At 38.6% G+C, this 72089-nt stretch overlaps 1 non-coding gene across 1 annotated transcript; it reads right to left on the bottom strand.

Annotated features, from left to right (window-relative positions):
- Positions 1 to 54799: 54799 nt before the first annotated feature.
- On the bottom strand, positions 54800 to 54937 carry LOC118015506. The gene has a single exon (XR_004680661.1). It is a non-coding gene; the product is annotated as a U4 spliceosomal RNA (small nuclear RNA).
- Positions 54938 to 72089: the final 17152 nt, after the last annotated feature.

Below are 72089 nucleotides of genomic sequence, written 5' to 3'. Positions count from 1 at the left end.
AAAAAATATGAGTGTTGGAAGGTGAAGGAAACAAAGTCCTAAGCCACTAAAAATTTCTCTCAAATTAAAATATAAATAAATGTGAGGGAATTGTGCTGCCAGGAACAAAGGTTTCTTGTTTTTTCTTATTTAGCATTGTGGCTTTCAGTAAGGTTCCTGAGTTTGGTAGGATTTTCCTGGAATTACCTCGATTTTCTGGATTCCTTAATAAAGCAACCCCCTTCCACATGCAGGCTCAAGGGTGGACAATACTGGGCGCCGTGCCCAGAATGATCGTGGAGATCATCGGAAATGTGCATTGTTCCGTGGGTTAAAGCTAAGATTAAATGGATGGTCTTCAGTAGAAAACAGGAAGAGACAAGAACGGAAGTTTACAGGGGAAAAAATGCAAGGAGTCCCTAAAGATTTGAATGGATGCTCAAGGTTTTTCATAATAAGAAAAATGCAAGTTAAAACTTCACTGAACTAAAACAAACAAACAAATAAATGTGACATTTGTTCTCAGTATTTAAAAAATTTTGTGGAACATCAATGTCTCTTGAGATTGTAAGAAAAATTTTTCACCTTCTTCAATCACCATCCCTTCTCCCCAATGACACACACACACACACACACACACACACACACTTAAAGAGTTTAGTGGTAAATAAAGAAGTTTGGGTTAATAAGTTTGGGACCCTTCTTTTGATGATTCATAATGTGCTGAAGCCTACTGAAGCCTTTATGAAATTGGAAGTTAAGTTGGACTCTTTGACATAGTTTAACAGAGTATCATTGCCCCAGGAATACTGATTACATTTTTGGTAATCACAGCTTCAGAAATGCTGGGCTAAAATACAAGTAAGAATTAAGCCCCAAATTTGCAGCACCTTAAGCCCTGGGCAAACTGGAACTCTGTGTGGGTGGCACATAATTGTGGAGAAGGTGGTAAAGCTACATGGTCAAGGATGTGGGCCAGGTTGTCAGAAAGCCTTCTTGCCTCCAGCTCAACCATCTAGTATTGTATCTGCAGCTTTGACTCCTCATTATAAAGAGGAGATGTTAGTATATACCTCAGTGTTATTGGGAGAGCCTGGCATATTTTGAAGGACTGAAAGACCCTGAAAGACTGAAATTTGGAAGCCTCATGAAATAATGTTTTCTTTAGAGTTAGTAAACAGCTCTAGACATGTCAACCAAATCAATTTCCTCCTTATTTGTTGGTAATTATAGGTTCATGAGAGTCCTTTTTTTTCTTTTGGACCAAAGCAGGTAGCCTCCTGAGCAGCGTTGGCATGATTTCATGGCTAGAAGGAAATGTAAAGAAGCAACGAGTCAGCTGTTCTCAGCCTGTGAGAATTAGCAACAAAAATACAGTTCTGAGCACATGAGGGAAAGAAGGTGTATCTCTTTATCATGTATTTATCTTGCTGCTTTTTATATTAATATTGACTGATATTTACTAGGTTTTTTTTCTTTATTATTCCTGTGGCTTCCAAATCCACATCATATATTTATAAGAAGAAAATATAAATGTGCTATTTTTTCCTTTTCATATATAAACGTGTTGATGTATAGAAATGTACTGTAAAATAATGATCTAAGAAGGAAGAGAAACCCTGGGGAAACTATAAAAAAGATAAAAAGTCTGTAAAGTTAGAGACTTCTTGAAGGGCAAAAAAAAATAAATAAATAAAAGGAAATAATTCTGACAATTGCCAATGAAATGAATTGGGTGTTCCTGTCTATGAGAAGCATTGTCAAGAATTTGGTGATATGAGCCAAAGCAGAAGTATGGGCTTAGCATGAACTTCGAATTTTCAGAAGATTATCTGAAGCAGATAATGATGCAAATACCTTTCCTGATATTTGATATAGATATCATATGGCATTTTAGGTTCTTGGTACTTCTTTAATAGCCTTTTCATAAGAGTACTCATCTAGTATTTTAAATACTCTTAGAAATGGTAGGTTTTGAGAGTATATGGATGTGAATTATGTCATTACCAAAGTGCCATTAAGTCAGCATAATCTGGGGAAATTCAGGCAAAATTGTACAGATATGTAAAAGAAAAAAAAGAGAAAAAAATTGCACTGGTTTGTCTGCCACCCATATTTTTCCCCTAAAGTATTTCCTTTCACTGCAGTGGACCACCATGGCCAGTAAAGATAGTCTTGAAACTATGAAGTGTTAGTTTCTTGCTAAAGTTCAGGAAATGAAAACAATTCTGTTTTACTCAATCATTAAAAACAACAACAGATATTTATTGAGATCCTTTTATAGTCAGATCCTTCTATTATGCTGGGCTGAAGTACTGAATTGGGGAAATAAGGCATACGCATATTCGTTAATTTAATAGATATTGAGTGTCTACTATGTCCCAGACTTTGTATTAGGCCATGGGATATTGCACTACACTGAATAAAAAGACACAAACAAACAAACAACCCCCCGCCCCACCCAAAAAAACCTTGGTGTTGAGGTTTATATTCTTATTGGCTAGTTGGGGAGGACAGTGAACAGTATAAGTAAATTGTAGAGAGTGATGAGGAAGATATTATAATGATAAAACCTAAGATAAGGAAGTGAAGGGTGGGAGAAGGGAAGGGAATTGAAATAGTAGATCAGGTGGCCAGGGAAGGCCTCGCTGAGAAGATGACTTTTACATAATAGACCCAAGGAAATGAGAGGGTGAGTACTGTGGCTATCTGGGGGAAAACACTGAGTCTCCGGGCAGAGGAAATAGCAAGTGCCAGGGGGCCCAAGTAGAAAGTGTGCCTGGAATGTTGGAGGAAGAGTAGGAGGTTGATGGTTGGGACAGAGTGGAGGAAGAGTAGAGCAGCAGGAGATGAGATCACAGGGTCCATTAATGGACACTTAGTTTGCTTCTGTGTCTTGCTTTTGTAAATAATGCTGCAATAAACATTGGGGTGCATATATCTTTTTGAGTTAGTGTTTTCATTTCCTTTGGATAAATATGCAGAGGTAGAGTTGCTGGATCATATGGTAGTTTCACTTTTAATTTTTTGAGGAACCTCCATACTGTTTTACATAGTGGCTGCACCAATTTACATTTCCATGAACAGTGCACAAGGATTCCCTTTTTTTCACATCCTCACCAACACTACTTCTTATTTCTTGTCTTTTTGATAATAGCCACTCTGACAGGTGTGAGGTGATTTCTCATTGTGATTTTGATTTGCATTGCCCTGATGATTAGTGATGTTGAGCACCTTTTCATACACTTATTAGCCATATGTATGTCTTCTTTGGAAAAATGTCTATTCAGTTCCTCTGACCCTTTTTTAGTAGGATTGTTTGGGTTTTTGTTTTTGTTTTTTGCTGTTCGGTTGTATGGGGTATTTATATATTTTGGATATAAACCCTTATTGGATATATCATTTACAAATATCTTCTTCTATTCAGTAGGTTGTCTTTTCATTTTGTTTATGGGTTTTTTTTTTTAAATGTGTAGAAGCTTTTTTTTTTTTTAAAGATTTTATTTATTTATTTGAGACAGAGAGAATGAGAGACAGAGAGCATGAGGGGGAGGAGGGTCAGAGGGAGAAGCAGACTCCCTGCCGAGCAGGGAGCCCGATGCGGGACTCCATCCCGGGACTCCAGGATCATGACCTGAGCCGAAGGCAGTCGCTTAACCAACTGAGCCACCCAGGCGCCCAGTGTGTAGAAGCTTTTTAGTTTGATGTAGTTCCACTTGTTTATTTTTGCTTTTGTTGCCTTTGCTTTTGGCATCAGATCCAAAAAATCATTGCCAAGACTGATGTCAAGGAATTACTGCCTTATAATATCTTCTAGGAGCTTTATGGTTTTAGGTCTTACATTCAAGTCTTTAATTTTGAGTTAATTTTTGTGTATGGTGGAAGAAAGTGGTCCAGTTTCATTCTTCTTGCATGTGGCTGTCCAGTTCTCCCAACACCATCTGCTGAAGAGACTGTCTTTTTCTCATTGTATATTCTTGGTACCTTCATCATAACAGATGTATTTTTTAACTGTGAAAACAGTTGTAATTTTTTTGCCCTTTAATTTCTAAAAGAAATTAATTTTTCTTGGTTAGAAATTAACCTACAAAACAGGTTAGGCTGCCCGATACACAATGAACACTACATTTTTGGCATTCCATCTTGATACTACTTTTACTTGCTGTTAAATGTATGGATTTCTAAATGATAAGAACCTAGAAGATTGGGTCAAATTGGAGGAGAGAAGGAGAAGAGAGTACAAAGAACAGTCGTTTATGCCTAGGATGGTTTCGGGAGCAATTCAGTTTGTGGCAGCGGGCCACTCTTGTTTTGGTCAAACTCCAGACAACATCTGCTGGAGTTCCTCAAACATGGCAGCCCAGTGCCTGTATATTCCACCCCAGGACAGAGATTTAACTTCACGTAATACCCTCCAGCTGTGGCTGCCTGTGCAACAGTTTGAACTTTCTCAACCCTGGTGTTCTGGTGGATTTTTTGATAAAATTCCTTTCATCAGATTTTAGTTCATGATTTTAACTTGAATTTGCCTTTCAATTTAGAGTCACACTTCAGTACAAGCTTGAAGTTTTGGAAAAACAAACCATTTACCCTCTGCCCCCCCCCCCCCCTTGTAATGCCTAAAAGCAATATGCTTTGGGGGGACCCCTCCATGCAGGCTGAGGGATGGTGATGGTCAAGGCCATTATTTCGTTTTTAAAACTAAGCACCTGTGGGCCAGATAAGGCAGCTTAAAGGATTTTTACACAATCCTCTGTCATAACCCTCCAAGCACTGGACACTGCACTGAGCCACACCCACAAGAAATTCACCTGCAGAATTTGAGCTCCAGAGGAGTTCTGACAATTCTGGCAGCCGACAGGGGTTAAAACTGCACTAAATGTTGGGGATTCTGAAACAGCGCCCCCGTTTAGACTCCTTTATTCCTTATCCAATAAAGAATACGAGAATTGAGGTGGGCTTGGTTTGAGTCCTGATCCTGCATTATGGTTGTGCCATCCTGGGCTTGCTTATTTTCCTCTCTGAACCTCAGTTTCCTCATTCAGGAATGGGAATAGCAATGTACCCATCTTACTGGATTGGTAAGAAGGTTAAATGAGATAATGTTTGTAAAGCATTTAACACCATGCCTGGCCCATAGTAGATGCTCAATAAATGATTTTTTTTTTTTTAAGTAGGCTCCACGCTCGGTGTGGAGCCCAATGCAGGGCTTGAACTCATGACCCTGAGATCAAGACCTGAGCTGAGATCAAGAGTCAGATGCTTAACTGACTGAGTCACCCAAGCACCCCAATAAATAATTCTGGCAGGGTGCCTGGTTAGCTTAGTTGGTAGAGGGTTTGACTCTTGACCTCGGGTTGTAAGTTTGAGCCCCACATTGGGTGTAGAGACTACTTAAAAATAAAATCTTTAAAAAAAAATAAAAGAAGGACAAAGGGCAGCTATTCCTATGTTACCTGACACTTCAACAAACAATTGTTTTGTTCTCTATTCTTTGTGTGGTTGCTCCTTTCCAAAAACAAATCACTATATTTTCATCAAAGACAAAAATTTTTGGTTTTGTTTTTATGTTTTTAAATCTTCTTGAGGTATTTAATGCAGAAACAAGAGAAAATGCTGTGTGAAGAGGAAGACTAGATTACACTCAGATATATCAATCTAAAATTTGTTAGTCTTGTGGAATAAATGAATGTTTTTTTACTTTGTATGATATCAGTAAAAGATACTTTATTTCCATTTTGTTTTTACCCCTGCTTTGTATGGAAAGATTATTCATGATTTATAGACAGGGCATTAAATAACCTTGAATCACAGAGTGAGAAAACTCTTCCTTCTCAATAATCATTCATGCCTTCTGATTATGTCAAGAAACAGTGTCTCAGTTCCAAATTAATAAGACTTTATCATTTTAGCAATCTTCTTTGTTAACAAAGAAAGGACAGGGATCAAACTGCAGTTTTAGCAGTCAACAGTATTTATTGGGGATTAAATAATACTGTGTTACTTTCATTGTACATTTTGTACATATTGTAAATATTTTTATATTTGACTTCTATTTTTGATAAACTGATTAGTAAAAATACCATTTGATTTTTAAAAAAATATTTGAATAAATAATGAGCCATTAAAAAATATTTACCAAACAATATCACAACTGATACTCATATATGGAAAAAATGGGATGATGGCATTCAAAGAGCTCTATACTGGGAAAACACTAGACTAGATGACCTGCCACTTTTCCTTCAGACTTTGGGGACTCTGAGTAGCAGAGTGAGGATCTGACTCACTCCTTTAGTGCTTGGAGAAGCTGATATGCAGGACAGTGACTCAAGGGGTCATGCTGGATGAATACTCTTCCCTTTCCTCCTACTCTGCCTGCCTTTTCTTTTTGGGCTGCAAAGAACAGGGAAGGAACTAGAAAAGAAAATGAGATTGGAGCAGGAATAAGAAGAATATTCATTCCTAGATTGTCTAGACATGGCATATGTTTTCTCAAAAAGAAAGAAAGAAAAGAAAAAGAAAGAAAGAAAGAAAGGAAGGAAGATAGAAAGAAAAAGAAAGAAAGGAAGATAGAAAGAAAGAAAAAAGAGACTCTCTCATGAAAAAGAAAGGCAGCTATAGTCTGAACAAGAGTCTCATACTTTTTTTTCCCCCTCCCTGAAATAAGCTTCTCTCTAGTATCTGCAGGAGACATTTTACGTTTTGTGGATTATTCCTCTCTGTCTCTCTCCCCCTCCCTCTCTTCCTCCCTCCTTTTTGCTTCTCTAGACCATTCTGAGATGTTTTTCCGTTACCTCAAAAATATTTGCCTGGAGAATATGAAATCATTTCTTTACTGACTTTAATAAAACATTTGACAGGCAAGAGACAATGAACGCATTAATTAGAACATTTTAGTCTGACAAAAATTATTCTTGATATCTACAATTACATAGTGTTTATGCAAATAACAAAAACTGACTGGAATTTTTTTTCTTTGTATGTGTGCCTTTTATATGCTGAATCCCAATAATGTTAATTAAATGAACAGACATATGGTTACTATTTAATTCTTATTATTCATTTATTTTTTTAAAAAAACTATTTCTATCAAGGCTAAGATTTTACTTATATTTGCTGGAGTGTGGATATGGCTTAGTTAACAGGGACTAAGAAATAGGTCGTTGTAGACAGGAGGTACCTCAGAGATGATCTAGCTCATCCACGTATTTTATGAGTCGGCAAGATAGATTACAGGAATTTGCTCAAGCTTAATATCACTAGCAGTGGGACAGAGCTAAAGATGAAACCCAGAGTTCGGCTTCCCCGGTGAGGGCTCTGCCATATTGTTCACCTCCCCGGCCTCCAGGACTAGTTACTTTTTGTTTCAACTCCTGTGACTTATCAACCTTAACAATTTTTTCAACTGCTTTAAAAAAGAGGTAAATTTTTCAAATCAATAATACAAAGCCATCCATTTCTTTTTACTCAACTTTTTATTAAACACTCCATAGTATATCCCCTCTTGAATCCTAAATGTAAACATGCACTTTCCGCTAATAACTTTTTATAATTGAGATCAAAGTAAAGTTTTCTCAAGAGTTGAGTCTCTTTCATTCCCTTTTTTAGGAATGGAAACATTAGGAAATAGCACCTCAAGCTGTAGTTTGCCAGGGGATCTATCTGTCTTCACTTCAAAGCAATGTCTCTCTTTTATATTTGTTCCTTTGATAAACAATGTTGCAGCATTTACTGCTGAAGGGAAGAGAGAAAAAAAGTTATCATCTAGGCACAAAATGAAATATTTTTTGGTGGGTGGTTTTGCATACAGATTTAGTTATCATTTTCCAAGAGAATATATGTGTGCAAATGATTGAGTAAGCTTGCCCTTATATTTTATATTCATAAATTATAATTTATATATTTAATATTGCATATATATAAATATATATGTACAGGTTAATATTACATTGATATAGTATCCCTCCCCCTCAAAAACACACACAATAAGCTAATTACAGATTTTTTTTAAAGACAACCTTTCTATTAATCAATAAAGAAAGTTGGTTCCATCATGTGTTGTGCTTCCTTAAAAAGAAGAGAAAAAAATATCCACTGAGCAATAAAACTCCTCTGGTCAACACTGAAAATATGAATGCACAGCTCTGCAGAGCTTCCAGTTCCTCTTGTCTTTCCAGCTTTGATGTGATAAATAGAGGGAGATTTTCAGTTTGATCATATTTTATGTCCATAAAAGCTATAAGATAAAGCAAATTCTTTCCTCTGAATGCCCTGAAATTCTACGCAATATTTTATTGGTGTGTTACACCAGTGTGTGTGTGTGTGTGTGTGTGTTTTCTCAGAAAGTGGCTCCCAGAATTTATCAGGTTCTCACAGGGCCTTGTAGCATATGCAAGGTTGGGAACCACTGTGAGGGGACAATGTATCGAAAGTGGAACTTCCAGCATCCAGCAGCAGTTGAGGAAGGACCTTGGGTAGGCTCTCTCTTCACCACCCCCAAAAGTGCATACTATAACACCATTTATATAAAACTCTAGAAAATTGAACCTCAATTACAGTGACAGAAAGTAGATTATTGTTTCCTGCGGACTGGCAGCAGGGAGGTGGGAGGACAGATGGTATATGTTTTGAACTTCTTTCTTGAAAGCTTGGACTGTAATATTGAATGAATTCCCATTTTAAGAAGAAGAATTTTTCCTGCTATTCTTTTCTAGGGAGGGGTGGTGGTGATGATGGTGGGGGGGTGGGGAAGATTGGTAGACCTTTGAATATTCCTTTTAGTTCTATCTACCTCATATACATTATAATCTTTCAGTACAACAGTTCTGGTTGTCATTCTTTCTCAAGGTTGACATCCATGCTTAGGTATCTGGCTCTGCTTCTGGGACAAGTTGGGAAAGAGCCTTATTCTTTTACTCATTACATGCACTTGCAAACTCACTTGCTTCTCATACAAACCCAACTGTGAGTGCTGTGTAGATTTGTTCATGAAGCAGCTTTCAATTACCAGCGAGAACTATAAAGGGGGGTATCATAGTAAGCATCGAAATAATAACAGTGATAGAAATACCTTCCATTTATTGTGTTCCTATTATGTGCCATCAATTGTGCTTTAAAATACTATCTACCTTAATTTCACAAAAATTCTATAATAGACATTATTCTCCATATTATACAGATTGGGGAAAAAAAGGATATTTAGCAAAATTGAACAAATTGCCTGAGCTTGCACAATTACTAGGCAAGAGAGGGGAAATGTGGATTAAGTAGGGTTGTACTCTCCAGATGTAGTGCTTGCTTCGCTCCAACTTACTGATTCTACAGATAAAAATTGCTTGATACTCTTATTAATTACAGTGTTGGTTTTCCACCAAGTTACATCTTAGGTTGAAAAATCACCTGGCTTGAATTTCATCTCACATTTCCTCCTGTGAAAGAATCAATTTGCCAAGGTTATGAGGAAAGACAACAAAATCTGGGATAATCCACCACCCTGAATGGGATAGAAATGGATTATTTTATTATTATTAATAGTCACCAAGATGAAGCCACGTTAAAAACTGATTCCTCAAGGAACATGATTGCTCTATTTTTCTAAGACTAGTCATTATCCAAAATCATTTAGACATTTATTATATGTGTGTTGTGTCCATGTCTACTTTGCCCATACATGTTACTCAAGGAAAAGTGCAATTTGGTGGCAATGGGGAGGAAGGGAACACATTTCATGAAAACAACAAGCTATAACATTTTTTTTTTAAAGATTTTATTTATTTATTTGAGAGAGAGCACATGAGACAGGGGAGGGTCAGAGGGAGAAGCAGACTCCCTGCCGAGCAGGGAGCCCGATGCGGGACTCGATCCAGGGACTCGATCCAGGGACTCGATCCAGGGACTCGATCCAGGGACTCCAGGATCATGACCTGAGCCGAAGGCAGTCGCTTAACCAACTGAGCCACCCAGGCGCCCCAAGCTATAACATTTCTAAGTTAGGGGCGCCTGGGTGGCTCAGTCGTTGAACATCTGCCTTCGGCTCATGTCATGATCCCAGGGTCCTGCTCCGCGGGAAGCCTGCTTCTCCCTCCCCCACTCCCCCTCTTGTGTTCCTGCTCTCGCTGTGTCTCTCTCTGTCAAATAAATAAATAAAGTCTTTAAAAAAAAAATTCTAAGTTAATGTTTTAGTCACATAATACTGTCGTAGACTCTAATTCTTCCATTGATGCATATGCAGGGATTAAATAGTGTGATATTCATTTTTTACAAAACCATCTGTACTCCCAACCACTTTTATAGACTAAAAGAATTTGCAATTAGAAGTTCTAATTGTGTGATGTTGATCTTCTTGGACTATGACTATTTAAGGAACAAATCTATATTTTTTGCCTCCTGAAAGATTCTCCCTTTACATAACTTTACAGTCCCAAATGTGCCAGAGACCAGTGAATTTGCCACTGGCTCAAGGCCATTAAGTCTTGGTGTTGCCAATTGCTTTATCACTTAACATCCACTGAACTACCCTCAGCAAACATGTCTCGTGGTGCCTTCACACAGTTTGACAAGGTGTGGCCACACCTTGAAGGTCTTTGCAAACTGTTTAGAACAAAATACACATTTTCATGCTTTTTTTTTTTGTATTTCAAATCACATGCTGTAATTTTTATTTTTATAGATGTCTATGTGCATAAAATCAAAAGTAAGTAGGATTTTTTTTCCTCTTGGTACCCTCATTCTTTTTCGTGCTTTATTTTCAACTCCTAATCAATCCAAAACTTTGAACAGACTTATTAACTGATTACATATATATCCCTCCCTTAGTTACACTGGACTATCTAGAGTTTGGTTTATGATATTTAAAATTTCACAAGGGTGGAGAGCACTGGTAAGGGGGGGAATCGGAGGGGGAGACGAACCATGAGAGACTATGGACTCTGAGAAACAAACTGAGGGTTCTAGAGGGGAGGGGGGTAGGGGGATGGGTTAGCCTGGTGATGGGTATTAAAGAGGGCACGTATTGAATAGAGCACTGGGTGTTATATGCAAACAATGAACCATGGATCGCTACATCAAAAACTAATGATATAATGTATGGTGATTAACATAACATAGTAAAATAAAAAAAAAAAAGATGACTCTTTTAAACCTAATGTCTTTTCCTGTTAAAATGGCACTTAAGTGGTAGATACTTTTTCTTGGTCTGTTCTTCCTGAGTTTATCTAAAAGAACTTGTGGAAATTAATTCAGAAGAGAGGCAGTCTACAAATTTATTTAATCTCTTCAAAAGAAAGTTAGTGAAGGTAACAAATTAAATGTCCATAATTTAGGAGAAATTTTTCCTCCCGTAACTATAAAATAATCAATGTATATGGAGGCTGGGATTAAGTATGGTAAGGTTTAAATAAACTATCACGCTTATTATTTGTTATATCTGTTTTTTGTAGGAAGATTTCTTCTACAGTCTACAGTCTTTGATTTCTGCCTTGTATTTTCCACCCACATTTATCACTATTTTGCAATATTTTCAGATTTACAGCAATAGCAGCTATATTTTTATTGTCTTTATTCATCAACTTTACAATTATTTCTAAGTTTTTTCTGAAGTATAATTTTCATTTCATTTTTTTTTTTTTCAGAGGACAGTTTTCTTCAGTCCTTAAGGACTCAGCTCCTGACATGGGCTTTGGTGGAGGTTGTGGGGCAGCACCCGCGGGTCTAAATTGGGGTGGGGGTTTTGGGTCCTTCCGGACTTCATAAGAGTGATTCCTGGCTACCTTGCTGTGACTGGCACAGCTCACACAGTAATGGAGTTTCACACACAGCTTGGGGAGCACACACTAATCATTTAGTATTATTTCCTTTCATCACACCTGCTTTGATAAGTTCTACTTCTGAACAAAAAGGTATCAGAATAAATGGTTTTAAAGATTTGATTAAAGCACTAATACCAATCTCTCTCTGAAACACTACTCCTTCCTTAAATAATCCTCTGTGCCCACTGTGTTGTCTTGTATATTAATATAACTTCATACATACCTACATTGATTTTTTTTGCAGATTTATTGAGGTTTAGTTGATATACTATAAGGGGCACATGTTTAAAACGTGCAGTTTGATAAGACTTATATGTTTGCACCTATGAAGCCATATGATTTTGCTAGTGCAGCTGTGTGGATAGTTACATGAATTTTTTTTTAAATTTTATTTTATTATGTTACGTTAATCACCATACATCACATCATTAGTTTTTGATGTAGTGTTCCATGATTCACTGTTTGCATATAACACCCAGTGCCCCATGCAGAACGTGCCCTCTTTAATACCCATCACCAGGCTAACCCATCCTCCCACCACCCTCCCCTCTAGAACCCTCAGTTTGTTTCTCAGAGTCCATAGTCTCTCATGGTTCATCTCCCCCTCCGATTCCCCCCCTTCATTTTTCCCTTCCTACTATCTTTTTTTTTTTTTAACATATATTATTTGTTTCAGAGGTACAGGTCTGTGATTCAACAGTCTTACACAATTCACAGCGCTGACCATAGCACATACCCTTCCCAATGTCTATCACCCAGACACCCCATCCCTCCCTCCCCCCACCACTCCAGCAACCCTCCATTTGTTTCCTGAGATTAAGAATTCCTCATATCAGTGAGATCATATGATACATGTCTTTCTCTGATTGACTTATTTTGCTCAGCATAATACCCTCTAGTTCCATCCACGTTGTTGCAAATGACAAGATTTCGTGTTTTTTGATGGCTGCATAATATTCCATTGTGTGTGTGTGTGTGTGTGTGTGTGTATCACATCTTCTTTATCCATTCATCTGTTGATGGACTCTTGGCTCTTTCCATAGTTTGGCTATTATGAACATTGTTGCTATAAACATTGGGGTGTACATGCCCCTTCGGGTCACTATATTTGTATCTTTGGGGTAAATGCCCAGTACTGCAATTGCTGAGTCATAGGGTAGCTCTATTTTCAACTTTTTGAGGAAACTCCATACTGTTTTCCAGAGTGGAATTTTTTAAAAGAGAAATTTTTAAAGTAAAATCATAATTTAGGTAGTTCATTCCCAATTTGGTTTATTTTCTTTACCCAGTAGAACCACTCCAGGTAATATATGTTGAGTGGTAGATGGGCTAGACTTAACTTCATCATAATCCTAAAATGACCACTATCTTTATCTACCTGTTTTTACCTAACATTCTCTTATCATTTAACAGGACAACTTGGCAGTCCAGATTTTGTGATAAATTTATTTGACTGTACATTTTTGTAGCTAATGTTCATTTGACCTGATTACTACATAGGTAAATTTCAAATCAAAATACGATTATTTGAATAATTAGTTCTCGTTCTAAAATGATTTATGACCTCAAGGTGTATTTCCTTTTTGTGTTAGTCTGTATTGTAACTAAACATTTACATACACACACACACAAAGTGTGTGTCTTCACAGCCTCTGTATTATTGTCAGTCCCAGCTGTCTAGAAGGTGTCTGTGTTCCACTGGTCTGAGCAGTCCCACATCTGCACAGAGAGAGCAGTTAGATCCTGCCCAGCCAGAGTGAAGCTGTGACGTGGCCTTGCATGGGCTTCTGGCCAAAAAACATATCTGCTCCTCCTGCATCCCTGTGACGGCTCTAAGGGGAGAGCATATTGCAACTCTCCTAACATGGTTCTCAGAGCTCCAAAATGGGTTCTTTTTCTTGGAATCTCAGTGCCTGGAGCCTCATTTTTCTGAGCTCAGAAAATGCATGTTTCTGAACTGTAGAAACTTGTTCTCTCTATGCCAAATGGGTATCAATTTTTTTTTAAAAGATTTTATTTATTTGAGAGAGAGAGAGAGTGAGAAACAGCATGAGGGGGAGAGGGTCAGAGGGAGAAGCAGGCTCCCCGCTGAGCTGGGATCCCAATGCGGGGCTCGATCCCAGGACTCAGGGATTATGACCTAAGCCGAAGGCAGACGCTTAACGACTGAGCCACCCAGGTGCCCCCGGATATCGATTTTTTAATAACTTTATTTCCTCTGGCACTAGTTCCTTTAAAGATACCTATGCTATTTTTAGGCCTCTGACATCTGGGGAAGGCAAGGGGGATGAAATACTGTTTTCTGCCATGTCTCCTTCACCATAGCTTCAATATAAGCGTTTGTGCTGATAGGGAGGAAAATTGCCAGTGTCATTGCTCCCAAACAGCGGTGACATTCTCAAGAGGTGGCTGGGGTCTCATGTCTTATATGTCTGTATTAACCTGTAGGTCCTTTAAAAGCAATTTATTTTTGCATCTTCCCTGACGTGGCGGAGTATCCACATGTAGCCAGTGGTTAGCACTTGTTTATACAATGAATCTTATCTGGCCAAGAAGACAGGTAAGCCCCAGTGCCCTTTGAGGGCAGGCAAGAGGGAGCCGGGAGTGAGCACAAGAGAAATACAGCTCAGTGCAAGCTTGAAAATTCATTTCTGGTTCCATAATTTATTTGATATACATTAAAGTGGAGATTTTTAAAGGTGAGCCACTATTGCCCAGACCTTTGGAATATGACTGTCTAATGTTACCTCTGTCTTATAGGTTAATCGTGGACTTTATTTGGTTAAGGGACAGGCAGTTTAGGCAGTTCTATAAACTCAACGAACATCAATACTTCTACCTTGGAATGAATTCTCACTACGACTGGAAACAGTAAAATGTGAACTGCAGAGAAGACAGAAGACTAGTTTTTAAAAGTTTATCTTATTTTCCCTTAGCAGCCTTGGTAAAGTCCTGCACAGAAAGATGGAATGGTCCAAGCCCTCTCCGAGATTCCTATTATCTTTAAGATAGAGGAAAAGTCAGAGAAAGCATAAGAAAAAGAAAAACATCTGGTTGTATCCTAGTGATAAAGAAAAGATGGATTCTTTTAACTTAATCCCTGCTGAAAATCTTTTCAAATAGATTAAATCATTTAAAAATATATCCATATCTCTACCTCAATAAATATATTATGCTACGTACAATTAAATAAAATTGAATGTTTCTTCAGAAATCTAGAATCTCATGGTTCCTTGGGTGTATCATTAATTTTTAATCAAATTCTTAATGAATTCCTGAAACATAATTAATAACATTCTAGTGGTTAGGGGTACAGTAATATAAAAATATAATTCCATATACAAGTTGGGGAAGTAAAATATACAGACAGGATATGGCTGGTGAATAAGATGGCATTTCAAATACCAGCAAGATTAATTTTCATTGAACATAAGATGCTATAGATTATGATATACACTATTACTTGTCTGTGCCACTAAAAAAGAAAAGCAAAGTCAAATTATGTTGGCAGTATGTCATTGATTAAATGCATCCTGATTTGAGAGATGTTAAAATTTGAAAAAAGTGTGCATCTTAGAATTAATGACACACTGTATATCTGACATAACAGGATTAAGCTGTTAACAACACTAGTTGCCGCAGAGATCATAACTACACAGTGACCACGTGAAGATTGGTAGGTAGGATGGTCTTAGGAAGAATGAACAAAGTATGAGCAGAAAGAAGGGAAAGTGGATGCAGGATAATAGCTAATATATATTAACTGTCCTGTGCTATATATATATATATATATATGTATACATATATATATGTGTGTGATTTACATATATATAAATACATATCTAAATATATATATATTTGTAAATATATATGTATATATATTTGTAATATATATTTATATATTATATATACATATATAAAATGTATATATGTAAATATATTTACATATATACTTACATATATATAAAAAGGTGTGTGCGTGTGTATGGCACTATATATATATAATATATATATGGCATATAATATATACACACATATATATATGGCACTATATATACAGCACTATATATATAAAAATATATATACAAAAATATATATAAAATATATATCTAGCACTATATATATTTTTAAAAGTGTGTGTATATATTAAATATATATGGCATATAATATATACACATATATACGGCACTATATATAAAATATATACAAATATATAAAGCTATTAAAAATATATAAAATATATATACAGCACTATGTATTTTAAAATACACTTTTAAAAATATATGGAGAATCAAAATATATGTATATAATAAAATAGAACATATTTTTAAGTATATATAATTAAACATATAATACACATACAATTAAATATCATTAAAATATATTATTTAAAAGTTTCTGGAGAATTCTGGATGATGCAGGAAGTGGACCTTTTCATGTCAATAAATGCTTCTACACCAGGGAAATCAATGGAAAGACAAGCTGTAAGACACATTGTGTTCTGCTTTCATCAGTGTGATTTTTAACCTGAACTCATTTGTTTAAAATCACTATTTGGGGACATGTTAGGAGGTTAGAAATAAAGTTCCTGAAATGGCATATTTCTTCAGGGGACTGAATGTGATCTAAAATATAAAACACTAAAGGGATGTTTATGATTAAAATTCTGTTCACACCAAGTCTTCAATATAGCTGTACTAATTTAATCCCTTTAGGGAAATTAAGGAAGGTTTAGGACATCTGGAAATATTGGGAATGAGCAATACAAACATAGTTTAAACATTTGGGTTATTCCATGATAATATATATTCTGTGCATGCGCACTTTCGAACATTCACCCTCCCCTCCTCCCTCCCTATTGCTATCTCCTTCAAAAATACTTTAGGATTTGTTTTTTTAGAAAGGAACTATAAATATTTAGAGTAAGTATTCTCAGCACATCATCACTGAATCACGGTAGTTACTGAAAACTATATTCCCCATCAGGGCCTGTGTCTTATGGTTTAGCAGGACTTTGAAAAATCTATTTCAAATTGGGCAGTTTTTTCCAGAGACAAGAACCTAGGAAGGAGTCTTACAACTGGGGTCACATCAGAAAAGAGAAAATCCATTTAGATATGTAGGAGATAAACCAAAAAACTGAATTTATGTATATGTGTGATGAAGATTGTATAAAAAGACACAGTTCTTACCCTCATAGAATTTTAATAAGCCTTATATAGATATTTACATGCATACTTAATGCAGTAATAACTGTTATTAATTATAATTATTTTAGCTCTATTTGTTAAGTTTTTACTGCAGCCAGGAGTTGTGTTGATGCTTTAATGCATTCGTGAACTGTTACAACAGCCCTGTTTGGTAGCTGTGTTTATTCCCATTTTATAGAAGAAGAAATTAAGTACAAGGAGGTACGGTGATTTCAACGAGGTCACACAGCAATTTGTGACAGAGTCAACTTTGAAGTTGGTCTTTGTGCCCTACCATGACAGAAGAATGTGATAAATACCTTAATAGGGATATGAGCAAAAAGCTGCAGGAAACCCTCTGCAGTAAGGGGGTTTCTCACACCTGTGGGAGTGAGGATGGGGGGGGGGTCAGTCCAAGAAAGTTTTACAGAGAAGATGACATTTGAATTGGTGTTGAAAGATTAAGAGGAGTTCACCAGGGGAAGACCAAAGAAATGTCTTTCTGGGGAGAGGGAAGAGTCTATGTAAAAGATAGAAGCCTGAGAGGGATTGGAGGAAACACAAGGAATCCCCTGTGCATAGGGTAGAGAGCAGGCTTGGCGCAATGAAGTTAGGTGGTGGTAAAATGATGCCCAACTGCACAGGGCCCTGCAGACCATGCCAAGGAGCTGGGCTTCGTCCTGTGTGCAAAAGAGTGGATTCGCCACGTGCTTGTTGGAATGCTGCCCTGGGTAGCCTTGTGTGGACCATCTGGAAGAGGTAAAGCAGTGACTTGGATGGTGGAAGAGGGGCATTACTCAAGAGTCATTTCAACTGGATAAATCTTGGTGACCAAGTGGATGTGGAGATGGAGGAAGAGAGAGTTAAGAATATCGTAAGGGTGTATCCCCGTGTTCACTATGTAATCGTGAAATGTTAGGGCCATGACTAGATAAGCATTCCAGTCAAGTTGTGTAGATAGGTTTGTCTTTGGATCAGCTCATTTTCCCCTACGAATTACAGATGGCAGAATATATCTTCTTGTTTCCATCTGATAGCTAGAGTTAAGTTTTCTAAACCTGCGTGTCTGCACCTCTAGTTCTGGGCAATTTAAATGATTAAGGAGGTATTACTATGTAAGACATTTTAATAAAATAGCTTTATTAAGAAGTAGCCATTTATTATGGTTCAATTTTTACATCCTTATGTGGGAACAGTGGCTAAATATACAGTTTTCCACTGAACCTTGAGTTCATGGGGCAGTCCCCAAAGTTCTCCGGGACAGGATGTCTGTTGCCTCCCCCCATCCGCTGTCATTCGGCCTGCTTTCTGCTTTTAGCCTCTCTCCCATTCCCACACCACCACCCCTCCAGTCCTGGTCTCTCTCTGGTCAACAGAGTGTTGTAAGTGGAGTAGCTGTTGGGGCAACAGGAGCTTGATTTGGGATAAGCAGAAGAGATAAGCTCAAAGTCCCAACAAAAAACAGAGTAAGAAATACCCTGCCCTTTGAAACCTTGGCTGACAACACTCCAGCCTCGTGTTTACAAAGCCTTCAGTGCAGCACAGGAGAGACACGGAGATAGAAAATTGGATGAGATGTTCAATTTTCTCCATATTTTAAGTTGTAGGAGAAGTCAATTATATATCTTAGAATGCTTTTTTCCCCCTTCCTCTCCTGCTCTTAGAGTAGCTGTCTAAACCATATCTTGTTGAAAGCAAGCTAAAATATTCTGAAAGATTTCCTTTGCTTTATAAGGACATGCTAAACTGAGTTTCTAAAAAGTGGAATGGATGATTTAAAAGTTAATACTTTAAAATGTCTACTCTAGAAAAAAAGAATAATCAGAATCATACATAGGCTTCAGATTTTATAGATATCCCAGTCTATTTTGAGGTTAAAGGCCAAGGTTTGAAAATTATTCCTTTCTTATTTATATTACCCTTGGCTGAATTCTGAGAAATGCTAATCATTTTGCTGAATTTTGTGGCCTGCTTTCTTTTCTTTTTTAGGAAAATATAGTAATAAGTGAATGCATGATTGTATAGAAGAATTTCATATAACATGGAATCCTTCATAAAAGTCTTTCTGTTGGTCTAGGTTTAGTAAAGCAAATAATACATATTGATTCAAATACATTAGAATAGGCCTATGAGCTTTCAATATTGGCCATATAATTAGGAATCTGTATGATTATTTTACTGACAACTGGTGACTTCGGAGGGCCCAGGTTTAACATGGAAAGAGTTGACTTAATTTTAGTACATATTAAAATCTTATTTGTGCAGTCTTCATTTTATTAGGAAAATGTGTATTTTGGAACTTATAAACTATGTTATTCAAGATGTTTTGTTTATTTATGCAAAAAAAAAAAATTTGCTAAAACTTCCAGGAAGTTTGGCTTGATTCTTGGCCATTGATATTTCTGCCAAAATGCTTCTGGAGACCTTACATAAATGTTTAGAGTTTTAAGAAGTTGTTCAAGAACCACACCAATGACTGCCCTGATTTTGAAAAAGCACAACACAGAAATAATGAATTGCAGACACAAATCATTAAACCATAGGAGAGAAAGAAGGCTCCGGAACCTTTTAACCTGATAAAGGTTTTTCCCAGGCATAGGACACGTCTTCATAAATTATTCATGGATCCTTTCTTCAACTTCTCAAAAGAATTCTTGGCAAACAAATAGTTAAAACCCCCTGGTCTAGGACCTCCCATCGCTCTAAAAGTAATCAATCTTATTTTTAACATTAGCTGAGCACCCAGTTAAACAACAAACAAATGGAGGAACCCATAACTATTTTTACACAGAGAAGGTCATAAGTCCTAACCACAGAGGCAACACCTCCTTCTTTGTGTGAATTTTGCTGTCATGTCATTCATTGACTCCAGACTGGGCCTTCTTGGCTTCCTACACCCTCCAGGCTGTGCAGCTGTCTGTGTAAACCAGGAACTCCATGATGCTGACTCACCACCCTCTTCCTGAGTTCATCTGGTCTCCACACAGTGCACAGCGCCGTGAGATGCTCTGTCACACTCACCATGAATCAGAGAAGCTGAAAATGGCTGAGGAAAATAATAGAGCAATGGTCATGCTTTATTCCTGGAATGTGTTATTTTTAGTTTGGTCCAGTTAAATATTAAATGAAGCTGGTGTAGTCAACAATTAAATCACTAGTTTTATTCATTTTATTTTATCTCATACCTCATAGGAATAGATTCTTTGGGCAATACTTTGTTACTGAAAGAAGACATCAAGACTTAGAGTTTCATCATGACTGTTACCGTCGGTAACACATAGTCTTCTATATACGTGAGATGCCTGAGGACTAGTCTTACTTCTAATCCTCATTGTGGTCGATCACTGCCTTCACAGCTGTACTAGAAAACAGGGTCTTTTTAAAGGAAGGGTTCAACTCTAGGATAAAACTTCCCTAGACGAACCATGAGAGACTATGGACTCTGAGAAACAAACTGAGGGTTCTAGAGGGGAAGGCATGGGGGGATGGGTTAGCCTGGTGATGGGTATTAAGGAGGGCATGTTCTGCATGGAGCACTGGGTGTTATGCACAAACAATGAATCATGGAACACTACATCTAAAACTAATGATGTAATGTATGGTGATTAACATAACATAATAAAATAAAATTAAAAAAAATTAATGACGTAATGTATAAAAAAAAGAAATTAAATTCGATAAGCTTTTATTGAGCCCTTCCAAGCACAAGGTGCTGGAAATCAGGCAAAGATAAAAAGAAGACACTGACATTTTATGAAGGAGTTTACAGACTCCTGTAATTCAGGGGCATAACACAATCTATACACACTGGTTTGGAGCAGTGCACTGTGTGATGATCGTATTGTACTGTGAGGCAGGAAATAAACCTGGAATGCAGAAGAAAGGCTTCACAAGAGAGGTGACTTCGGGTCAAGGTCTTAAAGACTAGGTAGCATATGTGTGATGGTTGTTTTCTGCCTGACTAGAAAAACAAGGAGAAAGCAAGAGCTAAGACAAGGTGTGACAGTGCGTGACTTGTTCAGAGAATGGAGAGTAATCCCAGGTGGCAGGAGTATAGAGTGTGAGGACAGCAGTGGGGAGGGAAGCGAGGAGGGTGAACATGACTGTCCTCAAATGATACATGTAAGAGTTTAGACTTTTTCTACAAAATGTGTTTTCCAAAGTAGTGTGAGCAAGGAGTATTAGGGTCCCATTTATAATTTATTTTTTGTCTCTTTCTTTTTAAATGTATATTTTTATGTGTTTTTAAAAAAATTACCTATTGGTAGAACAGTAAATGGATTTTTTTTTATAGATTTTATTTATTTATTTGACAGCGAGAAAGAGAGCACAAGCAGGGGGAGTGGCAGACAGAGGGAGAAGCAGGGTCCCTGCTGAGCAAGGAGCTTGATGCAGGACTCAGTGCTGGGTGCCTGGGTGGCTCAGTTGGTTAAGTGTCTGCCTTCTGCTCAGGTCATGATCCCAGGTCCTAGGATTGAGCCCTGAATCAGGTTTCTTGCTCAGTAGGGAGCCTGCTTCTCCCTCTCCCTCTGCCTGCTTCTCCCCGTTTGTACCCTCTCTCTCTGTCAAACAAATAAATAAAATCTTTAAAAAAAAAAGGCATGGGGACAACTGGTATGAGTGACTACATCTTCTTCAGTCTCTAAGTAGAGGATAGAAGCAGATTAATTTCTGAATTGGATGGTGAAGATTATGCGATCTCGATAGGCCTGGGAGATGGTATCATTTAATTCAATTTCTAAAGATGAACTAGAGCCAGTGACTATCAATGATGTGCATGTTGGTGGAAGAGCGGGGTCTGGATAATCCATTTGCATTTCTATCATGAAGCCCACATGTTTTTTCTTACCCATGGACATTCTCTCCTTTTAACAATATTCTATCAGCGGAGCACCTGGGTGGCTCAGTTGGTTAAGTGTCTGCCTTGGGCTCAGGTCATGATCCCAGGGTCCTGGGATCAAGTCCCGCATCGGGCTCCCTGCTCAGCAGGGAATCTGCTTCTGCCTCTCCCTCTGCTGCTCCCCCTGCTTGTGCTCTCTCTCTCTGTCAAATAAATAAATAAAATCTTAAAAAACCCCACAATATTCCATCAGCAAACTGAACATAAGTAAGTCCTCTGTTGATGGCACTGACAGATAAACCCCAAACAACGTTAGCTGAAGCACGATGAAAAGAAGATATGTAAAAGTGTACCCTAATGACAGAAGTGTTTTTAGAAAAAAATAATTATTTTTAAAAGCATTTAAGGTGAAAGCTTGTTATCTGGAAAACCGTCCTCTGGTATAACTCCTTACTCTCCAAACCACCCAATAACAGTATTCCTGTTCTGTGATAAGAGAAAAGGAGCTGGGCAGGCAGATAGTCTGACTCCCAAGGCCCTCAACAATCTTCAAGTCTCTGACTGTAGGCTGAAATTCTTACAACACGTTACTTTCTTGTTTTGAAATTTACCTCCTCCATCTTTTTTAAAGTTAATTTTTAGGAAGTAGTAGTCATATTCAGGATTATAACAGAATCAGCCATGAGGTGGAAGGCTTAACAGTCTTTTATTTTCATTGATTTCAGTTTTACTGCAATTAGGTGGGGGTTTCGTTTAACTATTTCCTTAATTGGTTCAGAGAAGTCAGATAATACTTGAAATTGGAGGTCACAAACTTGAAGCTCATGGATAGAATTTGACTTACAGGTAGATTTTGTCTTTTTATTTCCCACACAGTTTCTCTTATAATTTTTAAATTTTAAAAAACAATATTTAATTTTGAAAATTTGGAGAAAGAACATCAATATATGTTTTATCTAAACTCACCAATTTTTACACATTTTGCACATTTGCTTTTCTTTCTCTCTCTACACACACACACCCTCAGTTTTTCATGTTTTTATTTTTTTGTTTTTATTTGTTTTTAATTTTTTTATTATTATGTTCAGTTAGCCAACATATAGTACATCATTAGCTTTTGATGTAGTGTTCAATGATTAGTTTTTCATGTTTTTAAAAAACTATTTAATAGTAGATTGCATATATCATTCCCTTTTACTCCCTAAGACTTCAGTGTGTATTTTCTAAGAACAATGATAACTTTGATACAGTGATAACTTCTGTAACCCCAGCATAATAATCAAATTCAGAAAATTTAGCATGCATATAGTTCTCTTATTTCTTTTCCATATTCCACCTTTATCCACTTATCCCAGTGGTGTTGTAATTCAGCTGTCCCCAATACGTAATCCAGAGCAGGATCACATTTTGGCTTTAGTTGTCTTGTCTGGTTTCCTCAGTCTGGAACAGTTCCTCAGCCTTTCTTTGGTTTCACTTGTTTCCTTGTGATGACATCTACCACATGTTTAAAGAATTCCGGCCAGTTATTTTTATACACTGTCACCCAGTGTGAGTTTTTCAAATGTTTCCTTGAGATTGGATTTTGGTTCTGCATTTTTGGTGGGAATGCTACAGAACAGATGTTGGTCTTTCTCAGGAAACCATGTCTGGCAGCATAAGATGCCCATATGCCCTTCCTCGGTGATGGCAATTTTGGTTACCTTGGCAACATCTTGTCTATTTTCTCCATTGTATTGTTACTATTTTACTTCTTGTGATTAATACATAATTTGCGGGGAGATGTTTTGACACCATGTAAACATCCTCTTCCTTATCTGACTCCCTTCCCCACCGTGACTGAGCATCCATTAATGATTCTTGCCTAAAGGGTTTTTTTTCCTTATGATAGTCATAAAGTGATGAATTTCCAATTTCAATATTCCTTCTCTATATTCGTCAGCAGTAGACTGTAAGGAAGTCGACTTTCTTTTTCTCTTTTGTCTTTCTTTTCCTTCCTCCTTTCTCCTCTCTTTCTCTCTTTCTTATCAGTATGAACTCATGGATTATTTTTTATTCATTTTTGGTTTTTTAAAAAGTTTATTTATTTGAGAGAGAGAGAGCATGCATTAGAGGGGAGCAGTAGATGGAAGGAGAGGGAGAAGAAGGCTCCCCACTAAGCAGGGAGCCCGGATGCGGGGCTCCATCCCAGGACCCTGGGATCATGACCCGAGCCAAAGGTCTTAACCATTCAAGCGCCCCTTATTCAATTTTGTTTTAATCCATTAGTTTTCATTTGATTCTCAGATTGTCCCACATCTGTCCCCTTCATACTGCCTACTTGTGTCCTTTTGATTTGCTTAGTTAGTTAGTTAGTTAGTTGCTCTCCTTTATATTCTGGCACAAGCTGTGCTATGACTTGTCTTGTACTTTCCCTGCGTCAGCCCCAGAATCAGCCATTTCTAAAGCAAACAAAAAATTGGTTCCTCTTGGTGTGGAATGATATTTAGGAAAGTTTGAACTCTGATCTGGGCATTATGCTCATTGTTTCTGGAATGTATTCTTTCTTCAAGGTCTATCAGTAGTTTTTGGCTATCTGTTGCTGCATAACAAACCACCCCAAGCCATAATGACTTGAAGCAACAGCGTATTAATGTCTCTCACAGTTGTGTGTGTTGACTGGGCTCAGCTAGGCAGTTCTCACTTAGGCTTCTTTTGTTTTTTCTTTAAGATTTTATTTATTTGCAAGAGAGAGAATGAGAGACAGAGAGCATGAGAGGGAGGAGGGTCAGAGGGAGAAGCAGACTCCCCGCCGAGCAGGGAGCCCGATGCGGGACTCAATCCAGGGACTCCAGGATCACGACCCGAGCCGAAGGCAGTCGCTTAACCAACTGAGCCACCCAGGCACCCTCACTTGGGCTTCTTAAGCAGTTGTTGTTCAGTGGTGGCTGGGGCTAGAGGTGTCTGGAGGTTTGACTGGAATTGACCTCCAAAGCTTGGCAGTTGAAGCTGGCTGTCAGTTGAGAGCTCAGCCAGGACTTTCCACCAGAGCACCTCTACGTGGCCTCTCCAGGCAGCTTAGGCTTCCATAGCGTGATGGGTGGATTCTGAGAGGAGGTATCCCAAGAGTCAGAGAGAGAAGCAGAACTGCCTCTGCTCTTACAGGCAAAGTCTGGAACTGGCCCCATGTCCCTTCCTGAAAATTCTATTGATAAAAGTAGACACAGACAAGCCCAGATTCAAACAGGTGGAGACATAGATCCTACCTCTCTTGTGCACGTGCAGGGAGAGAAGAGGTTGACAGGAGCCATCTTTGGAGACAAACTACCATATTTATATCAGAAATGATGAATTTATACTGATACCTCCGATTTTGTTCCAACCCCACAATGATCTCCCTTGTTTGTAGCTCCCTTCTTCTCGGTTGTTCAATCAGATAACACATAACACAGGATTGCTGCACGCATTTCACTATGAAAAACAAACACAGTGCAAAGAGATCAAGATTTGCTTGCAGTTCTTGCTTTTTTAGACTGAGGGTTTATTTTTTAAATCTTCATATAGCTTTACCATGTTCTTATTATTTGTTCAATTTTATATTTTTTGTTGCTATTATAAATGTTGCTGTCTCTTTTGTTGCTATTACAAATAGGATTTTATCTTCTATAATAGTGTCGAAGTTGTATTTATTTGCCCACTCAGTATTTCTTTTTTTCCTTTTAAAGATTTTATTTATTTATTTGACAGAGAGAGACACAGCGAGAGAGGGAACACAAGCAGGGGGAGTGGGAGAGAGAGAAGTAGTCTTCCTGTGGAGCAGGGAGCCCGATGTGAGGCTCGATCCCAGGACCCTGGGATCATGACCTGAGCCGAAGGCAGACGCTTAACGACTGAGCCACCCAGGCACCCCACCACTCACTATTTCTTAATAGATTGCTTGTGGATGTTTTAGTTGGAAATGCACTATTTCACACTCTTCACCACTACCCATTATCTTAGATCTAGCCTGTTAGTTTGCTAACCCCTAAAGGCATTTGTGTTTTTTTTCAACCATTGAAAGAATTTTTTTTCAAATTGTTTTATAAAGAATCTAATGTAAATAGTTTTAGTATGCAAAGAAATGATCCGTAATGCAAAGCTCATCCAATATAGGTGTTTTACAAATTTAATTTTTATAGGTATATTTTTTTAATAAGTTCACTGACCTCATAATTAATTCATTTTTATCCAAGGCATACATTTGGCCACCTGGTAGTGTCCTCAAGTTAAGTGATGAGTCTTGTAATTTGAGAGATTCTCTCAGCTAGTACAATAATAATTACATATTGCATGTGTATTAAATAAGAACTATTATGATAAACTTTGCATAAAATGTCTTCATGCTGCTTGGCATTTACAAATCCAGTCTTTCAGGAAAGAATTTTACAGCAGAATTTCCCACCCGTCCCACTTTTAGCTCATTTAAAAAGTGAACAAAATCGGTCCTTGAATACAAAAGGCATTTATAACAAATATCCCTTGAATACTCAATTAATAGGCAAAGATCTAGAGCAATTATCTAATCATCTGTTAATTTTGAAGCATTTGTAGTATGGTGTTTTCTAACACCAACTAATTCTCCAATTCTCCAACATCAACTGTGTGTCTGACAATTCAATTTAGTTCTGACACTGTCTTCCTGGAGTTAATATCAGATCTCACAAATTAAAGGGCCTAGTCCCAAAAGGCACCCCCAATTTTGACACCAGTCACAAGTACCGGGCCTCTCATCCTTCTGATTGACTGGCTGTAAATTGTGGACTCCCACCACCCCCCTTCAGGTTTGATAATTTGCCATGATGCCTCACAGAACTTAGGAAAACACTTCACTCATGTTGACCAGTTTATTATAAAGGATACAAGTCAAGAACAGCCAAATGGAAGAGATGCATAGGGCAAGGGGGTGGGGAAGGGAGCAAGAGCTCCCGAGCCTTCTCCAGGTGCACTACCTTCCCAGAACTTCCGTGTGTTCATCAACCTAGAAGCTCTCCAAGTCTTGTTCCAGAGCTTTCCCAGAGAGAGCTCAGTGTGCAGCGAGGCTTCCCCTTCCCAAGAGGCAGGTGGATAGGGCTAAAAATTCCAACCCTCTAATCTCCTGCTCTGGTGATCAGGCCCATCTGGAGGTTATCTAGGGACCCCATCCTAAGTCACTGCATTATAAACTCAGGTGTGACCCAAAGGGTTTGTTATGAATAGCAGAAGACATTCCTATCACTCAGGAAATTCCAAAGGTTTTAGGAGCTCTGTGCCAGAACTCAGGACAAAGACCAAATATATTTCTTATTATATGACAAGTAGATATTTCACATATAAACTACGGCTTTTTTGGATTTTTCCATAAATAACAGTGGAGAGAAAAAACAAAGTGGGAGACAAATATGAATAAACGGAAAGGGAGCAAACAAGAGGAGAAAGTATGTAGAGGTGAAGGAGAAAAAGAGCAAAGTGGAGAAAAGCATTCACGTGCTTCAGGCAACTTTTTAAACTGTTTACAACATCCCACAGATTTCACAGAATTCATTTGAAGTTGGAATTGGTTTTAACTCTGAATATTAATTATGACAAAAGTTCTGGTCATTTTGAATTATTTTCTCTTTCTTTTAGTGATGATGGTAGTGATGATAATTCATATTTTTGAAAGATATTGCCTGCTTATTGTTAAGATATATATCAGACTTACCATAAATTTTGATGGTTAAGTATTTTTATAAACATGCAGTTCATTTTCTTAATTGTGGAAAAGTCACAGGTAGCTTTGAATACTATAAGAAAATATGAGTTAAGTCCTTGAAATTTAATGAAATGACTCAGGAACCACTTTAATGCCAGGCAATTATTTTAGGAAATTTGAGCTATTATAATTATTTATTAACCAATTGTAGAATGGTTCAGTGATGTTTTCTGTAGGAAATACCTAGCCACCAGAGTCACATTACTAGGTTACATAAATAAACATAACAAATTTGCCTGGGGCTGGCTTGTCAAGTATTTAGTTCAATAAAGAAACATCACTTTAAAGTGTCTAAAATAGCTCCCAGAGGTAAATCCAGGAACACAGGAATAATGAAAGTAAGAATAGCTCTTCTCATTTGAAAGAAAACTCGATTAACTGCTTCTTCTCAGCTGAAGTCTCTAGTGGACAAATGAGTAAGAGCCAGTGTCTCTTGGGAGGAATATATTCGGGCAAATTTCTGTGATTACCAGAGTAGTGGTAAAAAGTTTTATTCTTATTGACTTTCTAAATAATTTCTTCGGTCGCCTTTATTGCCATACGATTCTAAGAAGAGATATCTAACAATTAATTCAAGAAGTCTGACTTTATATTGAATTTGTTCTCAGATCAGTAGGAAAATCAATGAGAAGGGGGGGCCATGAGACCCGGAAGAAAAAAGACATCAACAGCAACACTACTAGCTACTATGTATCGTGTGGTTTGTAGGTGTCAGGCACTGTTAAGTCTTTTACATAAACTTTCTTACCTTCCTCCTCCCCAAACCCTGTGTGGTATATAGAACCATAGAATCTCTGTGGAGGGATGACTTTCCACTTACTGTTCCTTTTCTGGTCTACAGAGCTGCTGAAGAATTTGTCTAATCTTCGGATCCAGTGATTTTTAAGAAAGTCCTTCAAGCATATTATTTTTTCTTCAAAGGCTATTCTTCTTCATACCAAATAGTCTACATTTTTCTCTTCTTCTGTCTTCTTAGTATTAAAGTTTGCCACCACCCCTATAGATGTGATTTTCAGAAATGTACACAGAAATTCAATGACCTTCTAATATGTACATGACTGAGGAGGGGGAAATCACCTCCCTTGTTCTGGACTCTAAAATTTTATGTATATTGCCTAGATTATATTATTTGTTGGCCCAGCCTTATCACATTATTCACTGTTTTTAAGTTTTGATGGCAACTATAATGTCCAATTGATTTTCATATGTGAACTACTGAGCTATAACCATCTATCCTAATGCTGTGATTATTGGTGGGAGGAATTTTTTTTTTTTTTAAGATTTATTTATTTATTTGAGAGAGTGAGAATGAGAGAGAGTACATGAGAGGGGGGAGGGTCAGAGGAAGAAGCAGGCTCCTTGCTGAGCAGGGAGCCCAATGCGGGACTCGATCCCAGGACTCCAGGATCATGACCTGAGCCGAAGGCAGTTGCTTAACCAACTGAGCCACCCAGGCACCCCATGGTGGGAGGAATTTTTAATTTATATTTTATTACGTACTTTATATATTTATTTGTGTTATTGTATTTAATATATAACATTTATATATTATTTGTATAGCCATCTTGTATAATATATAAAAATAAGCTTTATTTTATATTTTACTTATGTTTGTTTAAATATTTATTTGCTAAATTTATTTGCTTTATTAAATTTTGTCATATTAGATCTGTTTATCCTAATCTTAAAATCCATTTCTCTAACATATTTTATTTCCTTCTGCCCTCATGTCATGTCAACGGTTACTTGTTTAATGAATTTGCCAGTTTGCCAAGCATTATATTTATGTCCTCACTGAAGTCACTGACCACAAAACTTTATACACACATACACAAATACACAGTCTTGGATAGAACAATGGGACTATGCCATTATAAAACCTCACTCAAATTTAGATTTGTTCATTAATCAGTCTTTTGTTTGTATTACTATGTCGATAACAGTATACTTTGCCAGATATCTTGCTAAAACCCTTATCAAAAAGAGAAAACTTTTCTTAGTTAATCCCTTGTTAACATTAATAAGGCTTTACTCCTTAAGTATTCCATAAGTCATATTTGTAAAAGAATTTTGTGTGAGAGACTGATGCCAAGGTCACCAGTCTAGAGTTTATATTGTCTACCTTCTTTTTCAAATTCAGAAAAATAGTACCTTTTCTCCTGTCTCTGAATACCTTGTATGAGAACATTTCCTTAAAGATTGTCGACAATGGTTCGATGTTTAGTGTTTTCATTGTACCCTTAGGTCTAGGTGACCTAAACTCATTTAGAATAAAAAAAAGTATTCTCTAACCATTTCCTTCCCTAATTTCTGCTGTAATTTCATTGTATTATTTTTAAGTTTTCTTTACAATACCACAATCACCTCCTTGATAGAGAAAATGCTGGAATATTTTCACCTTGTCATGTATTAACATGTCACTGTTCACCATCATCATCACACCCATTCTCTATTTTCCTGGGATTGCACTTAGGACAAAAATTTGTTTGTTCGCTCTTGATATTTTTGCAAGCTTTAATCCTGGTTATACTGTTCTTAGAGTAGACCCATTTCACACTTTGTATTCATCTTCACTAGGTGTCATGATTTAATCTAACATTTATTAAATAGTTTCTATACATTATCTTGTTTAATATTCACAACATTCCAGGAGGTATTATTATTAACCAATTTTACAAATAAGAAATTAAAGATATTAACCAAGTCAGGAATCTGGTATGCAGGACAGCTAAACTAAAATAAGCAATCTTATGCCAGAGTCTGCTCTTAACTGCTATAATATATTGGCTTTTCCTTCCACGTTTTTCCCCCAACCTTTTAAAATCTGGGAAGCTCCTTTTGTAACCATATTCAGTAAGCCCCTTCTTTTTTTATTTATTTTTTATTTATTTTTTAAAGATTTTAAAAATTTATTTGACAGAGAGAGAGAGACAGTGAGAGAGGGAACAGTAGCAGGGGGAGTGGGAGAGGGAGAAGCAGGCTTCCCGTGGAGCAGGAAGCCCGATGTGGGGCTCAATCCCAGGACCCTGGGATCATAACCTGAGCCGAAGGCAGATGCTTAACGACTGAGCCACCCAGGCGCCCCGTCCCTTCTTCTTATGAAAAGGTGTTAAATGTAGAATAATCTTGCTGCTCTTTTGAGTCACTTTTTCCTCTTTAAAGTAGATCTATGTCAGACTCTTTTTAGACTTTTTCATATTTTACTTCCTAAATTTTAGGTATCAGTCTGACTGTGACTAGGGTTCCCTTTCTTGGGTGCCCCCAATTTAAAGATCACATTTGACCACAATTCTTGCATGAAACTTTCATCAGCCAATTTGTTCTTGAAATTCAGGATTAAAAGGGTATATTCTCATAGCTTCTTCTGCTTTCAGAAAAACTTATTAAGAAAAGTAAAGATTTTTCTAATATACTGCTTATAGCCAAAAGAGGTTTTCAATGATTATATTATAGATTTAAGTATGGAAGTAAAATGTGGAGTCAAAAGAAAAGCACCACAGCAAAGTACACACATGGAAAGAAAAGGCCCGAATAAGTGTCTAGCTGAATGAATGACAAAAAATGACACAAAGAACATTGTTGTGAAATTTTAGAAAAGAGAATTTTCTAAAAGCTTTCTGAGAAGAAAAGAACCTTGAACATGAGAATTGGAACATGAGAATCAGAGTAACACCGGGCTTCTCAATAGTATGCCAGTGACTTGTCAACGGGACACCAGAAAAGAGCAGAGCAGTCTTTTTTTTTTTTTTTTTTTTTAAGGAATGACTTTCATCCAGAATTCTATACTTAGCCAAACTATCGATCTAATTTTGAGGGTAGAATAAAAATATTTTAAGACATGAAAAGGCTCAGAAAACATCTCCATGAAATCTTTTTTCTGAGAAGTTTCTTGAGGAAATACATCAAGAAAAGGAAGATCTAGGATCCAGGAAATAATGAGAACAGAAACAACCCCAAAATGGTTATTTAACTATAGTAAGAAGATAGATAATTAGATGGGAGTGTATAGTTAATTAGATGGGAGTGTAAGAGAACTAAAACCTTACCCATTATAGTGGGAAATAAAAAATGTCTGAAATTGGTAAATCGAGAAATAGCAAATAAAAATATAATTTATTGATAGCTATTGATCAGAAGAAATAGTTAAAAAAGTTAAAAATTGGTTGCCCCTGAAGGTGAGGTGGGGTGAGATAAAGGATAGAGGCTTCCCATCATTAATTATTAAATACTTTATTATTTTTTAACCAAGTGCTTATGAATCAGAATAGGTTGTGTTATGCTTCAGTAGTATACAATCCCCAAATCTCTGTCTTAAAACAAAAGCAATACCTGCATAATGAGTGAGTATGAGGGTTATCCTCCATGTAATCTTCATTCTGGAACCCAGGCAGATAGAGGCTGATCTTGTTTTTCTTATTTTTTTTAAAGATTTATTTATTTATTTGAGAGAGAAAGAGAGAGAGCAAGAGAGAGAGCAGGGGAAGGGGCAGAGAGAGAGAATATACAAGCACACTCCCCCTGAGCATAGAGCCTGAAGCGGGGCTCGATCTCATGACCCATGAGATCATGACCTGAGCCGAAACCAAGAGTCCGACGCTTAACCAACTGAGCCACCCAAGAGCCCTAAGGCTGATCTTTACATACGTTCACACATTAACCAAGGCTGGGCGTTAGAAGGAGCAGGCCACAGATGACCATAGGCCATCTCTTAATTCTTATGATAAGATTTGCACACATCCAATCCTTTCATTTCAAAAGATTGTTGACCAAAGCAAATCTCATGGCCCAATTTGATGGTACAGAGCTAGGAAATATATTTCACTCTCAGAGATTGGCAGCAAATATTAGAGAATGACAATACAGTTTACGATAGCTTGCAATACTTCTACAATAGTTAAAAATATGACATAATAAATATGTACCACTTAACCAATTATCTGTATCAATTAATGGTTAGCTATTTTCAAGCAGTTTTGCCATTTTGAAAGGATTGCTATGATGTTGAATGCTGATTGACCAATCAAAATGATTGAATTGGTGTTTACTTGATGACATTTCAACAACATAGCTACATTATGAAATCTATCTTCTTGAGAGACCATCTTATCCTAGACACAGGCAAGTACATTGAAGTAGGTGGAGAAATAGATATCACCTCTCCACGGCAGACTGGCACGTATGGAGAGGGAGGGTAGAGGTTGACAGCAACCACCTTCGAAGTCAAGCCACTATGTAGCTCAGAAATGATGAGTATATACTGATACATCCAATTTCATTCCAAACTCACAATGATTTTCCTTGCTTGATCTCCCTTCTCAGTTTCTCAGTCTAATAATATTCACAAAATAGTTTCAGAATTGTTGCATATACACCACCATGAAAAATTAACTTACTAAAAAGAGATCAAAATCTGTAGTTTTAGACTCCATCTCTAGGACTCAAGTTCTATCTAAGCAATAAACCCATGAAATTAATGATAAAAAGGCTCTTCAAAATAGGTTCTACCTACCCTCCTAAAAACATTCTTCTGAAGTTTGAAATCAACTTGATATTTAGGCTACAGTATTTAGAAAAATATAGAATGTCCAATGCTTAAAGAAAGGAAGTGCAAGGCAGGGTTAGATCACTTCAGCAGGTGAAAGAAACCTGAATGGAACATCTCTGTGGAAAACTACCGAGAGGGCCAAATGGGGCTCTTGGTAACTCTAAACATTTGCAACGTCTGAGTCACACTACCTGGGCTCTCTTTCCTCAAATACTAGCTTTCTTCTTTATCATATGCTGACTTTTGGTTTCTATTTATCCATCTAAGCCATTTTGTTCGTGGGAGCTATTTAATGCTCTGTTCTGTCTAGAGCTCCTCAATAGGCACACCTGTAAGCAATTGTATATTACAACAAAAATGAACCAACCATTCTTTTGGCTCCATTCTTTTGGTTGTTCATGGATCAGTTCTGTTGGCACTGAGCTCTCGGCCTGCAATTCTCCTGTTGATTTTCAAAGGTGGAAAAATGCCCACCCCCCACCCCCATTTTGAAGGAGGGAGTCATGAAGCAAAAGCATCTAGACATGGTATTTAGCTTAGCTGAAGTGAGAGCTGCTGATCCACTAGTGCTAATTAAAAACAGAATTCTAAACAGTGAAAGGCCAGGATCACCTGGGAATATGAGAAACTTGCCAAATGCAATACTGTACCAACACTCAGGAAGAGGCCAAAGCTCATCCTAAAAATACAGGGGAGAAAAACAGCCAAGAATTTAGTGCGATCTGGCAAACTCTATCCAGAAAATTTATCTCATAAATTCAGTTTTGACCAGAAGTAGAAATCAATCTTTTTTTTTTTTTTAAAGATTTTATTTATTTATTTGAGAGAGAGAGGAGAGACAGTGAGAGAGTACAAGTGGGGAGGAGAGGGAGAAGCGGGCTCTCCGCAGAGCAAGGAGCTCGATGTGGGGCTCGATCCCAGGACCCTGGAATCATGACCTGAGCTGAAGGCAGATGCTTAACCGACTGAGCCACCCAGGTGCCCCGAAAATCAGTCCATCTTGTCTTTATTCTAATTAGCTCCAACCCACATGCTAAGGTTGAGAAATAGGCCAAATAATCAAACATCTTGGAAAATCCCAGGAAATCCCAGTCTCCTTTTCCTTACATCACTTAGGAACACACTTAGAGTTCATTTAATTTTGAAAATAAATTTCAGAGTATTTAAGCCACTTGTTATCCCTCACACAGTAAAGCAATTATTAGATAAGCTAAGAATCACTGTAATCTACCCACACTGGAGATAAATCACCTACTGCTTGTATGATGGATACAAGTATGCAAGCGTATACTGCTCTTCATAGGAAAACATTTCAGCCAAACCCAGTCCAATGAGACGTCACTACCCTGGTCTTCAGTTACTCACTCAGCTGGGGGCTCTGATTCTCTTTCAGGTTGTCACCACCTTAAACTTCTGAAATAAAATCAACATTTTATCGACACATTCTTATTAATAGAAACAGTATTATGAATGAAGTTTCCAATATTTTCCAGGACGAATGTTCCTTTCAGTAAACGGTCTCTTGATAACTGCTCTGTGAACATGTAAACACTATGATTACAGTTCTTAAAATGACTAGAAGTCATTACTCAAAAGCTTCCTTACTACACAATTACTAGGTCATGTGCTTCTCCTGTGCTTTTGTGCTACCCCAGCATGATTCAACTTTTGTTTGGGAAAAACAGACTTTGTGTCAGCAACAAAAAATCAGTCTTTTATGGAAATCCATAAAATTAAAACTTGCATTATGTTTATGCCATCAAGCACATGGAAATAAGTACTGGAAGTATTGTATTTTTAGTAGGTTACCAGACATTAATTGCTTATGTGCCACATCTAACACTGTGATAGGGCTTATCTCATATCATTTCATCTGGACATTGCCCTCTGAAGTGGATACTAAAATTAAATTAATCTTGAAGGGAAGGAAATTGTTTAACAGGAATACCTGTGTCATCTTAAGTCACACAATATGTAAGTGAAACTATTAAAGTAATTCTTGGAAAAGATAATCAAAGTCCTAATAGTGGTGATGAGAATGGTGAGGAGGAGGCTGATTACGTGAGAGATAGAAGGAGCTGAGGGGCAACCGGAAAACTCCTTGGTTGATGTACCTGGGAAGGCACCAAAGAATCAAAGGAGACCCAAGCCATGTCTAGACTTTATGAAACCAGTCTTCACTCATCAAAAGTTATGCTCCACCTCACAACTTCTGGGTACGGATCTAAACTTCTTTTGGGGTTTCAAAGTCACTACAACAGGTTTGGCACTGATGTCTCTGCAGGTCTCTTCTTTCCAAATCTCCCACTAGGCTCTAAGGTCATATAGGCTCTTGTTTCTCACCTCCTCTGCAAGAGAAGAACCAAATGGAGGAGGCTATCCTAAAAAAAAGCACTAATCTCCCAAGGGAAGGTTAAGAGACGGGCAATAGGGAGCAGAAAAGTGCAGAGGAAGACCAGGGATTACCACAGTGGAGATCAGTCACTTGTTACTTGGATGACGCCATCAGGATAGGCTCCGTTCCAAAGTTAAGGCTCTCTTTTGTCTGACAAAGGGGAATCAAGCCAATGATCTACAAACAAAGTTTTTTGGGTTTTGTTTTTCTTTAAATCCCAAGCTTAGTGAGGACTAGATCCTAATAAGCTACAATTTCGTATTGTGTTCCCCAAACTAGAAATCACAATAGGTATGTTGTCCTTTGTTTCTTGTCAGTGTTGTCAGACTCTAGTCTGTACACTAGTGTTGATCTTCAGGATCACTGAACTTTCTATCTCTGGTTACAGAAGCTCCAGGCTGCATATATACAAACCAAACAATAGCCAGGGAAGGACAAAAGTTCATTCATAAGACAGTGTCAGAACTGTGACAGAATAGAGAAACTATTTTTTTTCCCCTTTTAGATGGGGATGAAACACACGCTATAGATTATTCTCGTCATCTGTTCTGTCACAGGGTAATTAGCAACAATTGCAGCTCATCACTATTTCCTTCATTCCTGCTGCTAAACATCCATTCAGACCATTCCGTGGGGAAGAAGTGGGAAAGCTTTTACTTGAACATGGATGATCAACAGATTCTTGCTTGTTTTGGGAACTAGTTCCATTTAAAAAACATGCTTTCTGATGTTAAAATGTTTACCATTTAATATTTAATATTAAATTAATACATTAATAGAACATAATCAACACATTAAACTAATATTTATTATTAAAGTTGCCTTTTGATAATATAAATAATACAATGACAATAATATTTTAAAACTATTTTTAATAATATTTAAAAACTATTTTATATAGGGCTTCTAAACATGAGATAAAAAAAAGCTACCAGTCCCACTCTGATATAATGGATAAATGGCTTTTTTTTTTTAAATTTATTTGTGGGAGATAGAAAGAGAGCACAAGTGCGGTGGGGAGAGGCAGAGGGAGAGGGAGAAGCAGGCTCTCCTGGGATCATGACCTGAGCCGAAGGCAGAGGCTTAAACGACAGAGCCACCCAGGTGCTCCCCCCCCCCTTTTTTTTTGGATAAATGACTTAAATTCCCTTCCTTGTTCTGTTATACCTGTCAGTTGGATTCTGGTAACAGCTAACAGTTTAGTTGTATGAAAGTATATCTCATAGAATTGTTCAACATCCGGGTAGAAGGTCAGATCTGCCTGCCTCAAATTGTAATTGATCTATTTCACTGCTTCATTTGACCACCATTTCTCAAATATATTTTATCCTAAACCACTTCTGCAAACTAAACAACAAAAATTTGTGTTTTTACTAATCCATTCATTCATTCATTTATAAAACACTTTCTGAGTATCTACTATGCCAGGTACTGGGCTAGGAGTTGGAGATAGAAATGATTAAGTCATTCTCTCTAACCTCAAGGAACTTATAAATATTTTGGTAAGATCGGTACTACTAATATTTATTGAGTACTTAATATATGCCAGGTAGTTTTCTCAGAACTTTATGTGTATAAGTTCTTTTAATACATAATAGTACCCTTTTGGAGATAGATATATATGATTGTTAATTATTATTATTATTCCTATTTCACAGGTGCAAGGACTAGGCACAGAGTGACCTGCCCAAGGCAACACAGGACAGTAAGAGACAGAGATAGGATTAAATGCAGGCAATTTGACCCTGAGTTAATGCTCTTAGAAGCTATGCAGTGATACAAGGAGGTGCTATGGGAACTGCAGAGACAGTGTCTTACCCAAGCTGGTGATGGAGGCAGGTCAAGGCAGACTTTCATAATGAAATGGAACTCAGGCTGAACGATAAAGACTGAGTAGGAGTTAGGTGGCAAAGGAATGAAGAAGAATGTAAGGACATTGTGGAGACGAAAGCATGCGTGGAACCAAGGTCTGAGGGTGTCATACGACAAGATGAGGGACCATCTTGAAGCCTTGCTGCTGGTGGCGGAAGGGGTCACAAGGAAATTGGTGTCAAGAGGGAGGGAAGGAGATGGTGGCCGGCAGCGAGGCTGTCGGCAGGGGGCTGCGGTGCTTGTGGACCTCCTTAGGGAAGGTGAATCTCAGCCTCTTCCTGACACTGAGCTACATGTTGTGTTGGTTTTTGTTTTGTTTCCTTTTATTGTCTGTTTACATTGCTTTGAGCTACAATTTCTAAACTGAGTAAATGTCAAGTCACTTTTCTGAGACTCCGTTTCCTCATTATCATTTAAGGACTTTGGTTTAAGTGACAACTTAGATCCTTTCTAGTGTTGGGATTTATATCTGTTTATCTTCTTCCTTTAGTCTCTTATTTGTTTGATAAATTCTTTGTAAAACTAAGCTTTACCAAGTATATCCATCTTTGCCTCAGCTCCATATGAAAGTGAGGTCTGGTGAACCCCAGGGTAATTATAGTTTGAAGGAGCGATGCTTCCCTTTACTCAATGTCAGTGTAGGACAAGGTCGGGATGTGAAGGAATGACATAACAGTAGTAGAATTACAAGTTAGGAATACATGCCAGGAAAGCCAAATTATATATTAGTGAGGCATGACTCTCATAAAACATCATTACTGTAGCGCGTACTAGTGCTTTGTTCTTTGCCTTTCCTGATTGCAGTGCACCCTGATTCAGAGATGCAGCTTTGTCTTGTCATCTCTTTTACTCAATTACCTCATTCCCATTTCTTGTTCTGCCAAAATTATGTTGTCCCGCGCCCTAGTCACCTCTGCCCTCCTGGTCTCTTGTCCTCATCTGTGACCTTTCTCTGTTTGGGGCCCTTGCTGCCGAGCTCACATCTTTGATCTGTCCTGTTGCGAAACTTTTTGCTTTCTTATTATAGTCAATGAGCTTTGCTTCCCACTCCTTTAAGTTCAGCTTAATCTCTTTCATGTTCCTTGGTAAAATTAGAATACATTTCCATTTTGCCAGTAGTTTCTTGGAAACTTCTGTTTGCAAAAACTTCACGGTCAGGACTCACAAGGCGTATATACGAGGGTAGATTTTTCCTTCCTTTCCCAGCTCTCTCTCCTGCTGCTTCTCTCATTCCCTCCTCTTTGCGCCTTTCCCCCCCACTGACCCAGAAAGGATGTAAAAGATCTTGAAAAAAGAAATACAATACCACGTGACTAGATCACATAAAAGTAAAATTTTGTGATCGAGGAAATCAAGTTAGAGGGGAAATAAAAGAGAGAAATCAGGAATGAGGTTAATTTCAAAACAAGTGTTAAGAGGTTCGTCCTGCAGGTTTTTAAGAGGCAAGACACAGATTTGGCTCTAAGCACTTGAGCTCCTAGTGCTTGGGGGGAAACCTGATTCACTGTATCCAAAAGACAGATTAACAAGCAGCACCAAGGTGAAGGGCAACATTTCTCAGTGCTGAGAGAGAATTGAGAAAATTTCTCCCATGGACCCTCCTGAAGAAGATAGACTGTGTACAGTGTTCTCAACAACATCCTTATAAAAGATGACTTTTTAGAGGTCTATGTCTTGGAGCTTATATCATAGCAAAGCCAATTCAGTAAAGTAATGTTGGAGGGCTACAACGTCGTCCTGCTCTGCAGCCCGGTACTGGGCTAGTTAACTCAGGGTTAAATTTTAGAAGCTGGAGAGCAGCAGTGTGCATTCTGGGGCTCATTATTCGCAAGAGGTGATGGGGTGGGGAAGGAGAGAGGCTTCCATGGCCAAATTAATTTGGATTTTCAAACTCCTTTTGAAGACTCAACATGCACGTTAGCATATAAAGAGGGGCTCTGTAGTGAAGAAACATACTTAACTTTGTTTAGCCTACTTTTTGTTCAAATATATTTCAACATAGAACTAGTTTTTATTACCATTTGTGCTGTGTCCCCAGAGTCCATTACTTGGGCCACTTCACTATGTCCAAGGAACAGATCAGTAGTTAATAATTTAATTGGGTTAATCACACAGAAATGTTTATTTTATTTTATTTTTTTAAAGATATTATTTATTTATTTGAGAGAGAGAATGAGAGAGAGAGAGAGAGCATGAGAGGGGGGAGGGTCAGAGGGAGAAGCAGACCCCCTGCCGAGCAGGGAGCCCGATGCGGGACTCGATCCCGGGACTCCAGGATCGTGACCTGAGCCAAAGGCAGTCGCTTAACAGACTGAGCCACCCAGGCGCCCCAGAGGAAGAGTTTCTTTTTTCTTTTTTCTTTTTTTCTTAAAGATTGTATTTATTTATTTGAGACAGAGAGCACATGAGAGGGGGGAGGGTCAGAGGGAGAAGCAGTCTCCCCGCCGAGCAGGGAGCCCGATGCGGGACTCGATCCCGGGACCCCAGGATCATGACCCGAGCCAAAGGCAGTCGCTTAACCAACTGAGCCACCCAGGCGCCCAAATGTTTATTTTTTTAAACATATTGGAATATATCAGCTTCTAGATTGTTACAAAATCATGGTGGAAATTAGGTGAAATTGAATTAAATCTCACTAAGGACTTCAATGACATTTTACGTTGGGTCAAACAAAAGCTCTTCCTTTAGAATATAAGAAAATGTCCATTTTGGTATTTAAAAAAAAATGACTGCTTAAAATACTGCTGACATCAACTTAACCATACTCATTTACAATTTTTCAAATATACTGAACGTAAAAAAAATTTCAGCTGCTAGTGGTTGAGGTTTTTTGTGCAAAGTGTTTCTATTTTAAATTAACTAATCATTTTTACATATCATAAGGCTACACCATGATTAAACTTAAAAGACAAACATTTCTTAGATATGCACCAAACCCTTTTAGCAAGACTTGTGTATTTAATCTCTAAGTAGAAATGAACAATTAACAATCAATAGTATCTTAGTTTCCCTTTTCAGTGTAAAGAGACAGGAATTAATGGAAGATATTTAAAAAAATACAGTTGCATGTCTTCTGGCTCTATAATTAGATGTGCAAAATTCTTCCTAGGCTATTTTTTTCCCCCAAGCAAACAAACAAATAAACAAGGATCAATGAATGAATTGTGTGTGAGTCAGAAATTCTCCCCCAAATATTTCCCAAGAAGCACCTTTGCAGAAGTTAGTTCTTTTCCATTCTCAGTCCATTCTCTTTCCTTTGGTTATACAAACATGCTATTTTGGGATCACTATTTATCTGAGGTATAATGCAGATTCCAGCCTATCTTCATTTTTAGAACCCACATAATAATTAAATTCTCTACTGAGAAAATTACTAGGCACAGAGAAGAAATCCTTCTTTACTACACTAGACTTTCTTGTTAGGAAGAGTTTTGCACATTGGACATTTTTAAAACTTTATAAACTATCAGTTGAAACCTCCAGGGAGACATATACTTTCCTTTTGAAAGTTATGGACAATATAAGATGACAACTGGAGGGGTCCTACCCCATCATTTTATAGATGCAGAGACTGAAGGTTAGGCACAGAAAGGGATTCTCCCATGATCACATACAGGTTGGTGGTAAAAATGAAAACAAAGCCTGGATGTTCTTATTCCTAAACCAGTTCTTATTCCTAAACCATTTCCCCATGATACCATGCTGGTAATTTACAGAAATCTCTATAGACAAATCAAGTATTTTTTTTCTGTTGGTGAAATAGGTTTATAAAAGCAGGAGTCATAGAGCTTATAAGTATTTATGAAGCACTGTCTGTATTTGTAAATAACACGGTAGCAACCCAATGAGTCAGAAGATCCCAAGATGTGAAGTGGTTCTGGTGTTTGAAGGAAGCTTAGCACGCTCGGTCCACTTATTAGACTCAAAAAGTACACAAAATGTATTACTACAACATTGATCATCTTTGGTCTTCTTATTCTCTAACGTTCAACCACCATCTATATGTTGGTGACATTTAAATACACATCTTTAGCCCACACCTCTGCCCCTTTGAAGTTTAGCATCTTAACTCCAACTGCCAGTGGGACATCTCTCCTAAGTTCTTCAGGGACCTTAAATCTAACCTGGTGAAATTTGAATTCATCATCTTGAGCCCTCAATCCTGTCCTTGACCTGAATGCCCATCTCAGGAATGCCCTCACCAACCCCACAGTGTCCCAGTCTGGAAATCTGGGCATCTACCTGATGCTTTTCTATCCGCCAACGCTCACATCCAGTCACCAAGTCCCAGAGCCTTATCTTTTGCATCCATAACCTTCATGCCATCCTCCCTGCAGAGCTTTAGTTCAAGCTCTTGCCATTTTTGCTGTACTGCATCAGTCTCCTAATTAATTTCCTGCATCTCCTAGCATTCTCTTTCAGACCCCTAACCAATCTTGTCTATTGCTCACGCAACAGGAAATGCCATACTATATTTACTTGGTTATCAGAATCCTTTAAAATTCTATGTAATCTAGCAATTACCATAGGTAATTTAGCTGATGCTAAAGGTATAAGCTGCTGCTTGAGTTCAATACTATTAATACATTTTCTATGCTTCCTCCTTGTTTCATTAAATACCATAGGAGAAAGAAAAGGGGAACATGGCAGGTATAGTTTGGGCTTTCTGGACATATAATTAAATAGGGTTTAATAATTTTCATGAAACATATTAATCTCATCACTTTTTTGGGAGCAACATTTATAGATAGATATAGATAGAAGAAATAGAAATGGCACCATCGTCTGTCCTCCGCTTTAAAAATGTTTATTTAGATCTAAGGAAGGCGTGAAGTCAGCAATACATGATACATAAATGTTAAGTAAGTAAGGGTTTACAAGCAAGATTTATAAAAGTGAATTCATGTTATGGTCATTGGGAGAAGTTCTAGAATGGTGAGAGTGTGTGTGTGTGTGCGTGAGTGTGCAACACACGCACGCTTACGGGTGCACACATACAAGCGCACGCGTGGTTGTCTCATTTTCGCCCGTTCACAGCAAATACAGTTTGGAACCATTGCTTCATCAAGATCAAGACTGCTGCTGACAGGTCTAACTTCTGGAAAATGGCATGTGTACTTTCTGGAGGTTATAACAGGAATAAAATGCTCACAATCTTTATTCTCTTTACTGTAATTTTCCTTAAAAGTTCACTGATTGTATCCTTATTGTCATTTATTTTGCAAGGATTTTTTAAAAAATCATACTTTTTCTTCAAAGAAATTGAAGAGTTAATTATCGACAGCTGCAATAATGAGGCAGCCAAATAGACCACAGGGCGTTCATAATCCTACAGTAGGAGACAAGCACCTGGAACTACAAAAAGGCATTTGGGCTTCAATCAATAGATATGCATTTTATCCATTTCCAACCCAATACACCCTGCTGAATAATTTGTATGATTCTTACTCAAAAGAGGAATCCTTAAAAATTCATCAGGAGTCCCTATTTAGATACTTGCTAGCCTTACACAGCCCAGAATCCCTCCCTTTCCTTTTATTCCTCTCACCATTCTAGAGCATTCTAAATAGTTAATATACCTGGGAAGTCTCACAATGCTCATATCAGATTGTGTATGAGAAAGCACATAGGCAGATACAGGAAATTATACAGAAGGAAAATAGATCCATAAAATCATAGGACTTTCAGAGTTTGATAAGAGTGCATAATCCGGGGTGCCTGGGTGGCTCAGTCGGTTAAGTGTCTGCTCTCAGCTGAGCTCATGATCTCATCAGGGTCCTGGGATGGTGCCCCCTGCATCTGTAGGCTCTGCTCAGCAGTGAGCCTGCTTCTCCTTCTGCCCCTCCACCCACTCATGCACTTGCTTTCTCTCTCTTTCAAATAAATAAATGAATAAAATCTTTAAAAAAAGTGCATAATCCAAAATCTTCATTCTATAGAGAAACTAATTTTGTCCCAGGAAGGTAATCCAGATTTAGGTTCCACAGCCAGTAAATAGGCAGATTGATACTAGTACCCAATATTATTATTTCATTGAGGGCACTAAGGACAGGTAGGGTTATGGGAAGCTGTTGCATCAAGGCCACATGTTCTGATCTAGCATTTAAAGAATGCCTATTTCCAAGCCCCTATCATTATAATTGCCTCTGTTAGAGTTATGCATATAGGAACTAAGGAGAATGCTTCTATACAGGTCTGGAAATATGTAGAAGCACATCAGGTGGCAATTGGGAAGGTTTTTATCTCATACTTCTGCACCATTAGTTTGTTCCATTGCTTGACACTTCTTGCTAGAGGATTATACCACCTGGCATAATGAGCCCATCAAGTAGACTACACGTGGCTTCAGACATTTGTATCAAATGACTGGAGGGATCACTGCCTGTCTTGTTTCCTTTCTCTCTCTCTTGTCCTTCCAACCTCCTGCCTCCTTCTTTTCATTTATTTTATATTCTTTCCTTTCTCCCTTCCTCTCTCCCTTCCTTCCTTGTGTATTTATCAGGGTCTATCATGTGACAGTGTGTATCGGTATTGCAAAAAGAAAGATTAGAAACTCAAAGTCTTTATCGGCAGAGTTCAAGGTCCAGTGGGGAGGATAAGTATATATACATACAGTTACAAGCAACGCCATAAATGTTAACATAGGGTTCCTTGCGAAGTATTGTGGGAACCCAGAGGAGGGAAAACCTAACAAGGGAGTTGGGTTGAAAGATAGAAATAATGTGGAAATGATAGGAAAGGCTTCAAAGATTTCAATAGCAAGGACCATGTTCATTTCACAAGCATGTGCTGAGGATTGTTCTAGGCACTGGAGATTACTGAAGTAACCAACCCTCTCATTTTGCCTAGGATTTTCTTGGTTTTAAAAATGAAAAGTCTCACATCTTAGAAGCTTCCTCAGTTCTGGGCAAACCTGGATGGTTGGTCATTCTACTAGGGACAGAGTGGCAAATAAGACCAAGGCAATCTTTGACTTTATAGGCTTTTGTCTAGCATGGGGAACACACACTAAACACATAATTACAAAATATGTATTTTTATTTAGTTACAGTCATTTCATTGATAATTTTACAGTATTTTATTTTGATATAAATCCCCCCCCCAAAAAAAACCAGTTCTGTAGGTCAGAGAATATTTCCCTAAGGAATGTTTAGGCTGCAACTTCAAAGAGAAGTAGGCATTAACCAAACGAAGAGCAGTAGTAAGAGGAAACAGCACAGTGTAACATGGAAAGAGAGTGGTGCTCTGTGCATTGAGAAACGGACAGGAGGCCAGCGTGTCTGAGCGAGTGGTGCCCGGGTAAGCCTGGACACATAGCGGGTCAGATGATGCCTGCCATTAAGGGTCATGTTAGGGACTTACAACTTTATACTAAGAGCAAAGGAAAGTCATTGAAGGTTTCTAAGGAGGGCTGACATGATCAGCATTTTTTAAAGAGGTCACTCTGGCTATTGTTTGGAGCATGAACTTGGAAGTAGGATAGAGAGGGGCTGTGTCAGAGCAGTGAAGAAGCTATTGTTCTTGTCTTGAATATAGACTTGAACCAGATGGACAAAGGCAGAGGAGGAAAGATGAGGACAGGTGAGAGAAATTAGAAAGACAGAACTGACAGGACTTTGTTGGTTGGCTGACTGTCAAGAGTGAATGCAAAATGAGGTGCCATTTACTGAGATTACTGAATTAATAAGCCCCGGAGGATTGAAAAACAGATCAATTTTGGCAATAATGCTTTTGAGGTGCTTATGAGATAGCCAATGAGAGGGATGCCTGGGTGGCTCAGTAGGTTGTGTCTGCCTTTGGCTCAGGTCATGATCCCAGGGTCCCGGGATTGAGTCCCACATCTGGCTCCTTGCTCAGCAAGGAACCTGCTTCTCCCTCTGCCTGCCACTCCCTCTGCTTGTGCTCTCTCTCTCTCTGTCTGACACATAAATAAAATCTTAAAAAAAAGAAAAAGATATCCAATGAGATGTGTCAAGTAGGCAGTTAACTGTGTGTGTGTTCAGATGCAGAGGAGAGTGTGGAGGTGGAGATGCAAATGTGGGGGTTGTCAGCATAGAGATGGCACAAGAATGGATGATATTACTTGTAGAGGCTGGAAAGAGTGATATGAGAAGAAGACTTGAAATGAGATTATTTCCTAGGTAGATGCAGTAGAAGAGAGGAGACTATTTGCAAGAGAGAGATTGAACAAACATATTGTGGAGCCAGTTAAATAAGCAATTGGAAGCCAAAGGGGATTAATGAGTAGATAAAAAAAGAAGCTTCCTTGGAAAGGGGGTGATCCAGGCATCAGTGAACACAATAAGGTGAAGGAACAATTGCAGGAATGAATGGTTGAATGAGCAAGCTAGCTAGAAGGTTAAGAGAAGGGTGATTTTCAATGAGTGATTATGGAGGTTGTACTGTTTCACCTGGAAGACAAGTCCTTGGTGCAACTGTGGGACGAAATGGCTATGGCAGAAATGAATGTAAATATCCACATCAAAGTTAAAGTCTCCTAGGATGATGGCTGATGTTGGGGTAGAGAAAGACACAGAGTCTCAGACACAGAGTGCGCAATAAATGAAGGGGATATGACTGGGGAGTCAGTGGATGATTGCAATGAGGAGAAAGGGTGGTTTAGCTCACTGGTAGAAGCCTCAACACAGATATGGTTTTTCTTCCCATTTTATTGAGATATAATTGACATACAACAGTGTATTAGCCCAATGTGTAGAACATAATGATTTGATATATGTATAAATTGCAAAATGGTTACCATAATAAGTTTGATTAATGGCAATCACCTCATATAGTTACAAACTATTTTTTCTCATGATGAGAACCTTTAAGATCTACTCTCTTAGCAACTGTAAATATACACTACAGTATGGTTAACTATAGTCACCATGCTGTACATTATATCCCCAGGATTTATTTTATAACTGGAAGTTTTTACCTTTTGACCATCTTCACCCATTTCCCCTATGGTCCACCCCCTACCTCTGGCAACCACCAATCCATTCTCTGAATTTATGAGTTTGGTTTTTTTATATCCCACATATAAGTGAAATCATACAGTATTTGTCTTTCTCTGACATCTCATTTAGCAGAACGCCCTCACTGTCAATCCATGTTGTAAAAAATGACAGTATTTCCTTCTTTTTTATGGCTAAAAAATATTATATATATATATATATATCTATATCTATATATATATATATCTCACATTTTCTTTATCCATTCATCCATCAATGGACATTTAGGTTACTTCCATGTCCTGGCTATTGTAAGTAATGCTTCAATGAATAAAGGGGTTTAGATATTTTTTGCTTGTTTGTTTGTTTGTTTGGATATGTACCCAGAAATGGGATTACTGGATCATATGATAGTTCTGTTTTTAATTTTTTTGAGGAACCTCCATACTGTTGCTCATAGTGGCTGCACCAATTTATATTCTCACCAACAGAGCACAAGAGTCGCTGTTTCTTCACATCCTCACCAGCACTTGTTATTTCTTGTCTTTCTGATAATAGCCATTCTAATAGGTATAAGCTGATACCACTTTGTGGTTTTGATTTGCATTTCCCTGACAATTAGTGATGTTAGTACCTTTTCATATATCTGTTGGCCATTTGGATATTATTTTTGGAAAAATGTCTATTCAGTTCCTCTGCCCATCTTTTAATGGGATTGTTTGTTTTTGTTTTTGTTTTTTCTTTTTTCAAAATTTTTTATTGTTATGTTAATCACCATACATTACATCATTAGTTTTTGATGTAGTGTTCCATGATTCATTGTTTGTGTAGAACACCCAGTGCGCCATGCAGAACGTGCCATCTTTAATACTCATCACCAGGCTAACCCATCCTCCCACCCCCCTCCCCTGTAGAACCCTCAGTTTGTTTTTCAGAGTCCATAGTCTCTCATGGTTCGTCTCCCCCTCCAATTTCCCCCCCTTCATTCTTCCCCTCCTTCTATCTTCTTCTTTTTTTTAACATATATTGTATTATTTGTTTCAGAGGTACAGATCTGTTTTTGTTTTTCTATTGAGTTGTATGAGTTTTAAAAAAATATTTTTTTTAAAGATTTTTTGTTTATTTGACAGAGACAGAGACAGCGAGAGAGGGAACACAAGCAGGGGGAGTGGGAGAATGAGAAGCAGGCTTCCCGTTGAGCAGAGAGCCCGATGCAGGGCTCAATCCCAGGACTCTGGGATCATGACCTGAGCCGAAGGCAGACGCCCAACGACTGAGTCACACAGGCGCCCCTTAAAAGATATTTTGGATATTAACCCCTTATCAGATATATGATTTGCAAATATTTCTCTCCCTTTTCATTTTGTTGATAGTTTCCTTCACCATGCAGAAGCTTTTTAGTTTGATCTAATCCCATCTGTTCATTTTGCTTTTGGTGTCAAATCCAAAAAATCATTACCAAGACTGATGTCAAGTTGCTTACTGCCTATGTTTTCTTCTAAAAGTTTTATGGTTTCAGGTGTTATGTTTAAATCTTTAGTCTAATTGGAATTGATTTTTGTATGTGGTGTAAGGTAGGGATCCACTTTCATATCATGTGACTATAAAGTTTTCCCAGCACACTTTGTATATTCTTGGCTCCTTTGTTGTAAATTAATTGACCATTTATTTTTCTTTTTAAAACCAGGAGTAGGAGCTGGGGCTGCTATGGGGGTAAGGAGCAAGATCTAAAAGTGGTATGGGAAGAGAAGTCACTGTTCCCACTTTTCACTCCTATGTTACATGAAAGGTAAAAGGAGGAATGTCTCCCTTTGAGAGTGTTGTGGAAAGTGTAGAAAACATCCAGATTTCAAGTAAGACAAGGAGATTGAGGAAGTTGAAAATGGAAATACATAATTATTATTTCTGAAAAGCATAACCAAAGTGCTTGGGAGACAGGAAGTAATAGGGCTTGGGGTTCAAGCCATCTGGAAATGATAGGTTGGTTTAACAAAGGAGGCTTTTCATGAGTAATAACTGGCAAAACCAGGAATAAGTGAAAGGTGGATTAATTTCCTCTCGGGTGATGGTAAGTGTTTGGGCTTGGTAGCAGTGCGAGAGGTTATGGTGGGGAAGCAGGTATCATTTTCCTAGTGGTCTTACCTTCCAGGGAGTTGTATTGAGTGTGGCAGGTGTGGTTGGGGAAGTTCTATGAGTGGTTCTGAATGAGGCAATGCTCTTAATTAAGTATGCTTTGATATTTGGTTATCTATCTCTCACCTAATATTGAATAACTGCTTTGTTCCAATGGTCATGGCTTTACAAATTTTGTTCCGCCAGATGATAGCCATTACTGTACCTTTACCTAGGTTTGTTTTATCCATCCACTTCCTTAAATATCAGTCTCAATATTTAGAAATGCTTGTTTCCTTAGCTGAGTTTCTTAGGTTATGGATGATAAACCTGGCCTGGTGATTTCTTTGGCACTCAACTAGCTCTCCATGTGACCTCTAACAACTTCATTGCAATGTGAAGGTTCACCTTCGGAGTTTCCTGGTGCAGGACCTGAGAAAAAACAAATGAACACTAGCGTGCTAAGAGTCAAAGATTACTTTCAATATTTTCGTAAACTATTTCCTTTCTACTGCAAAATGGCCAGAGATCACTTGCTGTTATTTGATAGCTATGGGGTGTAGAAAACTTGAGAATATGTCAAATTTTAGGCATGGACATAAGAGTTAAAATTTAGAAATAAAAGACTATGAATGTGAGCTTTTCTATGCTCTGTAACCATATTCTGCATGTTGTGTTTACCCCTGAGGGTGAAATGGTTCAGCTTGATCAGCCAGCCCCACAAAGATGTCTAAGCCCAAATTCCTCCTGGCTTTTGTTTATGCAACATTCTCTCCTTGGCCTTATCACAGATAGGCCAGAGGGCGGCAATCCTTATCTAGAAAATACAACTAAAGGTTTCTGCCTAACTTGCTGATGCCATTTACTTTCAGGTCTTCAAAGAAGAAAGACAGGCTTCTATTCAGGATAACAGCTAGTAAAGCTGTCTCATTCCTTTGCTCCTGGTACAGTCCTGAGAAAGGGAAGGCCTGGGCAGAGTTTTCTTGGTACATGATGCCACCCTTATTCCCTGTTCTTGACTGGGCCTGGATGAGTTTGATTATGAGTTGCGTTTGCTTGTTTATATATATTACTCTTTGCGTAGTCATTAAACCTCAGGTCCCATGCTCTATTGTCTGCTTTAAAAGTAAATAACAAATACAGCTAGTGCTGTCTATGCTCAAGGAAAGATAAAGAACCAAGATCCCTGGAGCTGTGATCCCCTCTATATCCTGCAAAAATATTCCACTCCTCCAAAAACAATTCTGTAGAAACACACAAGAACTTCTCTTAGACAACCTGACACTGCTCACAAAAATTTAGAGCTACTTTCCCAGAATTATCTACAGAGCCACTTCATAAGCCAACCAAGAAAATACGGCTTGTTCTCTGATAGTCAAAGCCTCAATCTTAAAAACAAAACAATCAGTACAAACCCCCTATTATTATCCAGTTTGGTTCCCCACCTTATTTATAAAAACTAGCTTTCAATGAATTTTGAAGATTTTCAAAATACCAAGATGTCTCCCAAGGTAATGATTTGTCACTGTTGAAGATACTGGTACATTGAATTTGAACAACTGAATCGAGGGTCAGAAGTTGAGTTGGGAGTTCTTACACCCAGGATGCTGACCTTGTGAAAGTCATTTACTTTTTTAAGTCTCCATGTCTTCATTTGTCAGACATGGTTAATAATGATCCCTTGAGTTATGTCTTGAGGTCCTATTAGGTGTGCTCTCTGTACGTATAGCATGAGGACTCCTTGTTCTTACAAGGATTGGATTAGACACTGTCTGTGCACTGGTTCCATGACTGAGAGGTGTTATATAATTAACATACTTCAGGCCTGGAAACAAATGAAAGGAAATTCTGGAATGTTTTGATCATTGGTGGCTTCACCAGAGTAAATATTTGACTTACCAAGGTGCCTGGAACCCAGTGAATATTTATCAAATGGATAAATTTACTGAGTACTGGGACTTTAGGAGAAAATCAATAGCCTTACTCATGTCCTGGTAGAATCTGTGAATAAATGACTGAATGAAAATACTTACTGGTAAAATATACATTCTTGCACGTTAAGGGAAGTATCTGACATTATTTAACACTTGCATTTCACACTTTAAGAAGGTTACACTTGGGGGCGCCTGGGTGGCTCAGTCGTTAAGCGTCTGCCTTCGGCTCAGGTCATGATCCCAGGGTCCTGGGATCGAGCCCCGCATCGGGCTCCCTGCTCAGCAGGAAGCCTGCTTCTCATCCTCCCACTCCCCCTGCTTGTGTTCCCTCTCTCGCTGTGTCTCTCTCTGTCAAATAAATAAATAAACTCTAAAAAAAAAAAAAAAAGAAGGTTACACTTGAGGTTTGGTTTCCTGTAGACAAAAATTCTGATTAATAATTAACTAAAGAAAATAAAAGAGGAAATATTTCTGATTCTATTTCTTAGCCTGATCATCCACTCTGGGCTCCGTTTGAGGATAAAAAGCCATTCCTTCATTTATTACTTCATTGATCACTTTATCGAGCACTTTTGTGTGATGGGTGCTGGGGTGGATCCTGACTGAGACATTCTCCCAGTCTTTGTGAAGCTCACATTTGTACTTTGCAACTTTCTCAAATCCAAAGGTACTTTGCAACTTTCTCAAATCATCATCTTACTGTTCTATTGCCTGGAAAGGGCTCTACTTGGCAATACAGAAAGGGACTGACCTGGAGAATTGAGACCAGATCAGAAAAGCCCCCTACACAGGGGTTATGACTTTCAGGGTCTCAGATAGCTACCCTCTGTCATTTCTCAATTGTAATAATAGTAATAATAATAACATCATAAATTCATATAGTGCTTTAGCCATTATCTTCATTTCATATATAAAAACTGGGACTCAGAGAAACAACTAAGCATAGTTGGGAGGTGACACTGTAAGGGTAATTTAGGTCTCTTCATTCCCAGCCCAGGGCACATTCAAACATACCATGATGTCTTTCTTCTAGCTACTACTTTACCCTTCATTTCTGTGTTAAAAATTCACAAATTTTACTTTAGGATATGCTAGAAAAGAAAAATGTGATACTTTTGCTCACAAATGAAAGAATAAACTAGAATTTAATCTGAGGATTGCTTAATTGACAGGTTCAAGGACATCAAGAAACAGTCAGCTTTAGTGACTAAGGATATCATCCAGAAATGTTTTATCAACAAACTCTTACATATGCATATGATAAACATTTTATTTATCAGAACCCACAAGAAGTGTATAGAAGACACTTCAGAATTGGTGTGATTTATTTGTTCTAAATAAACTAACCAAGTATGGTTAAGAATGGATCCGCGCAAAGATGTGTTTTGCCTTGGGATTTTTACTTAATTAGCTTTAAATCAGTGAGACCCCACCTAAGCCAGCATCCATAAGTGAGGTGGTTTTTATATTGATGATATGACCAGATGTATAGGTATTATGATAGCAGAGCAGGCTAATGGAGAAGTTGCCTGACCGACTTTGTGAGGGTCTTTGAGTCATTCAGTTGAATCGTACTGGAGCCCTATGCATGGGGTGGGTCTAAACTTTCAAGGGTTCTCAGAAGGTAAGTAGCAGCTTTTTTATTTTAACTGAGGCGCTTTGAAGTTGGAGAGCCCCATTTGAAACCTAGCTCCACTGCTTGTCAGCTGTGTGCCTCAGATTCTTCATAATCCTGCGTCTCAATTGCCTATCTGTAACATGAAAATAATGATTCCTGTATCATAGAATTATTGGGAGGATTAAATGAGACATTATTTACCAAGCAGTTAACATCCTCTCTGGCACACAGTTGTCATTCAGCAAACAAAAACTTTTAGAGCTATGGAAGGAAAAGCTATTACATACATACCGGCCAGTGAATACTCAGTATCTGTTCTAGTGAGAAAGAAAAAAAGAAATGTAAATATCCAATGATTCATGCACACGGAAGTAGGAGAGAATCCAAACAAATAGGTCCTATATCTGAATATCACATCAACTTTCAAAATGCAGGCTCAGTATGGGCAATGAATGGGTCCTGTCATAAAGAGCCCTGGCCTTCTTTGGCATTATTATACATTCCTGACAAAAAGAACTATAAATCTGTGTACATAGGATATCATATTTCAACCTAAGCACAAGTGGAGTTAATTCTGGGAAATATGATGCAAACCTACCAAAAGGTTTTGCCTAAGGGATTAAGCAGCCAGCTGGGAGACTTCTTCAGAAGGGAGGAGACAGATCAACCCATCTGGCCTCATTATGAAGCCTTTGTGAGGAGATCATCAGAGGCAAAGCACAGTATGCTTTGGATCCATAGGGTGTGGGAATATAAAGTAATCTGAAAGAGCTATTGATCCATATTACTTGGGGTCGAATCGTGGTTTTATTGCTTACTGTCTGACTCACCTTGGGCAATTTTACCAGTATTAGTTTTCTACTGCTGTGTAACAAATTAACCTACTTTACAGCCTTAACACAACACCCATTTATTAGCTCACAGTTCTGTAGGTCAGAAGTCCAGGAGGGTGAGACTGGGTTCTCTGCTCTCTGGTGTCTCATAGTGCTGAGGTCAAGTTGTCAGGGAGGCTGGGCTCTACCTAATCTGGAGGATTGGGGCAGAATTCATTTCCAAGGTCATCCCTGTTTGTCTGAGGTTGCATTTTGTCACCGTCAGCCTCTAACCACTATCTTTCCCTGAAGCCCATCTGCATTCTTTGTCACATAACTTTCCTCCATATTCAAAGCTGGCAATAGCATGTTGAGTCCTTCTCATGCTTAAAAGCTCTCTGACTTCCCCTTCTGCTTGCAGCTGGAGAAAACTCTTCTTTTAAAGAACTCACTTGACTGGGTCAGACTTATCTGGGTTGATCTCTGAACCTTAAGGGAAATTGACTTGGAAATTTAAGTACATCTACAAAATCCCATTAACAGTAGTGTCTGTGTTAGTGTTTGACTGAATAACCAGAGAATGGAATTTTGGAGGTTTCCTCTTTGGGATTTTGCCAGCCATTATTACTTAACCTCTCTGCCTCAGTCTCCTCATCCATAAATTGGGATAATAATGGTGCCTACTTCATGAAGTTGTTGTAAGGGTTAAATGGTGTAATATACGTAAAGCGCCTACAACAGTCTGGCACATAAGAACAGGATTATTATTTTATTAGTAGTAGTAGTTTTGAGGCCTCCTGGCCCTAATCCTAAAGTTGGCACCTAGGCAACTCTGTGGTGGTTCCAGGGGTGAGTAGCAGAGCCTGTAGAAGTGGTATTGATGACAGGACAGAAAAAGACACATCTGGTGGGAGAGCACAGGGATGTCGCAATGACAAGCAGATAGGGAGGAACCCAGTAGAAGGGGGCACAACCAGAAAAGGAAGGAATAAAGGACAGAGCTCACTGGTGGCTGACCAGTTAATCCTGAGCACACTGGTAATATCTTCCATGGATTCCCAGAAATGCTCAAGGGGGTACCTTCCAAGCTAAGCTCTAGCTGTGTGTTAAAATCCCTGGGGAGCTTTTCAAAGACACGTAGCCTGGGCCTCACCCTAGACCAATTAAATTAACCTTTCAGGCCTGTGTCTAAATAGATTTTTAAAAGCTCCCTAAGTATTTCCATGCACTTACAGGTTATAAAACTACAAGGCTAAAGGGAACTAGGAAAACACAAAGTACTCCTGAAAGACATCAAAGAACTATCATTCCTTACAGATCACACTAGGGCTAAACATGAGACAATCAAATCTCTTTTTTCTTTTGGGCTGAGAGCACCTGGCCTTCCATGGGGGGCAAATGGAGAGCAGTTCTGGCCTGGCTGTAGCCAAGGTAGGTTAGCAGCAGGGACAGACAGTACTTCAGGGGGGCTGATGAGTAGGGGAGCAGTGTGAGGAGAAATGGGCTTACACTGGAAGCAGCCAGCAGTGCAGGGAACTTCTCTCTCTGGTCAGTCCCATACTGGTTACCAGACAGCACATAACACTAGTACCGGGCATGTGCCAGGGGTCTAGACTCAAAGTAACAAATGTCATGGAACTGGAGCTAATCCCACTGTGGCTGTTACTGAAATCCTTGACTCTTCCCTGTAATTGCCCTGGTCTAGGGAAATCAAGGTTACCTGTAGGAGTCAAGTTTGCTGGGTTGTTTTTTGTTTTGTTTTGTTTTTTGTTTTGTTTTCATCAGCAGACTCATCTTGGCAGGCATTAAAGCTGAATTAAGAGCACGTATCAGCTGGGTGAAATGGAAAAGATAGCTGGAAGTCGGTTCAATATGTTGGCAGTGAGGAAGTCAGCTCAGGATTTCAACTTGGCCTTTGCTGATCCATAGGGAAGACAAACTGCATAACAATGAGTAAACAATATATTAAAATGTGTGTGTGTGTGTTTTCTGGAATGTTTCTCTTTCAGAAATGCTTTCATGAGTTCTTCACAGCCTATTTAATAGTACTTAGAATTTATTTTTTAATTAGCAATAATCGCGCCTCGGATAAACCTCATTGGCTACGATACTGTCACTGCGCAAAGCTAGAATTTATTTTTTAAATTCTATTTCTTCATTTACATCAGACCTTTTTTCCAAAAACAATTTGGATTACTGATCCATTTATAAACCCCTACATCAATTTTTTTTAAATTTTAAAATCTTGATAATTTGTACTTTAAAACATTTGATGATCCCATTTTTATTTATAGAGTTTTCTAGTAAAATTTAACTTTTAAGCATGCCCTTGAATGATAATATTGCTGGTAGTGTCTCATATAAAGTGCTTTTGAACTTTATCTTTAAGGCACTTTCCTGAAAAGTACATTTCCTGGCCAATTATACCACCCTACTTGATCTGGGGTCTTTGGCTAGCCAAGATATTGGTGGAAGAAGTTGCATGAATCCAAGACTGTGGGCACTTTCACTTCTCTTCACGGTGAACTCAAAACCCAAGGCAATCCTTGAATATTCTTTTCCATCTTTAAATTGGTTTTCTCTGTGTGCCCACTTGACATGCCTTCCTGTCTTAGGGCTCAATGCAGATGTGAATTATTAAAGATCAAACCAGTAGACTGATCAAGTGGAAAAACAGATTATAGGCTGCAGAGATCTTTCAGCCCCGAGCCCAAAGTGAGGAGAAGCCTTGGCCAGAGGACAAAAAGATCCAAAGTGATTCCTGAAACAGAATCCAGCACTTTGAACATCTAGACATATGATAACAAATAGAAAACAACAGTTTTTGTTTCTTCTTTAAGATCTGTCTTTACTAAGGGCTTATCAAAACCTTAGTCCCCAAATCAAGCAGATAGAAATATAATATAGAGGTCACTCTAACAGCTATATTCTCAAAGCCACATTGGTCCCATAGTTGTGAAATACGTGTGTTTTCCAAATTATATGGAAAAATAATTAGCTAGAATTGTTTTTAAAATATTAATTTTTTAAAATTTGTTTTATACAATTAATGTAGGTGGTTTAAATTCATCATTCTTTGCATGTTTTTAGTCATTCTTTGGATTCTTAATAGTATTCATCCAAAAAGCATTTTTAAATGCTTTTAAAATAAACGTAACAGGATAGGGCATCATCAGCTCAATGCCTGAGATGCTTCTCACAGCCATTGACTCAGCCTGGACAGCAGAAGCAGGCTGCAACTTACTGCACTCTGAGCTCAGCTACCTTTCCAATAGAATCTCTAGTTTTTAAATATAACTTTGGCTTTGTAGAAAATCAATCAGTGATCTGAATTGTTAGAGATCTAATTTAGCTATTCCAGATTTTTTTTCATTTTAAAAATGCAAAACTGCCTGAGAATGTTAAAGTCCCAGCAAGAAAAGGCCAGTGCTATTTTGGGCTGTCTCTGAAGACTATCACAGAGAAGGGAGGGAGGAAAACGGAGGTAGACACATCTGGGATGCTATTTTCAGGCTCCTGGATTCCAGAAAGACTCTGGAAAGCTGGAAAGAGACCAGAAGTGTAAAAGGAAATGATTAATGAGTGAAGTCAGGGCAAAAGAACTCTAGATTGCTTTTTCAGGGTATGACTGAGACTTTGAAAACCAGAGAGAACAAGAAAAAGCAGGAAAGAAATCCTCACCTGTATCAGTCCCTGGGGTGGGGGTGGCAGGGCTATTACATATTTTAAATGAACCAGAGCTAAAATTATGTTAAAGAGAAAGAGGGAGAGAAAAAGAGAGACATTGGTCACATTGGTTCTGAATCCCATCAAGACGTTGAAGCTTTGGATCAGATATCCTGGGGACAGAGAGGTGGCTCTCAGCCCTGGCTGCATTATCAGCTTTCCCAGAAGAGTTTTAAAAAAAACACCCACGTCCTGGCCTTATCCACAAAGCCATAGTACTAAGAACAGCTTTCCACATTGTGAAAACCTGTAGAGATTACAATACTTGTAGGTTACACGAAAATACATTTTTAAAAGTAATATTCAAGTCACAGATACTTTAAAATAGCAGCATGGTATTATATGTTATTGTAAAGGAAATCTGTAGTTAAATGGTTAAATATGAAAATTTTTCATTTTAATTCGAAGAATGGTAGTAGTCACACAACCATTTATTATGATCTTTTAACAAAGATTATTTAAACAAAGCTATGGAGACTACCTAGAGATCAGTGCTTCTCGAACATTGATTTGCAAAGGAATCATCTTGTTGATCTTATTAAGATGCAGGTTCTAATATGATTGGTCTGAATGGAGCTTGAGACTCCGTTTCTAAGGTGTGGCTGATACTGCTGGTCTGGGCATATATTATGTGGAGCAGCAGGGCTGCAGTATTTTTTTTTTTTTAAGATTTTATTTATTTGACAGAGAGAGAAACACAGCAAGAGAGGGAACACAAGTAGGGGGAGTGGGAGAGGGAGAAGTAGACTCCCCGCTGAGCAGAGAGCCCGATGCGGGGCTCGATCCCAGGACCCTGGGATCATGACCTGAGCCGAAGGCAGACGCTTAATGACTGAGCCACCCAGGCGCCCCAGGGCTGCAGTATTTTAAATGGCCTCCTTTCCCATAATCCCAGACCTGGAAAACCTCCAAAAATGATTTCTATGTGAGATTTGTCACGTTTATTTCCAATCCAGGAGGGTGGAGTTGGAAGAAGAAAGACTTCTTCTTAATGTATCATAAATGACTCAACGTTTACCTTAAAAATATAGTCATGGGGAAACACTTTTTAGTTAAAGAAATTTCATCCCTTCCATGCCCCAAAAGAGTTAATTCAAGAACTCCAAAATTGTGTCTTGACTTGAAGTGAAATGTTAAACGCCATAAATAAACTATCAGCACAAAAAAAGCAGCAATTTTTTTACACTAAGAAAATAACTTGTTCCGGGGCGCCTGGGTGGCTCAGTTGGTTAAGCGACTGCCTTCGGCTCAGGTCATGATCCTGGAGTCGGGGACGAGTCCCGCATCGGGCTCCCTGCTCAGCAGGGAGTCTGCTTCTCCCTCTGACCCTCCCCCCTCTCATGTGCTCTCTCTCTCCTCTCATCCTCTCTCTCAAATAAATAAATAAAATCTTTAAAAAAAAAAAAAGAGAGAAAATAACTTGTTCCTGATAAGTCTGGCTGTTCTGCCCTCACAGCTAACATAAGGTGCGAGATACGTGGTGAGGAACGTAAAGAGGCCACAGGGAGAGCCAAGGAAGGCCAGGGAGCAGATGGACTTGGAATTAACATCTTAAAAAATGTTTCAGGTCATCCACCATACCTAAGAATATTGCACATGTTCTTTGGGAAATGTTTTCTTTTTTCTTAACACAAGTGAATTAAGCAAACACAGATTCTCCCCTTTAAATAAAAGCATACTACCACAGGCTCGTTGTTTCTTTTTAGGAATTTCTTTTAAATAAGACTTTCTTTAAAAATGATAATTCCTTACCAACTTCTAGTTTAGTTTTTTTTCCCTCCCTTTAAATTTTAATTTTTTGAGCCTTCAAAATACCTGTAAAGTGTCGGGGTGGTATGTTTTCAAATGCTCCTAAATTTTTGGCACAAAGAACAGACTAATTTAAAGCTCAAAGTTTTTAAATCCATGGCCACTAGCTTATAAGTCATATAAGATGTTCTTAGAATCCAATAGAATATGATAATAAGCAAATAGTGTTTGATCAACTGGCAGAAATTAAAGAGGAAGTAATGTACTCTTCCTATTGGATATTCTTTTCTTTTTTTTTTAAGATTTTATTTATTTTTTAAGATTTTATTTATTTATTTATTTGACAGAGAGAGAGTGAGAGAGCCCAAGCAGGGGGGGAGTGGCAGGGAGAGGGAGAAACAGGCTCCCCACTGAACAGGGAACCCAAAGCTGGACTTGATCCCAAGACCCTGGGATCATGACCTGAGCTGAAGGCAGTCGCTTAACCGACTGAGCCAGCCAGTCGCCCCATATTGGATATTTTTTCTAATCATATTCCCAAATATTCACAGTCTTTCATATTTCAAAGACCACATGAGAGTTACTCAAAAAGGTAGTAGAAATTGCTCTGGACTTCGAGGTTGTGCTCTTGCCAAGGTTGCCCTACTAAAAGAAAGGTTAGAAAATGCCTTATTTTGGGCACCTGGGTGGCTCAGTCATTAAGCGTCTGCCTTCAGCTCAGGTCATGATCCCAGGGTCCTGGGATCGAGCCCCGCATCGGGCTCCCTGCTCTGCGGGAAGCCTGCTTCTCCCTCTCCCCCTCCCCCTGCTTGTGTTCCCTCTCTCACTGTGTCTCTCTCTGTCAAATAAATAAAATAAAATTAAAAAAAAAAAAAAGAAAATGCCTTATTTTTTCCACATCCTTGTCCCAGTGGCTCTTGCCTCCATGGATCTAAGAATGTCTGTGTCTGAGCACCCAGTGTGGTAGCCACCAGCAAGGTGTGACCACTGAGCACTTGAAACATGCCTTGTCCAAATTGAGGTGTCCTGTAAGTATAAAATATGTATTCAATTTCCCAGACTTGGTATAAAAAATAATAAAAAGAACCCTGTTAATAATTTTTATATTAATTTCATGCTGAAATGTTAGTATTTTGTATATATGGGGTTACATAAATTATTAAAACTATTTTTACATTTTATTTCTCATCTTTTCAAAAGTGACTACCACAAAACTTAAACTCATATACGTATACGTATTGGACAGGGTAATTATATAGTAATTATCTAGATTATTCATTTTATTTTGGAATAATATTCTATTTATTGAATATTTGTTATCCCTAAGCCAAACACTTTACCTGTGTTAACTCACTCAATCTAATGCTCTCCACTTTACGAGTGAGGATATTGGGCTTAGAGAGGTCATGTGACTTGCTCGAGTCACGCTTCTAGTAAGTGGGAGAGATGGGTTCAAACGGACCTCTGTCTGAGGTCAAAGCCTGTCTCTCAACCAGGGTGTTACAGGTCAGGACCAGGGTGAGGTGAGGGAAGCATTTGCCTTCAGTGCAAAATTTAAGGACACTAAAAACCTCAGTAATCAAGATATATAATATTTTAATCGATTTTAAAAAAATCAAAATTAGGGTAAGAATTCCATAAGGAAGTAACTATCAAAATTTTAAACAAAGACAGCATTTGTTTCTGGACTTGCATGATGTGGCCCTACTCAACCTCCCCCAATCTTTTGCTGGACCATTAGTCCCCCTTCCTGAATGACTGCTCACTTCCGTATGTGTTACCTTCTCAAATATAGTCAGCTCTTGGAGAGGGGCCTAAACCTCACATTTCATAACTGGTGCTGGTGGCTCCCAGGCCTAGTGAAATACATGGGAGGTACTAATAAATACAGGAATAGCAAAAAGACTAAAAGGAAATAGACCCAAGTGTTTAGAGAGGTTTTTCTCCGTGTGTGTGGTGGGACCAGTGTTATTACCCCATCATCTATATATAAAACATTAGCCATTAAAAACAAACATTTAAATTTTGCTGAATAAGCTGTGAACTTGATTTAAAACTGTGGGGTAGGCACATCTAGCTGAGAAAGGTACTCAGAACAACAATTTTACACAACGGATGAAAAGCCATGACTTTCACAGCCAAACTCAACAAATTGAGTATACTATTGGGAAATCCTGGCCGCTCTGTTTAATTCCTCATTGTTCAGTGTGTGAATCTCAGGGTAGGCCTTTTACAATAGGCCTCTCCAGACACCAATATGGGCCCCTGTCCCATAATCAGACCTAAAGGAACTCAATCATTCCTCTATATTGGAAGGTCTTCATCACGAGGGCCAAACAGAATTTCCTATAGAACTTACATATCTTACCACCAAATGTACACAACCGTCCATATCTCTCTGTTCTCTTTCCCAGCTAAGCTGCTTCGGAAATAACCAAACTCCTAATTCCACTTCTTAACCTCATTTCCCTGTTTATTTCACTCCCTTCTGATACCCACCCCTCTCTCTACACAGAAACTACCTTTGTTATGGTTCTCAATGACTTCCTTGTTGCAAATCTAATGGACAATTCACGGTTTGCTTCTTTCTTGATCTGTTAGCTGCTTTTGACACAGTTGGCCATTGCCTCCTTTAATTACTCTTTTCTTGGCTTGATTCTCTATTCTCCTGGTTTTCATCCACATTCTTGGATATTCCTTCTGAATTTCCTTCAAAAGAATTCTGTAGTGGAAACACCCCTTCATCTCTGTCTTGTCTCCGGAGCCATAGAAATTCCCGTCACTGATGTCTCCCCAGTCTTCATCATGTATATCTATCTCTCTTCATCTTTAGAAACGTTAATTCTTACTATGGTTTGTATTGCTCCCCCAGGATCTATTCCCTTCCCTAAGTGCAAATCATTCCATCAAGGTTAGCATGGACAGGATAATCAGAATTTGGGGATCTAACAATCATTATAGATTATTCTACTAAAATCGTCCAGTTTCTTTGTCTTCCCAATTAGCCCTTGTCTGGCTCATATTTGCCTTTGTAGCCTCAGTGCCTGGAGGAGAATCTGGCACATATTAGGTACATATCAGTGTGATTTTGGCCGGAAGTAACAGAAATTCCAACTCAAAATGACCTAAACAAAAAAGAAATATAGCCTATCATAGAACTGGAAGTCCAGCACAGAGTATATCAGTGGCTTCCTGATGTTAACAAGAGCTCGACTTAGTTACCTCCTAGGTCATCTTCATCCTAAGGCCAATTCCATTCATCAATATGGTTGCCTGTGGGAAGCAAGGGGAACTACATGACCCCTTGTTTAAGAAGGAATTCCTGTCCTTTTATTTTTCTGTACCTCTAGTCAACAGTGGATAATCAACAACCATAACTGGCCCAGTCATTTTATTTGCAGGAGACAGGAGAGAGGAACACCTATTCGGAGTACATTTCCCAGATGTGAGAGTTCTTGGGATAGATGATATATAAAGCCAATCAGATTTCACATATATAATTATAGAAACCATATTACCCAGTGTAAGAAAAAAAAATCTCTGAGATTTCCCCAACACGAATCTCTCTCTACATTCCTTTCAGCCAAGCCCTTCCAGAAGCAAGTTTTAAACTTTTGCTCCAAAAAATGTCCTTTATTTTACAAATCCCATTCTGCTTTTCCACTCCCCAATTCCTGGGACTATCCACCTCCCAAACCCTGAGGAATTAAAGTCTTTTCTGTGTGCTTTTCCTAAGTCTCCCCCCGAATCCCAGGGGTTGAGGAGAATATAAATATAGATAAAGATATAAAATTCCAGAAGCATTCTGAAAATTTTATTTATTGGACAAATGATCCTCCTAATCACCTTCAATTTCTTTTTGTTTTTTTTTTTTAAGATTTTATTTATTTATTTGACAGAGAGAGACACAGCGAGAGAGGGAACACAAGCAGGGGGAGTGGGAGAGGGAGAAGCAGGCTTCCCGCCGAGCAGGGAGCCCTACGCGGGGCTTGATCCCAGGACCCTGGGATCATGACCTGAGCCCAAGACAGACACTTAATGACTGAGCCACCCAGGCGCCCCTCACCTTCAATTTCCGACTGATTCAAGTTGCCCAAACTCCAATCACTAACCCTAAAGTCACTAAAGACAAGCCAGTTTTCCTCTTTACGATGCAAACTTTTAGATGTTTCCTAGCTTTGCTGTCTCCCTTCCTCTTGCTCTATTTCAAATCTGTGTTTCCTTTCCCTTGCCTTATCTGCTATTTTTAGCTCAGTGCCTGTCCTTTGGATTTGTCAGTCACATTTATCCCAGATTAAGCCCTCAGTATTTTCTCAAAGCTCTGTTTGAACTCTGCCCTAGCTGATTCTACTCTCGACTGTCTTGGGCTGCCAGGCTCTGGGGTGCCAAATGCCTTCAATCGCCCTGCATGTGGCTACTTCTTCCCTTTCCTTGTGCCCTCTCCTTCCTTTATGTTTAAATTCCTTATTTTAATTCATATTTAGCAGTACTAGGCAGTCCCAACACTAATTTCCCCTTGTTCATCGCCCATTACACAACCGCCTACTGACAGAGGCATTTACATGATATTAACCACCCTTGGCTCTTCCAATCAGGAGGGACAGGCTCAAGCTCAGGCAAGTAAAGCTGATTCATTCTAGCAAGTCTGGTCCCTGTTTGGTTTCACTTGAGTTACTTGGGTCTGTCTAATTGCAGATCTGGCTCACTCCATAGAAATCAATATCTGAGCTAATCATCAGCTGGATCTAACGAATTCAGGCTTGCCTGGTTTTTAACTTAAGAAATTGGGAAAGTAATAACATCAATTATTAAGAAAAAGAAACATAATAAGTTAGACCAGAAATGGGCAAACTTTTCTGTAATGAGCCAGATAGCAAATATTTTTGGCTTTGTGGGCCTACTAGTCGTCTCTCTGTTACAACTACTCATCTCTGCCATCGCAATGTGAAAGCGGCCATAGACAAGATTAAATGAAGGGGTATGGTTGTGTTGCTATAAAACTTTTATTTACAGAAACAGGCAGTGGGCCAGACTTGGTCCATAGGTAGCAGTTTGCCAACCACTGATCCAGATGACCAGTACACGTGCTGACTGATGGGCCCGCCGAGGCCAAGATGTGTGCCAGGAGGATGAGAAGGCATGAAGTCCCTCTTGATGGAAAGTCAGTTTATTTGGTGGTAAATAATAGGAAACAATTTTATATTACAACAAGCCCAGATATTTTATGAAGTAGAAAACCACTTTGGACCTTGTTGAGACAGGCTCTTGGGAATACATTTTTGACTCTCCTCTGCTATTAGGGGAACTCTGTTGGGAAAGTTTAAGAAACGCTGACTGGGAGATACTTCTATAACTAATGACTGTGTGGTAACACCAATACAATCTTGTCTAATCGTAGTGCCTTCATTTACCCACACATGTCTGAAATGTGGCTCGTGCTGGACCTGCTGCATTGTCCTGAGACTAACAAGTTTTGTTCTCTTTCAGGACTTCACAGAAGTCCCTGCCTGCTGACCAGTGAGACTCTCAGACTTTCTTGGTCGTTTCTCAGCAGAATCCAGTTATTTTAGTACAGCGTCCTGAAGCTTTCTGCTGTTGTTCTGCTGAGGTTGCTGCAATTATGATGTCTTTTTTTTTAAATCTTTTTTTTAAACTGCACTATACTGGACACACAATGTTACATAAGTTTCAGGTTAGTATGTCTTTTCTGGCATATCCCACATCTGAATATTATATAGTCAATTCTTATTATTCAGATTGCATGTTTGTAATTTCACCTACTAGCTAAAATTTATTTGTAACCCCAAAATCAATATTCATGACATTTTCATGGTCAGTAGCAGACATGTGTTGAGAGGCAAAACATTGGAGTCACCCAATTTGTTAGTTCCCAGCTGAGGTCAAATAAGGTGACATCTGGCTTCTTAGTTCAGCTCTCATACTGGAAGTCTGTATCTTTTTACAGTGTATTTACTGCAACACATCTGATCTTTGTGCTCTTTGTTGGGGATTTTGTTGTTTACATGGCTCCCAAGCATAGTACAGAAGTGCTGTCTGAGGGGTTCCTAAGCTCGGGCAGGCTGTGATGTGCCTCACAGAGAAAACACATGTGTTAGATAAGCTTCAGTCAGGCATGAGTTCTAGTGCTGATGGCCATGAGTTTAATGCTAATGAATCAACAATATATATTAAAGTGTCTTTAAAAAGAAAAACATGTAAAATAAGGTTATGTATTGATTGGTTGGCAAAAATATTATAACCGAAGCCTCACAGGAACCCAGCTCTGTATTCCCCCTAGGAGCCACGGTTCAGTATTTGCTAATTCAGTGTTGAGTGACTTTACAGAACATAACTACCACAAATTAGAAGAATCCACTGTAATTCCATTTGCAGGGCCCTGTTACTCTGTGCTCCGTTTCAGCCATTCTCAAAGCTGCCCCATCATATTGCCATCTACTTCTCTAAGACAGGTCCCGGGAGGTCTTGCCACTCATACCCGGACCAACTGCATCAGCATCACCTGGGAGGTTGTTAGAAATGTGGAATCCCAGGCATGCCTGGGTGGCACAGTCGGTTGAGCGTCTGACTCTTGATTTTGGCTCAGGTCATGATCTCAGGGTGGTGGGATCCAGCCCTACATCGGGAGCTGTGCTGGGCATGGAACCTGCTTAAGATTCTCTCTCTTCCTCTCTCTCTGCCCCTTTCCCTACCACCTTATGTGCTGTCTCTCTCTAAAAGGAAGGAAGGAAGGAAGGAAGGAAGGAAGGAAGGAAGGAAGGAAGGAAGGAAGGAAGGAAGGAAGGAAGGAAAGAAGGAAGGAAGGAAGGAAGGAAGGAAGGAAGGAAAAGAAAATGGAGAACCCCAGGCTCCACCCCAGATGTAGTGAATCAGATTCTGTATTTAAACAAGATCCCTAGGTGATTCATATAGACATTGAAGTTTGAGAAGTACTCCTTTAATACACCTCCTTCTTGCCCACAATCATCTCACTGGTCACAGTTTTTTTTTGTTTTGTTTTGTTTTCTGGTTACACTAGAAGCATCTTTACTTTCCACATGCCAAACACTAGCCTCTCAAGGTCAGTTCTGTATTTCTAGTCTGATACCATCCATCCACCAACTCACAAATCCAGTAATTCAGTCAACAAGCGTTTTTTGAGTATCCATTTTGTAGTAGATACAGTTCTGAAAATAAGATTTCACAGAAAAAAATCCTCGGAGGACCTGCAGTCTGTAAGAGAGACAGCCTCCAAACCAACACCATAAATTGCCAAGTAAACTGCAAGAATAGATCCACAAAAGAACCACAAAGGTAACATGGAGACTGGAGGAATTATTTTGAACACAAAATAACTTTAATCCCTCTCAATATGATTCACCAAAGAGTTGTTTTAAAACATTAAACATTAATCCTTTCAAATCTAATATGTAACATCCTCTGTGTACACATAGCCCAACTACTTTATAATAGTTTTCTACGTAGGAACAAAAAATAACAACAACAATAAAAGAAGTGTAACTAAAAAATAATAGAGAATATATGCAGAGAGACAGAAGTTTTTTCATATCTACTCTTCAGGTTTCTTTTAATCCTGGCATAATAATTCAATTTCCCTTTCCTTTCTTTACAGATTCTGATGATCCTGCAAAATGTGTGAGTTCTGGTCACTTTGTGATCTACTTTTATGTAATGTGACCCCTCTTCAGGCCAGAACTCTACGTAAGAAATTAACCTTTTTCCAGTATGTCTTTTAAGAAGGCACAAGTTCATTTCCCCTCTTATATGAAATGATAGAAGTATAAAACAAAAACATAAGAAATATTGAATCAAATGAGCTACTGATGGTTGGACTGAACAGTCATTTAGATCTTGGAGAATAGCCTTATCCTCTGAGTACAAGAAAGCTACAATTTAGCTTGCTATCATTTTTCACTGATTGTCACAAAAATGCCTCAAAGCTGGTCTGTATCAGCCACTTCAGTTCACCAATGAGAAACCTGAGGCACTGGAAGGTGAAGTGATTTTATGCTATGAGTCAGCAGAGCCCTGGGAAGCTGTGAGGGAATATGAGCTGTGGGCAATTTGGGATAAGACTGTTCTAAGTCAGGGAGTGACTTTGAAGAGGTAAATTTGAAATTAAAAGCTATAATTAACTCTCTAAGCTGGAACTTTGTTCTATCCTCTTCATTTTGGAAGAACGAAAACATTCTCTTAATATCTTCAAAAATAAGTAAAGAGAGGCTGGATAGAAATGTGGAACCTCTGTGAGTCGTGCATAGGTCACGAAGCTGGTGGTATTGTGACATGTACAATTGGGATAGATGTGTAACAAGATAGGCGCGGATGTTCCATTGTACAGTATGAGTAATTTATACATATATTAATGTACTCCTGGGTAAAAGGAGTCTGAGTCATCCAGAAAGTATAAATAAATAAATAAATACAGAACTTTTCACAATTCACTTCTACAGTTGCAGGAAGCTGGCATATTATTAAGTGATGGACTTTGATATAGGGACCAAGAGTAACAACCCAAGCTAGCACTTCAAGAAGGCAGAGAGTTCGAGAAGCTGAAGAAACTGGGAGTTTGGAGTGTACGGCTATAGATTCAGCTCTGTCTCTAACTTGCTGTCTTCCTGGGCAGGTCTTTTCCTGTCTGTTTCTTCATGTGCAGTGAGGGAAGGTGGCTGGATGAGAGGGTCTCTGGCATCCCATACCCACAGTTCTTGTGCTATCTGATTCTATATTTGCAGAGCGTGCTCTCACTGGAGTCCCAGGAGAGACCTACTCTGCAGCCATCACCCCACAAACTCAGTCCTGTTGCTCCTCTCTCTTTCTCTGTGCTAGTAACCTCTTTCTTAGAGATGCTATTTGTTACCTGGGAAAACTGCTGAGATTGCTCCCCTGTTACGACGGGAGGAAGTAGTTTGAAGTCTGACAGACTCTTCAAATTCTATTTTCCCTAATTACTGACTGTGTACTTGTGTTGGTTCCATGCTTACTAACTGTGTGACCTGAAGGTCTTGCTAGGCCTCAGTTTCTTCGTCCATGAAATGGGTATGATAATATTTATTTCACAGTTTCTTGAGCAAATTCAACAAATAAGGTAATGCTAAGTGATTCCGCATGAAAAAATACCAGGCACATAACAGATTTCAAAAACTGTAGTTCCTTTCCTACTTTCTCCACACTCTGCTGTTTATTATTACTTAAAGATAAAGGAATCGTACTCCAAAAGTCAAATTTTAGACAACATTCAGTGGTGAAAGACAGATTCAGCTTCTCACCCTTGAAACTCCATTACGTAGACAATTACATATTCTGCTTAAACAGCAGGTCCAGGCCTTAAATACACCACCAATTCTCTTTTTAATAGATGGGAAACATGGGGCCTCAGCCAACTATCCACTAAAGAGTGAGTGAGAGTAAATAACAGCGTGTAGGCACTTTGCACAAGTCTGACATTCCATATTTATGCCATACCTTTGGGGCAAAAGAGCTAAAATAGAACATAGAGATTTTTCTAATGTGGGCAATAGGGGCCACTGTAATGATGCTGAGGTAATGCTTGGATGAGCTCAAAGGAGCTGAAGCAACCAAACTGCCCCAGAGAAATGAGGCGAAACAGGTAGGATCATGGCCCAGGAGGAAGGATTAGGTGTGTTGATGCAAACACCGTGATTCCTTTTTGTATATTTAAAGCCAACTACAGCAAGGAAGAGATAAGAAATTTCCCCTCTCAACTCAGACTTTTAATAAACAGCATTAATGTGAAAGTTCCTAACTATCCATTAAGTCTGATAATGGCACAAAGAACATTTAAGACAAGCTGTATAGCTGGGCAATGTGTCTTTAAAATTGTTTGCTGGGAGAAACCTCTCACAACGCAAAAGCCCTGAGGTCAGATGGTCTTGCTGTAGTCAGCGAGGTTGATACCCCACCCTCACCCCCACTCGGCCCTCCCACCGACCCCACCCCACCCCCCACCCAGTCTCCTCCACCACATACACCTTGCTTTTGCTCTCAGCTTAAATTCTAAGAAAATCGATCATGGTAAGAGCATGGCAAAGAAAGCTTCAAATGCTTTATATGGCACTTATAAAGTTTGAGCCCTCATTTGTAGAGAAGAAATCTAGGACAAGGCACGACTGTGGACTATGGGAAGCCACACACTAAAGCCCGTACTCTAAAGGGAAACCATGTTACTAGTCAGAGAATCAGGGATGATTCTAAATGTGTTGCCAGTTTATTTTGTGCCGGACAGGAAGCTGGGATTGGAAGATGCAAAAATTAAGAAAGTATGGTCTCAAAAAAAAAAAAGATGGTCTCTAACCTCTGACCTTAAGGTGCTCACAAGTTAATGGGGACAACAGACTGTGTCTCCATTACTGTCGATAGCACAGTAGGAGCTCAGCAGGGTGACTTCCATTTGCAGAGGGAGCTGCCTGAGGAGCGAAGCTGTCAGGATGTCTCGGAGAGTGCAGACTGAGGGGCAGAATGGTGCTGACCTAGCCAGCACACCCCCACAGCATGCCCGTTCTTTCCCTTGTCCCTGCTGAGCCTGAGACTTACAGACTGAGAGGTGACCAGAGCGCTGATCTTGGGACCTCTGGGCAAATCTTATGCTGCAGAGCAGTCTCCAAATATCTTATTCCCACAGGTTTCTGGCTCGCACAGCCTAGATCTGCCATGTGTGCATGGCGAGGTATACACGCTGCCATCATTCTTATACCACTTAGTGTTCTCTGACGATAATGTTTAAAATGAAGCAAATGTGTTATCCTCAAAACAAAGGAAATCAAAGTGTTCTGCTGGTTTTGTTGTTCTAACATCTTGAGCAATTGAACACATAACGGACTAATTTGTGCTATTATTTTCATAGTCTGTAAAGATAGTGATAATCAATCAATTATTTTTAGACTTTAATTTAGACAAAATATAGTTTTTGGAAAAAATACATCGATTTTGGCCTGAGTCAGGGTGAGCTTGGGCTTTCAAAGTAAGTATCATGCCTTATGAATTCTTGACTTATATCCTATAAAAGAAAGGACAGTATTATTTGCAAATACACAGTATATAAAAAATACAGGTTAAGTCTGGGACTTACAGAGTTAAATGATGCCATCATAATGAGTCATCAGAATTATTGGTTTTTCCTAGGCTATACTTATTTTCTCACATTAGTAATTGTGTGCTTATGCTCTGATGCCAAGGTGTGCGGGTGCTATTGCTGATCTGTTAGAATCCCCACTCTTATTCTGTACCAGCTTGACAAAATGGGCCTGAAGGAGTAATAGATACATTTGTAGTCAGGCTTTGGCAAGCACATAGAAGACACTGAACTTGACCAGCTCAACAACAGGCATTTCAAAAGATTGGTCAGGGAATGGCAAGATCTTTTATAAGAGACAGTGGATGTGGGTGGACTACTTATATATGGGATCTTGATCTATTTCCTTTCCATGAAAATGGGTATCAGGTTAGAGACCTTCCTGACGGCAAGGATCCAAAAGAACCATCCATCCTTATAGTTATCTTTCTTTTATTCAAGCAAGACAGGTTAACATAGGGAAAAAGAAGAACAAAGTGCAATAACAGAGGAATGAGTACTTCTGCTTGAAGGCAAACATTTGAAAGTCAAATGCTTGAAATACTCAGGCTTACATTCAATAACTCAAGAATGAGCCTACTAACTCTTAATACTCCATCTGCTTGGCATTCTTTTCAAATTGACCAAGTTTATATAAAATAAAAGAGTACGGTTTTCCCTATTCTACATGCCTTCTCTTTTTACCCCAGATAATACCACAAATCCTATGAACAAATACATGAGGATTTTGTGAAAGGAAAGTAAATGATCTTGAAGTAGTTTGCAGGACTGGCCATGTAGCAAGAGATGGCCCACAGTCCTGAACCCCAGTCTAGCACCCCACTCCTGGAGACACTGTTGAATCATGAAAAATTACATTTGTGTGCTCTCTTTTAAAATAAAGACCCTTAAAAAATAAACAAGAGAACAGCCAATACAACTGAAAAAAAAAAAAAAAGAAAGTAAAGGAGCTGATCAAATATTAAAAGTGTGTGTGTGTCTGTGTATAAAACAGTGAGGCAGTGTTGCATTAATAGACAGAATAAAAGAACAGAATAGAAAGTCCAGACATATACAGAGAGTCAAAAATAAGAAGGAATTTAGTATTTGATAATGGTGCTATCTCAAATAAATGTAGGAACAACGGATATTTCAATATATAGTATTAGACATCTGGGTGACCCCCTGGGAAGCACAAAGTTGGATCTGTAACTCACACTGAGCTAACAGGATAAATTCTACAAGATAAAAAATTTAAATGTTATAAAAGGGGAAATCCTAAAAATATTAGAAGAAAAATGTGGGAGAATTTTTTATAACTCAAAATCAAAAATCACTAAGGAAAATTGTTTTATAAGAATTTATTTTAAAAGTCTGTTTAGGAAAATAAATACTGTAAGCAGAATCAAAAAACAACTGACAGATTGGAAAAATATTTGCAACTCATATCACAAAAGGCTAATTCCTCTAATAAATAAAGAGCTCCTAAAAATTCAGGAGGAAAAACCCAGTAACTCAAAAGAAAAATGAGCAACAATGAACAGATGGTTCACAGAAAGTAAATAAAAGTGATTCAAACAAATGAGGAGACACTCAACCTCATCAATAATAAGATGCATGCAAACTAAAACTACACTGAAACACAATTTTCCACCGATCAGTAAGAATCCAAAATAGAGGCACTCTATTGATCTGATTGTAGAGAAATTGGTGCCTTCGTGTACTGTTGGTGGGGCGGTAAATTATTACAACTCCCGTGGAGAACAATTTTACACTATCTGTCAGAATTATAAATGCATATTTATTTCACCAAGCGATTCTACTTCTTGATGTATACTACTTCTTGTACAATATACAAATTGTAATATATTTACATGATGGAACACAAAGCAGCTGTTTACCAAAAAAAAAAAAATTGCTGTATAATTTGATACGGAAAGAGCTCAAGATTCATTGATAAGGAGGAAAGGTTCAGTATAATATGGCCTCTCTGGGGTAAATAGATGGGAAATAAGAATCTCTCCTTACCTTTGTTCAGATATTCAAACAGAGACTCTGGGAGGATACCTGAGATCTTAACAATAGCTAGGTGGTAAAGGGTTGGAGGAGGAGGGTAGAAAGAAGAATTTCAGGGGCGCCTGGGTGGCTCAGTGAAGCGTCTGCCTTCAGCTCGGGTCATGATCCCCGAGTCCTTAGATCGAACCCCACATCGGGCTCCTTGCTCACGGGGTAGTCGGCTTGTCCCTCTGCCTGCCGCTCCCCCTGCTTGTGTTCCCTCTCTCACTAGCTCTCTCTCTCTGTCAAATAGTCTTTTTAAAAAAGATTTTTTTTAACTAAAAAAAATTTAAAGAAAGAAGAATTTCATGCCTTGGAAAGAAGGGATTTTCAGAACGACAGCTGCGTGGGATCAGAGACACAATCTGGGGTCATGGAAATGATTGGCCTTGGTGGTCCACTCAGCATCAGACAATTGGTGTTCGCTTCATCTTCCCTGAGCTCCTGCCAACAGCACTGGGCAGCTCTCAGCCTTTAAGAGCACAACCCATTCCAGAATCAAAGGGCAGACTTAGAAGACACAGCAAGAGGCCATTGCCCTAGGACTTGGATGCAAGCCCTTGGCATCCCTCCCCTTTCCCCACTTTCTCCTCCGCTAGACTAGTAGTTCTCAACTAGGGGTGATTTTGCCCCGAGGAGGCATGTTCGGTTGTCAGGACTG

The sequence above is a fragment of the Mirounga leonina genome, unplaced genomic scaffold (assembly GCF_011800145.1).
Source record: "Mirounga leonina isolate KUSES-001 unplaced genomic scaffold, KU_Mleo_1.0 Mir_165, whole genome shotgun sequence".
Classification (NCBI taxonomy): Eukaryota; Metazoa; Chordata; class Mammalia; order Carnivora; family Phocidae; genus Mirounga; species Mirounga leonina.
The sequence above is the reverse complement of the archived record's forward strand: the minus strand, read 5'-3'. Positions and strand labels throughout refer to the sequence as shown.